Raw genomic sequence first — 72,089 nt, forward strand, 5'->3', positions numbered from 1 at the left:
AAAGAGCTTGTAAATTTGCCTAGATCAAGCACTGTAGGTGCCTGTATCCTGATACTGCACAACCGTTTACATTAAGTAGCTGGAAATAATATCAAAATGGGTTGATATTTTCCACTCACAAAAGGCAGAAAAATCACATACTCAGAGAGTCATTTAGGTTGGAAAAGGCCTCTCGAAATTCTCAGGTTTGATTTTCTTGGCTCGTTAGACAGGGAGTAGTCACACTCCCATGGTATTTAATGAAGTCTGTCACTCTAACAATAGAATACGGTACAAATAGCATAAAACAGACAGGATATAGGAGATGAGAAAACACTGAAAACTAATTATGAGTCCTGGTAAATGTTTTCTGCTGAAAATTTTTGATACATAATAGGTTTTGATTAGAACTAATAATTTTTGCAAATAGAATTTGCTTTCTACACATATTAGCTTTTTATTTGAAGAAATACAAGCACTCCTAGAGACTTTCTTTTTAATCTGAGGATTATTAGCGTATAATAGATATATGATCTTTGGTCCAAAAATAATGCCTCATATTTATTTCCATGGAAATTACAACAAATACAAAGAGCATAATAACACTATTTGTTAAGGAAAATTTTCAGCTACAAAACGCCGCTTTCTGACATAATTACTACCATTATCTATGCATTTTTGCATAGATAGAAGAAGAGTCTGCATACTGCAATCATAAAAAACTGCAAAAGCAGAGGTGACCCACTGTTTCACAGCTGCCATGATGTCATCATTGCTGAAACAAAACTCTCACTGTTTTACTGTGCTCAGATCCACTGTTGGATCTCCGCCAATATTCAGTAACCATCAGTGAATGTCAACGGCTGCCATTTTTTCCTCATGGAGGAATTCAGTGACGCACCTTTGCTTTGTTTGCACTTTCATGTCAGACACCATTTTATCAGACTGCCCCTCTGCTGCCATCTCTGATATGTCAACAATATGTAACGGAATATTAGCGGGAAGGTTCAACCTCTACTGCCATATCACCAACACCCTTGATGCTGTGGGCCAACATAATCAAACAGAGGCATTACTTTCTGAAAAGCCTTCATATATAAATAAGTTTTCATAAAATATTACATATAGTATAAAAATTGGAAATGTATTTTTGCAATTACAAAATATTTCCAAGTAGCACTAATAATTGAGGGTCAACCTATATCTCTTTACAATTTTCTTTACCATTTCCTTTTTCTCACATGTCCCAGATACCATCATCTCCTGAAAACACACAGGTCTTCAATCAGTATAAGAGTTTCAGCAAAATGCCAGGATATGTTTAACCAATTAGCACCATGACCCTCCCTTTTTGAAGTGCTATCTCACCAGCACAGCTTCTCACAGCAAGGACAAATGGCATGGGTAAAGGCAGCCATCTCTTTAGCAGCATTGAATATGAGAAAACAGAAACTCCTAGAAAGAATAATGTTATGATAACTAAAGAAAGCCTGAAGAGGATTAAATAACTTTCTAGAGAAAATGAAGATGATAACCAGCTGAAAACTACTGCTAATGACAGCAAAAATTCCATGTCCCCATCCTTATCTTTAAAAAAGTTGTCTACAACAGTTCTTGATGATGATTCTATGAGCAAAAAGAAAAGAGTTGTTTATGTTCCAAAACTTTATCTTAGGCATTTCCAAATAATGTGAGATGTTTCACTGGCCCTTCTCCTAATGAATGACTCCAGACATGAACACAATGCAAAGATGTCTCATCTGGCCACATTTCCTACCCACACACTGTAATTCTCTGCCTTGGAGGACAGGATGTCACTGAAGCAGCAGCCAGCAGCGCTGCATGGTTCGGAAAGCAACAACTGAACCATGAAGAATTAGTTTCAAGGTAGAAGAAAGTTAGGAAAATAATAATCTGTCTTTTTACAATGTTTACAATGCTAGGAGTTTGTTGCTTTGCTCCTTTGCTTATTTTTGTGATACTAAATTTGATTAGAATGAACTTTCCCTGTGGGTACATTGGCAAACCATAAAGTAGAGATACACTGAAGTCTATTATAAAGTCAGAATCTATAAATAAACTTAGACTTACACAAAACAATGCTAGGCATACTGAGCATTTTATTATTCAATATGTCTTTTTGCTAGTGGCATATCTACTTAATTCTAAGAGATCTGTTTTTGCTAAGCCTAGCAAGCATTTAATAACTAGCACTTTACAGCAACTTTTGTATAAACAAATATTTAAAGGTGCTGTTGAAAGATTCTTGCTCTTTTCTTCAGTAAACAGATGGAAATGTAAAGTTCTTTGAAAGGTTATGAACATTTTTCTGCTCTAGAGAAAAAAAACTTGGATCAAAACAGCTCAAACTTAACTTGTGGCTGCTTCTGGGATAGCAGAGTGTTCTTATACCAAGAGATCTATAAAATTCTTGTTTTGGTAGCTAGATGAGATTTTTGTTCTTCCCATCTGATCAACAGAGCTTTCAGTTTACTACAGCTAAGTTTTTTCTCTTCTTTTGCATAAATTAACTCATTCTAATCAAAACCCTTCATTTTGATGCCAAAGCCTGGGGATGTGAATATCCTACGTGGCTGAATTAAAGTCATCTCTCACAATACAAAGTCTTGGATTCCTAAAATCAGTGTCATCCAGACCTTTCCATATAATCCTTGCATAATGACAACTGCCCACAGAGACATTATTCTCCACTTGAATCCACGGATCTGAAGGAGTTGACTTTCAAGTTCAAAACTGTCTAGATGTTGGCTGTTTCAATTCACAACCATTTTCTCACTTTGAATGATGTTTTATGGATTTACATCAAAACAAAATTATAATCATTAAATGCAGCCATTTAACGCTCTCTGTCTACTCAAATAAGTAATACTGGAAAAGGTCTAATGTAATTTAAGACTTCCACACTTCCAGTAATTTTTTGATCTAGTTAGTATAAAAATTGAAATCAAAGATGATTGCACTTTATGTAATCTCAAAGTTCAAAGATGACAGAATCAAGATGCAGAAATAAAAAGATGCATCAAAAGTTTAATTCCAAATATCAGTATTTTCACAAATAAGCATCCCCAGGGCCTATTTTTCATCTGGATTGACAATAAACAAATCATCCTGAAACAAAAAAAGGGGGGTTGGGGGCATAAACACTCAATATGTTTGAGTATCTTGATATTTCTTTAGATCAGATTCAGGATGCCAAAGGAAACTATCAGTAAGCTATTTGCTCCTTGTTGTTATGGAAATTATATTGTCATTTGTAGATTATCAGAAATCAAAAGTAATATCCCATACTACTTTGATGCATGCTTCAATTGAGCAGGAAATCTCTGCCCATTTTAAAGTTCCTGGGAACTTCATGAGAAGAGTCCCATCTTCAGCTGTAGGAAACCCAAGGAGTAGTGTCAGCCTGTGTCAGCTGAGGTTCTGCATAGGAAATTGTCCCCTGGATTCTTTACATGTTCTGAGTAAGGACAGAAGTTATCTCAGTCCTTAGAAATTCCACAGAAATCACAATTCCACCCACATCAGTTTAGAAGGAAATTTACTGAACATTGCAGTTTCCATTAATAGAAGTTACAATTAACTGTACGTTAATATATTCATTTGAAAGCTTTAGTAAATGCAAGGAGAAAATCACACAGAAGTCACTATTATGCTTGAAGCACATTGAATAGTTTTCCAGGTAGAGCAGTTGAATAATATCTAAATAAAACTTATGTAATATCCCCTGTTATAACTCTAACATACAGAAAAATTCACTCATGAGCACTTCTGGACACAAATACATAAGCTATAAATCTAAATATATAGTTGGTCCATATGTCATGCTAAGTGTGAGACTTGCAATTATTAACTAACTCATTTTGATGATATAGAGCAAGAAATGCTATCTATCAGCAGATCACCAATCTCCACAGGATTTAAAATGTTTGCTCTGCATATTCAACAAGGAGAAAATTAAAATTTATTTAATTTCCAAATAATACCCATTATTTTTAATAAGTCAGAGACAATTAAATTGTGCCACAGAGGTAAGTTGGTAGACTAGAGAACTGAGTTCCCTTGCTTCAGTAAGGGTCATTTTGCTGGGACATCGGAACACTAATTCTGGTGCACAGATCAGATGGCAGTAGATACGCTTACTACCTCCTGCTTAAGTCACTAGAAAAGAGTTTTCAAAGCTACAGAAAATACTGCTGAATTATGAGACTATCTTTTCTCAGGGAAAATAGTACAATTTAAATGGCCAGTTTCTAGCCTCAGAGCATTCTTGTGACAATACTTGAAATCAAATGTACTTTCCTCTGCTTGTACAGGGCTGAAGGTGTTGCCTTGTGCCTTTTTTTTTTTCTCCTGAGTCTTGTAATCATTAGATAGACTTAAAGAAAACAACTGCCTGGCTAGATTAAGATTACCAACAATTAAGCATTGTTACAAGTTCATGGGAGAAAGAAAAGGAAAGTCTCATGCTGATTGTTAGAGGATTACCTCATTGCCATTAAAAAATTTTGCATTGCATTGGGATGAGCACCGAGGAAAATTTGTACTCTATTTCGAACAATTTTATTCTGCTGTAATTTATTTCTTTTAAAATATAGAAGAAACTGAGCAATTGTTTCAATTCTGTCATTGCCAGTGAGACCAACTTTCCAGCCATATGAATAGGTTGAGCAGTTTGGGCAGCCTGCCCCCTTTCTAAAGTAAAGTGCTATTGATAACTGTCATAGACATTTATTTACAAATATCTGAATTTTATTTTCTATTCCTTGGTCATCAGTGAATCAGCAGTTATCTTTTCTACTGCAAAACAAGAGTTAAAAGCCTCTTCTATGTGCTTGAAGCCAGCAAACTCGATGAACACAGTTTGCAACAGATTGTTTAATAGTAAGGATTTTTTTATTATTTTGCAAAGGGTGTTACTGAGGACTAGAGCTTCCCCATTCAACCGTTAAAAAGTTACACACGTGCCAATTATTTGCATTCTCAGAAAGAGAAAATATTCTCCAACCATTTCACAGTCCCAACTAACATTACCTGCCCTGTTGCAGAATTAGGCTGAGATTAACACTATCTCCACCATCTGATGATTGTGCAACCTGAAGTGACAACATCTCTTAGTATCTAGTGGGAATCTTACCATGGACTTACAGCAAAGACAAGATTTTAAATGAATTTGTAAGATAGTGAGAGAAGGAACTGCTGCCATGGCTCACTGTAAGACCAAAAAGTACTGCTGTTTCACGTTGTACCTTTAAGAGTGGCATGAAGTGGCTTTAGAGCTGCTCATGTATGTATGGAATAAAATCTGGGAGTCACTACAAATAACTGCTCCGAATGAAGACTAAGCTGTAAGCACACGGAGGATGAGTGCACAAGGCGAGCAGGGGAGTGTTCTGAGGCAAGGGCCTTGTGATCTCATGAAAAAAATGAAGCCTAAAGGAAGTGCACAGTGTCTTATTGAGCCAAGTCCTTACATTACATTACTAAAGTTTTTCTTACAAGAGAAAAGAAAAAACACCACTGCAAGAAAATATAATAAAACCACCACCACAACAACAAAAAAACACAACAGATTGTATGTGTTTTTGTGTAATGTTAGATAATATTCATACAGTTACAACAAATGCAAGCCTATTAAAAACAGTCTGGTCTTTCCTAGCTACAAACCTCTTGGAAATATTGCATGGATCTTCTAAGGATCTGTACATCCCAAACACAAAAACTACTGTCCCACTTCCCTCATGTCCTTTATTCTCTATTCATTTAAGCTTCAGTTCAGTAAAAAGACAAGGTCCCTCTCAGTAAATACACTATGTTCCATTAAATAAACATACTCAAGGACTTAGATTCAAATATAAATCCTCACATTAAATGTCAGCCTGTACTGATATTTGGTTATGGATTAGGGCTTCAGCTACTAAATCTTTCAAGGCATAACTTTTGTACTCCTACGACTTCCATGCCACAATCTACTGACACAATAGAAAAAGAAAAAAAAAGAAGACAAAAAAAGTAGTAGAAGAAGAGTTTGGGGCATTCCTAAGCTCTCTATTTATGACCAGAGTATGCTCAGATGCATGAACATCTTAGTTAGACTTCTGCTTTAATAAATTAAGGAGAGAATATTCTTATCAAAAATCACCACAAAAGTAATTACCTTCAGGGGTCCAATTAAGATCTAAATTATTTTTGCCTCTGTGATATCAATGAATTTCATATAGGTGTTAATTTGTAATATTTAATTATAAATAAATAACATCGTGCTGGCATATTTTTAAATGAGATGGCTAAATGTGCAAAAAAATATCAATGCCCTGAAAAAACATTCTCATTTATAAAACCAAGCTGATTAACCTTGATTAGATCCAGTACTTACACTGTATGCCTATGGTCTCAGACACACTCCATTCTTCAAAAATCTGGGAGAAAAAATGAGGAATTCTCTCTTATTATCCTCCCACTCCAAGATTACTTATTTTTTATTTTGGAAGCATGGACATAACTGCATAAATGATTTATTCTCTTGCTCATGAAGCACCTAATGATAGATACAGGAGAATTCAATCTTATTCTGCAGGGGTTTAGTGGAAGGTTTTAGCTTGTTTTATTTTTCCCTGCACCCAACTAAGAAGCAAATGACAGAACATTGGATAACTGAAGAAGAGAGAAGCACTACAATGGAAAAATGTTGGACACTTACAACAACTGAGTACAGTAAATAGCAGAATTTTTTCCCTTAAATTCTTTCAATTCAAGTAGAGACTAAATCTCTGTTTAAGAAAATAGACTAAAAGGATTTAAAATAATTTGAACAACTATTGAGATGGTAGAAGATGGCATATAACACAAATGAGAAGACATTTATTCAAGGGATCCTGGATTCACAACCAGATCACCACCACAATAAGCAGTAAAGGTTTCCTTTTTTTACCTTAGAAGTTGATTTTGTGTATAGATTTCAATTACTTTTATTTTTAATTTTTCATTACCATGACAACAGAGAATTTAATCAGAAGAATATTATACAAATCAAATGCAGATTGCAAACCCACACTCTCCAGAACTGGAGGATTTTCAACAACTCACACTCTGTCAAGCTCACCCACTTAGTTTAATCATGTAAGTAACTGATAGGGCTAGTGTAAGAGGGAAATTCAGTCTAACTATCCAGAAGGGAAAAACAATAATCTGGACAGAGGAGATGCACTCAGCCATGAAATTAGCCTCCCTGAGGGATGTGGAAGAAACAAGGAAATTCTAAAATACCATAAAGTTGCTGTGAGGCAGAGAGATAGATAGAGGGATCTGATCTTCATACAGGCAACCTCTGTCTGACTCCTGGATTGATTTAACATGTTATTGCACTTGCTCTCCTGCCAGATAGAATCACCCCTGGAGCAGAATTAGAAGGCAAACGGGAAGTTTATCAACCCCAGAACCCAGCTTCACTTCCTAAGTTGAACTGCTGATAAAATAAGGTTGAGCTAATGAGTCAGGCTGTCAGTCAGTGAGTGTGATGTGTAGAATACTTCCAGATTATGTTGAACCTTCTACATAGTGTAGTGGAGGAGAGATGAAAGCAAATAATTTAGGAAAAACTGCATCAGAGGAAAGATTTGTCAAGGATGCCTGATAGAGCCATGGCATTTTTTCTGTTTTATTTTTTTTAATTCTATTTTTGAAAAAAATAACTTAAAACTACAAAAAGGAGGGAAAAAATAGGTTGAGACACACTTCTTCAGCAGTAGATAAATAAAAACAGATTGAAAGAAGTCAGGGTAAATAAAACTGTTGAAGGCAAATTCGTACAAATTTTCTTCCACCCACTTCTGAGTTAATCCCCCTATTTAAAGACTTTCCTCCATCTTAAGTCCTCTGGTAAAGAGTAGAAGAACTATTCTTGGTTCTATTTCCTTTCTTCACACACTTTATTGGATAAGAAAAGCTGCCAGTAAGTGGGAGTTCTATGAAAGCAATCATAAAATGTTATGGGTAATGCTAAACAAATTATGTGTTACTCTACAAGAACGGCCCTTTCCTTGAGTAAAAAACAACAGCTGCCTGACAGAGATCAGGTTACCTCTCAAAGCAATGATAAACCTACTATTAAGGGCTACAGCTGGCAACAGTAGAGGCTGTTGAAAGTCAATGGTATTGCAGCTGCTTTCTTTCCAATTATTTCTGAAAAGCTAATAACCATTTGTTATCTTAATGTTCCAGCTTCCAACACGCGTCCACAAAAATTGTAATCACAGAATCACAGAATCACAGAATCACCCGGGTTGGAAGGGACCTCAAGGATCATGTAGTTCCAACCCCCCTGCCTAGCAGGGCCACCAAACACACACATTCAGATCAGGTTGCCCAGGACCCTGTCCAACCTGGCCTTAAACACATCCAAGGACGGGGCATCCACAACCTCCCTGGGCAGCCCGTTCCAGGGCCTAACCACTCTCCTTGTATAGAACTTCCCCCTAACATCCAACCTAAATCTTCCCTCCTTCAACTTCGATCCATTTCCCCTAGTCCTGCTGTTGTCAGCCCTTTTGAAGAGTTTACTCCCCTCCTGGGTGTAGGTTCCCTTCAGGTATTGATAGGCTGCAATGAGGTCACCCCGCAGCCTTCTCTTCTCCAGGCTGAACAAGCCCAACTCCCTCAGCCTGTCCTCATAGGGGAGGTGCTCCAGCCCCCTGATCGTCTTAGTCGCCCTCCTCTGGACCCTAATCCACTGTCTTACCATGGGATTCAAGGGACCTCAGTTCATGCTTTTATCCTGTACTTCTGAGGCCTGTAGTAAGACAATTTCCACCTGTCCTGTTTAGTTTGTCACTTTTTTACTAAGTCAGAACTGCTCCTACTCTCCCTCATGATGTCTAGTATGGTTCCAACTAATTGGAACCGCTACATAGCTACTACATATAATGCTGTTAACAATATTTCGGCTGCTGGGAATTCTTTGCCTTTTTGTTTTCCAAGTTTGATGATTTTTATTTTTTTTTGCTTTTCTTAAAAAAAAAAAAAAAAAGTGTTATTAACATATATGACGGGCACTCTGTAAAACCATAGAAAGTAGTTCAAGAAAGTCCAGCTCTGAAAGAATAAGCTTCTCCCTCTAAGCAGTCTGACATTTTCATAGACCATAGCTATGATGATACTATGGACAGCTCTGCAGCATCACGCCTCTAGAAATAGTGACGTTTCAGAAGTAGAAAAGAGACCTTTGCAGGAAGTACATGGTTCATAATCTCAAAAACTTCCATTTAGCTGGCACCAAAATTTGGAGGTGATGTGCTCTGGTTGCCTCAAGTTCTGTTTTTACATATTCTTAGGTAAAACTTGCAGTAGCTCTTCAGGTCTGATTCACACAAGGACTATCCAGTTCCTCAGCCCTTTGTGGTCCATACTTTTGGCATTCCACCAAGTATCGCAGAGAGGCACCCAATTCAACAGATGTTCTTGGGACTTGTCAGCTATGTGGTAATATAAACAATATGCATCCATCTAAAGTATTCTGCTAAAAGGAGGGAAACTAAATTTAACTCTTTTTAAGATGAAAATCTACTCTTCTTGAGAGTGCAGTAAGTGCTAATCAACTGGCTAATATGAGTTGGCATTTTCCATTTCTTCTGTAAAAATCTATTCCACATTGCACAAAAGATTGGAGGGGATGAGAAAGACTGCAGTGGAGCCTGACTCTATGCTCTTGTGGTAGGCATTCACTTGGAAACAGAAATGTAGGTCTTCCTCTCTAAAAATACCATATATGCTTTTCATCACATAACTACTTTAATGCAAAAGTAGTCTCTTCCTTCCACCACCCAGATTGAAAATGCTTCTTTGTGTGAATGGGCTATGAAGTTCTCTTAATCTCTTTTTGGACAATTTCTTTTATTTATTTATTTATTTTTTTTAGAGCATTAGGGATACTGAGACCCTGGAGTGCATCCAGAGAGGGGCAAAGGAGCTGTAAAGGATCTGGAGCACAATGGGGTCTTATGAGGAGTGACTGAGGAAATGGGATAGTTCAGTCTGGAGAAGAGGAGGCTTAGGAGAGACCTCACTGCTCTCTACAGCTCCTGAAAGGAAGCTGCAGTAAGGTGGGAGTTGGCCTCTTCTCCCAGGTAGCAGCAATAGGATGAGAGGGAATGGCATTAAGTTAGCTTTTCTGAAAGAGCGGTGCTGCAGTGGCACAGGCTACACGGTGAGATGGTGGAGTCATTGTTCCTGAAGGTGCTCAGGAAACGTGGAGATATGGCACTGAGGGATGTGGTTGGTGGCGGCGAGTTATGGTTGGGCTGGATGATATTAGTGCTCTTTTCCAACCCTAACAATCCTATGAGTCTAGGACATGGTTTGTGGGCATGGTGGGGGTGAGTTCGTGATTGGACTTGGTCTTTGGGTCTTTTCCGACCTCAGTGATTCTACAATACTAATTCTACAAAACAATACAAAATTAGGAGGCTATGAAGCATTAATTAATTTATAACCACTGCTCATGGGCTTTCATCTGAATGAAGAACAATTTTTGCTTTGTAATATGAATTACAAGTGCTGCTTCAGTACCATCTCTATGCTTCATTTGCTTCAAGTCTCACCACATCAAAACCTATTCCCCTACACTTAGACCTTCTTAGACCTTTAGACTGCTTCAGCTCTGGCTTGATGCAGGTTACCCTGTAAAAGCTAAGTGTGGAGAAAAAAATAATGCAATAGCCAGATAAATAAAAAGAATTTCTAAGGCAACATTCCAGCAAATGACCTTTTAGGTGCACCATAAAAAATTTGCAGTTCATCACAGCAAATTTAGTACCTACCCATGAATCTATTAAGATGCAACATCTTAAAAGGAACATCTTTGCAGAGTTCAGTCCCTGCATCGTAATCCCAGCCACTGTCGCAAATTCTAAATGATGGAATTGATAAACATTCACAAATTAAGAAATTCCACTGCAAAGTATATATCTTCTGTATGATGTAAAGAGCATTAATGGGCTATGTTGACAGGATAAACAACCAACCAAATTTTCCAAGACTCTTTGCCTTGCACATATGCAGCCACATCCGTTTAGTGCAAGTCTGTCTCCTTTTTCTGGCACTTCTTTCTGTCCTCTTGTGAGAAATGAAGGGAATTTGATTACCTTTGCTCAGTAGTTCATATATATTCACTCATCAGTACAAGGGGATTAGGATTGTTACTCTCATGAAACCCTATTCATGACACAGACCAAGATTTTAAACCACTGAGCAGCTGCTAAGAGTGAGTTATTTTCCTGCTTCTGAAGGTTATTTTCATAACTGAAGTTGTGGGATAGGGACTGCATAATGTACATGAATCCTTTATTTGCAAACATAATTTTGATTTCAGTACAAAGTACCTTTGATTTGGCATGTTCAGAGAGCTGGAGCACCTCTCTTATGAAGAAAGGTTGAGGGAGCTGGACTTGTTTAGCTTGAAGAAGTGGAGGCTCTGGGGAGACCTCATTATGGCCTTCCAGCACTAGAGAGGAGTTTACTAACAGGAAGGGGACTGATATTTTACATGGTTTGATAGTGATAGGACAAGGGGTAATAGCTTTAAACTAAAAGAGGGAAGATTTAGATTAGATGTGAGAAAAAAATCTTTACTCAGAGGTCGGTGAGGCCCTGGCACAGCTGCCCAGAGAGCTCTGGTGCCCCATCCCCAGAGGTGCTCAAGGCCAGGTTGGATGGGGCCCTGGGCAACCTGAGCTAGTGGGTGGCAACCAGCCCATGGCAGAGGGTTGGAACCAGATTATCTTTAAAGTCCTCTCCTACCTAAGCTATTCTATGATTCATAAGAAGATTAAAATTTATGTTTTATTGTAAAGATTAAATTTTCACCCTTTGTGGCTAATGAAATTAGAAAAATATGTCTTCTCTCTAATAATTTGTATGTGCTAGAAGAGTTAGTCAATGAGTAGTTACTAGTAGGTTCAGCTATAGTCATTATTATGTGCAACGCAATGATTCTGCAGTGCCTTATTTATGACACAGACAGGTCAGATCATTATTGTTCCTTTACCGAAGTTGTGAAGCTGTTTTGTGTAAGCAGCTGTTTCGTTAACAACAATAACAGGCGGAGGAAGAGAAAGTTTGGATAGAAAAATATCTGTAAATTAGCAAGGATACGAGATATACTAAACACTGGAGACAGTTATCATCTGAAAAAATACTCTGTTGAAGACAACTGATCCTCACTGATTTTGTCAGCTACAGGGTTGTGCTGCTTGAGTCTAACACAAACACACAAAATTTTCCAACTACTGCTGCAACCAATATATTATTTAAAAGAGATATATTTCCTCACAACAAGAGCTGGAAGGAGACATCAAGGACTTCATGCGATGAGGCACCAAAATTGGTCTGCAAGTTCATTTCTTTCTGCCCATATAAATCAATACTATAATTTATAGAACCAAGTGAAGCTTGTACAGGCATATTAGTCTTGGACAAACTGGACTTAAAAACAAAAGCATGAGTACCAGTAGCAATGGATAATACAGTCCATAGAAATCAGTACATCTAGAAGTTTGCAGTATCCTGAGTACTTTTCACAGCTCACACTGAACTCTACAATCCTTCAGCTTTACTTTTATTAGTATAGTGCTAATATGTGGAAAATTGTCTGAAATACAACTTAATCCACGTTCCTCAGAAAGCAACATTATTGAGCAGAGATTTGCAGACTCCCATACTTTTCAATGAAGTAGTAGTTCTGAAACCTGATTACTACTGCTGGCCAGCCAATTCATTCCCTTGGTGACCAAAGTGTTGTGTTTGATTTGGGAAACATTTCCTATTCTAAACAGCCACTCAATTAAGAATAATTTGCGGGAATTTCTAACTATAATGTCATTTCAGAGAAATAAAACAATTTGACAAACTTTACACGAATTTGAGAAAAACTACAAAGTTTTTAAAGTTATAAGATTATTTTATTTATAAAAATTATAAGACTATAATACTTACAATTAGAACTTCCCCCTTTTTGTTGCATAGTCAGCCAAGTACCTCAAAAATAGAAAAATATTTGCATTCTGGAATTAGTGCATGTATTTTGGAATGAAGACAGTCTGCAGCTGAAACTGTCTCTATGGAGAGGAATTTAAAAACTACAGCACATATTCACTACATAATTCTGATTAATATATTAGACATTCTAAAATGGAGACTGTGAATCAATTACTCAAAAATAAGGTAGCTAAAAAACTTCTTCTAGTCAGCTTTGTCAGTGAAACTGAAAGTCTGTTGTCTAGATTCCTTTGAGAGTCCAGGGCAAAGTTTCTTAATGTTGGAAAGAATCAGATTCAGTTTCTGAAAATGTCACAGTTTTAATAATTCAATAACTGTCATAATTTATTTTTTAGGCATAACAAATACTAAGCAAGACATATACTGCTCTTCCAGGATTCTTTCACAGAATAACGAGCGAAGAAACTCAGAATGACACTATTCTACACCATATATCATAAATTCCAAAATATGAATTAAAAAATCACCCCAAAAGCCTAAAAATGTCATACATAAACAAAGGAATAATACTGAGAACAATATGAGACCAGAGGTGCATATAAAGATTTCCTATGGTGAGAATGAAATGGTCTGATAAATATTTTACCTTAAAGGCTTTTTTAACTTTTTTTTTTTTTGCACATCTGTGAGGGTTGAATATGATGTATTGTAAGAAAGTCTGCAAACAATAGCAAATGTGCGTATTCTGTTGGTTCATTTTTGGATCTTTTAAAGAGAAATCTACACTCTACTTTCCCCTCTATTAATTTCTTTGCTGCTATGAGCAAATTTTCAATGGTTTCACTATGTTCAGTTGGCTTGCACAATTACTCAACCTGTCTGAATGGAAATGGGATTATTAAGGAAGCCTTGTGTCTGTTTATACAGAGAGCCATAACTTGGAAAAAAATACATTATTTTGTTACTGAAAGACGAAGGAAATGGCTCCAATATTTTCCACATGTGTTTCGATGTGTATGCATACAAAGCTTGTAGTATTTAAAACTAATAACTGATAACAGAAACTAATTCTAATCCAGGCAATAATGTTCTGCCTACTCAATTTCCCCTGCAGTTTGAATTTGATATGTTATTCTCCATTCACTGTCTATACACACTCATGTAATTTAGATATATTCTCTTAAATGGCTGGTATTTCAATTGAAGTTAAATGGTCGTGGATATTTATTTTCAGAAAACTTTTCAGTAGAGAATCAAGCAGCATAACCTTTATTTCCCTTCGTCTAACTCATAAGATTAGTGTGATTTAACTCTGGGGTCTATAAATGCCTTCACTTTCCATAGGGAGAAAAAAATCACTCATCTCAGCAAAAGACATGGAAGTTTTGAGGCAAGAGTCATATCTGACTGTTAAGAAGAAAACCTTCAAGTGGAGAAAATGGCTTTTGTGGCCACTGAAAATTTTCTCAATGCAGTGTGGACTGGGGAAGATCACCTAAGCACTTTCCAGAATACTCATTCCTTGCATTTACTTTCATGCACAGTGTTATGGGAACAAATCATCTCTCTCAACAGGCTTTAACACCGTTGTGCCTTCTTCCTTGGAGTTAGATATTGCACATGAAAGATTTTATATATTCTCACTAATATTCTCAATAATATGGATCGAGGCAAACATTCTGAGAGTTGATTAACCAGCAGCCCAAACAGGACAAGGACACTGTGTCACTTTTCTCTGCTTATGTAGAAATTCAGACACAAAGCTAGAAACAGAGGTCCGTTTAAGTACAAACCACATTCAGACCACAACCACGGGACATAAGGAATTTGAATGCAAGAAGGAGTTCCAACCACATGGTAAGAGAAAATCTTACAAGAAAAGAATATAACTACATCACTGTATGCCTTGCAGTGATGAGCAAAGACTCTCAATCCCAAGTGTAGCCAAACACCATGCTTAGGTGTTAGAACAGGCTTTTGATGTCAGATCTGTGGATACTGACCATAAATAACAGGGCTGAGGCCAGTTATTTTCTCTCACCTATCAAGCTTACATCGATCAGAAGGGTAAAGATTTTGAAACCCTACCTTCCTTCACAGCTGTGCTTCAAGGAATGATCCCTGCACCAACCGTACTAATGTTTCTCAATTTTTGGGTCAGAAAAGATTATCAGAGTCACAAGACATTAGAAATATTTTGAATCTAACAGGAAGAAAACCTTATTCCCAAAATATTCATATCCTTCAGGGCCAAGTGCTCTCTGCAGCCTCTATAAATAGAGATAGCATTGTTACCATGGACACTTTCTACTCCTCCTCTTAATAAGAAATAAATGAATTTGGAAGTAAGCAGAAACACAGAGCTGCATAATGCTCTTTTCCCCTGCTCTTTTTTTTTTTTTTAATCCACTGCCAGCATTTGATGTGAAACATGAAATAATCCCTTCCCTTCCACCTTTTCCTATGAAATATAAATTAATACCAGATAAAAGGGAGCAGGGGAAGTATAACTTAGCCTCAATAGTTTAGTGAAAGAAAAACCTCTTACAGATGTTGAACTGCTCTTCTCAAATCTCATTGTGCAATAGGTTAGAAGACCAAAGACCAAAGCAATAGGAAGAACAAGAACCAGAGGTTACCAGTTCTTCTGTGATACCAAAAACCAGGCTAGCCAAGCAAAAGAAAATCAAACTTTTACTACATAAAAACAACTTATTCATTTATAATGAAAAAGAAGAAGCAACCAAGAGCATACAATAACAAAACAAATAAACATGCAAATTTCTAACTCAGCTTTCAAAATACACTTGATTTTAAAATCTGTTTATCCTTCAAACCAGCTGAAGAAACAGGAGAGAGGAAAGGGAAAAAACAAAGTGTAATCTCTAGCATTAAGTAATTGCTTATGGAAAAATCTTAAGCTGATGAGATCACTAAGTGAACAATTTCATGATGCAATTTGTGCCTTTTCAGCAATGACACTTAAGATGCAGAATAAATAAAAACCCACAAGAATAATCATTCAGCAATTCAAACAGAGTCAAGACTTATTTATCTTTTCAATGCTTTTTTTTTTTTTTTTTTTTTTAATAATAATAGTAACAGATTTCCTCTAGAAATTATGTGGACTGAATGAAGCTGGACAGAGTTGAATTCTGGTCCAAGAAACACACACCATCATGACTTCTTCCAGTGAGTGATCATTTTTTTATTGATGTTTGAAGGAAAAATATTTCAAGAGTTTTCAAAAGGAAGCAGTGAATGAAGCTACAGAACACTTTGCACCTGGGAACTCTGAAGGCATCTTCACTGTTGCAAGAGCGACCAAGTGAAAGGTGAGAAAGAGAGTATGATCTTTAATGTGTTGAAAGAAGAGTCAGATGTGAATTGCACTTCTTACAGTCTGCAAAGAATGGTAATAAAGCTTTCTTTAAACTGCTGAATCTGAACCTGCTTTATGGTATAAATATCCCAAAAGGCGAATGAACAAAGAGTTCATTGGATCTACATGGAAATGTTTAATAGGCAGCCACTTTCTGCTGATTGATTAGAGAGGCTGTTGAGCCATGGTGGAACAGTCTTTTCATTGACTACAGGCAGCTAGTTTAAGATGTGATGGTTCATTCTCCATGATGCCTTTCTTTTTCCACTAACTGTGACAGCACCCTGATTTAGAAGCTCAGACTAAATACCTTTCAGGTAAACGAGATGCATGTTCCCAACTCTGGCTCAGGCTGGATGCGGTTCATCATACTCAACTGCAACCAGATCTCTTTTTGTTCCTCTTTTGCTTCTGCCCACTAACTCTCACATTTGCCAGGGAGAGCTTGCTAATGTAACCCCCAAATAGACTGTGGGATGGGTGAGCCTAGTTTTTTTCATTTTATAAAGAATGGGTGCATAAGTAAAAGCTTTCTTGTGCTTTTTGCATCCCTGCTTGCCTTCAGTGGCTTCACAGGGATTTCCAGGCTGGAAATCCTTATCCTCTTGGACTTAGTTGGTGTCTCCAAAGGTTGATGCAGAAGGTAGACCTCTGTTCTTATTCTGTATTTACGTCTCAAAAGCATGGATACAGGATCAATTATGAGTCTATCACACTGAGATAGAGTCACAAAAATTCTCAATGCTTTGTGTCCAGCAACAGGTGAATTTTTGGATGAAACGTATCTTGGTTATACTCAAAGTAAATATATGCTGGTTTTCATTAGAGGCATTCAACTGATACTACTTAGCATCTACAGCAATAAAAGTTGCAGCTAAGAAAAGTTGTGACATGAATATTTAACTAATAAAAACCAAGACTGATAAAAAGGGGGCAGACTTTTTTTTTTTTTTTAAATCTTTTCTGGGTATTCCCTGAGGCCAGCATTCCAAATTAAACTGTTTGTACTTCATAGAATATGAGGAGATGAATCATTTGAAGGGATAGTTGGAAAAACTATCTACTTTCATATTTTATAATAGCTTTTCCATTAAAAGATAAGTGGAGAGGTTTGTGAGAAAGAATACAGAAGTAGAAATTAGGCAGTCCTGATTTTTAGACTTCATTCAACCACTGACTATTTTTTGGTTTTGGGTGAGTCACATTGACTGTATCTCTTAGGATCCCTGATTATGAAACCTAAAAATCACAAAAATATGTGTTTTCCCACTTTCCATGTTATTTCAAGCATCAGTTACTCTCTGTACAGCATGTTTAACTTGAAAATGTTAACTATTATCTTGTCACAAATACTAGGTCTTACTATTGATTCACAGAAATGGTTACTTTATAGCTGTTATAAAGTGTAGTTTTATTAGCTGAAATTATCCCTCTACTGCTTTTTGCTTTTGTATATTCTCTTTCATCACCTAAGTTCATTCAGTTACATTTAAATTGCTTCATTTCTCTTTTTGAAGGCAGTCATTCAAAAGTTAGATTATCTCTGAGTATACTGAATACACATATACTACTGACAAGGCTAGGCACTTATATTCTGCTTTTAAGTTTTACATCACATCGAAGAATTGTAGTTCTTGCAATAAGCCAGTAAGTACAGTTTTCTGTTTTGTTTTGTTTTTCTTTGCCATATAACATACTTTAAAAGGGACTTACACTATTCAGATTACAGGCAACTTTATGGATTGTTGACAGAGAATGCAGTGCTCAAGCAGGATGTGCTATCACCTGTTTTATCATGTTTATAAAGCATATGTAATTTTTAGTTTCATTTCATTATAGATTTCACAGCTCAAACAGCAACAATGACTTTCATAGTAAAGACTAGAATTAGCAAAAGAAAATGCAGAAGGAAACCGCAGAATCAGAAAACATATTAGAGATAACAATATACTTCTTGGGGTCAAAGGAAGCTAGATATTTATGACCAATTGCAGTGCAATGGAAGTTCAGATGACTGCTATAATCCTTTCTGTCCCTAGGCCTGCAAATAGTCTTTTTCATTTCCACAGTTAAATGCCAATTTTAGTATAATAACTGTTTTTCTGATGAAGTTTCAGCAGATGATCTTTACAAAAGTAAGATTGTTATGTCTGGGCCAGATAGTGATACTTACGGAGAGGGAGATTGCTCACTGCCCAGAAGTTTGCAAGTGTGGTTGCCTTGCTTTTTGTTTTTCCCCACTGCTTTTATATCTCTGTTGCTTCAGTAGATTGCTTCGGAGAACTCATAAGCCTGTATAGTCATCATTACTCAAGGAAGGCTTTATTTTGTGGATTCTTGCACCTGCACACGTCTGCATGTTGCAAGCTACCACCTTCCCACACATCTTGTTCTTATTCCCTTCAAAATGCCCATGTAAGCATATAGTGGCTGAACCGCAAAGCTATCGATCCACTTATACATTCAGGCAGAGCCTGCGCCCTCAGATGGCATCCCTAGGAAAAGGACTGTAAAATAACTAAAAAACCTTCACTATTAAAATCTTTGCCTTTAAACAAGATGGGAGAGATAAAGGAATACAGACAACCTGGCCGTCTTATGACTTTTGTTCTCAACAGTGATTTTTAAACCTTACGGTCATTTCTAAATGCTTTTTCCAGTTTTCCTCATACTATATCATAATTACCTGAAATTGCCACAAGAGACACTCTTATACCACTAGAAAAATTATCATCTTAACAAGGAAAAGTAGTGCACTGCAGCAGTAATATAGAAAGTATTTCTTTTCAGTAGCTCATTTGTTTTTCAGTAAAAGCAGGGGAACATTTTAAAGAATTGATTATTGACAATAAATTAATTTATTGTCAATCTTGTTTTTATTAATTTATTTAATTTAATGATTAAAGTCTGTTGAATTAATATATACGCATCTATTTTTAGTGACAATTTTGTGCTTATTTACCTCAAGTAGCAATTACCAGATTGTATATCCTGCACTCATTTTCTTTGTATTCTATTGCTTTGAAAAGCTTAATTCACAGCCTATAACCCATGTAATCAAACCAGCTGCTGTTAAGAAAAAAAAAAACCACTGTACTATTCATGAACTAACTGCAGCATGCAACAGCATGCATTGTAACCCAGTAAAAATCAAAGACCTCTTGGTGATAAATAAATAAATCTTGCCAGGGGAATAAATGTCATAATAAAAGTCATCAGGAACAGAAATCTGCAAAACCACAGCTAGAGACCCATGCTTGGTTTAAGTGAAGGAATTTGGCTAGGTCCAAAGAATGAGCTATCTCAGCCATAGCCTTTTTTCTTAATCATTTTGTTCAAGTTTATATTTCAGAAAATGGATTATACCAAAAAAAAAAATAAAAAAAAAAATAAAAAAAATAAAAAATAAAAAAAACCGAACAAGCAAACAAGGTCAAGAAGACACCACAAGACCACAAAGGGCAGATCTACAGATAGTCTTGTTGGAAAAAAAACAAAAAGGTCTATTTATTTATCAGTTCAGAAAATCAACTGACTCTTGGGTGGTATTTTTTTTTTTAATTAAATAAATATTAGTATGCTGTACCCAAAATATTTTGGACAGACACATAGGCTCAAGTTTAGCCCACATCTATAAGCAAAGTTTCTATGCTCATCATAACTTAGAGCAAACTCATCACTTTCTCAGATAGGGATCGTCTATGACACCAAATCAGTACAATGCACAGTGATGGCTGGACAGCTTGTGTTTAGGATCACTCATTAGCTTCGTTGTTCTAATTTCTAGATTGGTCTGTTGGGCTCAATTACAGCTGATATAATGCTGACAATTTTAAAACTGACTGACGCTAAGAGGACGTTGAGGATTCAAACCCATGCACATGGGTTTATAAGCATCTTTGCAATCACAGACTGTACTATGTAGACATGAAATTTTTCCTGTTATCTTTTTTTGCTCACCAAAAGTTCAGCCAAAGCCAACTTCTATTAATAGCCCTGCAAACAAGCAACAGTATCCAGTTATATCACTGGTAAATAGGGGTGAATATTTCACGCAGCAGGGAGGTAAATAATGGGCAGCTATTTAAAATAAATAAATAAATAAAATAATAGTCCTGCTAGTAGATCTGTGAGAAACTGCATTTTCTTTCTTGGATCTTCAGATCATTGCAAAGAATACCTGAGACAGGAGTGGAAAGAGGTATCTATAAATTACCCGGGTTTAGGGCAGCATCCTTGCAGCCTAGAAGCAAGATGAAGTAAAGGAAAGGAGGAATTTCAGTCTTGCAGATGATTGGGAAGACAGATCAACATTCTGACCTCAAGACAGCAAACAGTGCAAAAACATTACAAATTTCTTCCTTGCTAGTTAATTGTCCACTTATCACCCCCTGTGTTAGCCGATAGGAAAGTGACTAGGAAAACACTTCAGTGACAATTCCTTGTAGCTATACATATAGAAATGTCCCTTTCCTCTGATTAGTAAAAATGTTCTCAAGCAAATTACAGTAAAAGACAATGTGCCCAGAATTTCCAGCTAATATGTGTTCTTACTTCTACATCTCAAATGGAGTTAGATAACTGAGTTGCAAATTATATTATTAAAACACAGATCAGATACAACAAAGGTGATGAAATTTCATACTTGGTATATTTCAGGTACGTAGCCTGTCTTGTCAGAAAGTAATTTTCTTCCTAATGCAAAATCAGCCAAAGTGCTCATGACTAAATTTCCCTATACTTCTTGATATATTACCAAGTGCTGCTCAGTTTCCTTTTATTTGCCTTCATCCGGGTGCAAGGCTTTCAGCGGCCTCAGGGAGCAGATGTGGTATTTGCAATTTTATTTGGAACAATCTGGCTGTTTTCAAAATATTCACAGGAAAACACCAGCTACAATACCAGATGTGACTACAGGAAAGCAGCATCTTGTGTTTACATTTTAATTTCTCCAGCTAGGAAGGCTAGGGTGCTTATGTGCTGGGAACACTTAATACATGCTGCGTGCTCTAATAATCTACTACATTTATATGGTGCCATTCAGCACAAAGCGCTCTGCAAGCTTTCTGTGGACAGGAACCACTAACTCCAAAAACGTGGCCCACAGTTCTAGGATACAGCAGCTGTATATTAATTCTAAGTAGTAATAACCTTAGTGAAGGATTAAAGGGTAAATGAGTGCTGTATCTAACAGCAGCTGCTGAGAGGCCTCTGAGTTGGCAGGTCTCTAGATGCTTCTGTGTGTATGATTTTTACAGATTTGGAGCATCTGCAAGACTCACTGTCTTTGTAGTGCTGCTGCATGCACCTCTAAATAATCAGGTCTCATAAACCTAAATTCAAGGCACACAGAGTGGAAATCTCAGCTCATCTTTTGCTGTGGAAAGGTTATTCTTTCTGTTCTGTACGTTTGAAGGAGCCAAGTAATGGAAAAGTGAGAAACAAACCCATCTGGCACTGTGGCGGCCCATTTTACTAACTGCAGGTAGTAGCCAGGTAAGGGATCTGACTCTGAAACTCATGCCAGATTTGAAATGTTTATCTAAAAAAAGGAAGGGATTACACTGCATAGAGCTCAGATACCCACATTTCCTAACAGTGGTTTCAGGACCGAGCTTAGTATCTTCAGCAGGCACACAAATAGAAAGTAAATACAGAAAACTCAAGCTGCCATTAATGGGATGTGGTGAAGGTAGAGGCATGTGCTGATGGATGAAGGAGCCAGGAAACAAGACTACATGCCTTGCCAGGAGATCTCAGCAGGTCACCACATTACGCACAAGCATAAAAGGTAGGAGAGGATTCAGCTTTGGGGACTTACAATGACTATGTAGCAGGTAAAGCCTACAGCTGCATGGACAAAGCTATTGAAAAAAATGTTTTCCTAAAGGCCTTCTGATAGCTGCAATAGAGACTTGGCTATGACATCTCCCTGCTCTGAAACCCTAACATGCCACCAGGCTGAGAGAGAAATTCAGTCCTCAGGAGAGGAAAGGTCTATGGAGGAAGAAGAGCAGTGTACTACAAAGTCAGTGTCCCTGCAAAGTTGACCTCTTAAATACTGAGCAGGCCACCAACATCCTTACTTCACCCTGCTCTGCTCCACCTCAATCTTGAGACAAAATTATTCCCCTTTAGCAAAGACAAGGAAGACTAAATAGAAAACCCTCCTGATAAAATCAATGAATTCTCACCGTGGCTTTTAGAATAAATGCTCAAGGAGCCATAGAACACTACGTTATTGAAAATAGGCCTAGTTTACATTGAATTGATTCGATCCTGGTATTTTATGGCTCCCATGTGAACTTAATGTGGCCAAATTGGCGCTCTCTCAGGACGCTTTATCAGGGAGTTACATCTTTTGTCTAATTAATGGGACTCAGCACTAAAAGACTGTATAAGCGATTTAATGTGCAGGCTGCAGTGGCAAAGGAACACTTCAGAATGCACTGTTACTCGAGTGAGAGGCAGTGGTGGTTTTAAGAAAAGCTCTCAGGGAAGAAAATAGAAAAAATCCTATCCTGTTTTTCCCAATATCATATCTATGTTTGGAAGCTTCCTCTCTAAATCTTTAATGAAGGCAGAATGGGGTTTGAAAAACAGCTGGAGGACATTGATCTACACATTCCAATTTGTTTATGTATAAAACATGCATAAAGGATTAAATGCTGCTTAACAGTTTGTCTGCTTTCAGCTGCTTTCATGCCTCATATCACCAATCCATGTCAGAAGATACCCTGGGGGGCTTTTAAATAATAAATAGGTTCCTTTGGAGGATGTCTTTTTTTTTTTAATCTAATATTAATTGGCATATACAATGGTAATTATACCTGCTCTAGAAATAAGCTCTGCCACATATTCCTCCCTGGTTGATGGCATTTGCCTTGTCTCACAGCAGCTGTAAGAGCTTGGGAGACCAGAACTGTGGCTGGAGAGTGACATCAGATTAAATTAAATGCTCATGCATTGGTGTATCAGCATAAAGCAATGCAAATGCATTTATAAGGTATGAATGATTTATCAAGAAGTCATTTTGATGCCTTTCTGTTGCATATGGCTGATATGGTGAACAAGTTAGTTCACTGATTCCTGTTCGTGATCCCACTTCATCTGTCAGTATGAAGAGGCTTTTTCAGAAGCCTGAATTTTAAGTCCTTTCCCTTCCCTTTTGTTTTCCCTTTCCTTTTCCCTTTACCTTTCCATACGTGTTGTTTCACCTCTATCAGACCAAATGATTTTGTAAGCAAGAAGTATTTCTGTCCCTGAATACAAGCTAAATACTGAAAATAGCCTCTAAAAATAATACTTTACATTTCCACTCATCTAAACGCATTTTACACAGAGGCACACAGAAAAGATTGGAGAATCTGGTAATTTTAAAAGATAGGCAGCTGTCCATGCTATGGAAGGTCATGAACACCCAGCTTCGTAGAAAAGACTAAATAAGTCATCTGTCACTCAGCTCAGCAGTGGCAAAATTCTGCTTCGTGATGGCTTGAAATCCAAAACTTCAGCTTTTCTGCAGATACGATATGCCACTGATAACTGACAGTACTGTAATGTAGTATGGGGATAAGTTTGTAGATAAGATCAAAACAGTTTTAGCAGAGATGTGAGCTTCAGTCTTGTGTTGTATATGCAAGATGACTTATCTCCCAGCATTCTTAGCTGACAAAGAAAGACATGCCAAATTTCACAATTGCATCTTATAACATATAAAAGCACCATATGGTCTCATTCTTTATTCTTATCCCAGCTGTCATTGTGACTTCTGGGTCTTTTAGGATGCAGTATCATGTAGTAAGATCAGCAGAGTTAAAACTGAGCACTCCACCTTCTCTAACGGGATACGTCTTGGCAGCACAAGTAGTCCACAGACTGTTATCATAATAATCCATCATAACTCAACACTTAGAGAGAAACTACACTGAGCAGGAAGAGTTAAAAATCTGTTCATTTAGCATTCTACAATACCTTTCTGGAGAGAACAGACAAATGCTTTTTTAATTGACACCACTGGCTAGAAAAAGTCACAGAAAGAAACCGCATCTTTTAGGAGCTATTCCCCCAGGTATAAATGTTTGTGTGGAAAACCAGTGAAAGCCATGGACTACAAGAAAGATTTGCTAACGAAATCCCTAGAAAATCCCAACACAGGCCAGACTTTGCTTAAAACAAGGCTAAACTAACCTGACTGATCAGATGTGCTGCCAAGCATTCAAGTTACTCACACATTGGAAACAAACGCTTACTACTGATCAAGGGACTGCAGCTTACAATACAAATCTTTCTTCCCCAGTCTTTTTTCTTATTTCTAGTTTACTATTATTCCTGGTCAGTCTAAGTTAAAATTGTCTTTGGTTTAATTAAATAGCAGAACTTTGTCACTTAAAATAGGTATAAAAACCATAAAGGAAAAAAAAAAAATCTAAAACTCCTAAGATAAAAGAACGTTGGGCCATTTACTTGGAAAATTAAGATTAATAGATGCAATTTCCTAGAATTACAGATGCATGCAAAAAATTATGTTGATTAGATTTATGCATCTTTTGAAAACCTTATTTGACCTTCCTCTTCCAAATGCCACCTAACAAGCTAGGCATACAGATGTTAAATTATTTATCCAATCTCAATAGAAAGCGTGCAGAGGAACTTGGAGTTCAAGCCTTCCCACCCACATAGTCCCTTGCCTTGTCATGTAAAGGCTTTGCTTATCCAGAAAATAGCTCACAGTATTATACCTGTGTCAGAAAAGCATCTGAGAGTCATGGTTTTCATTTTCTACAAAACAATGAGTTGAAAATGAGTTTGAATTCCATTCCAATGGGAAGAAGACAGAAAGCAAAACTGATTTTCCCACTTACACAGTGAGTGAATTATGCTAATCTTAGTCAAGATTCATTCACACCACTAAACTTCAATGAGGTATTTTGATAGGGTCTTTGACTGGGTCCAAATATTTCCTCACCCTTCCAATCCTGTATGACTCTTTTGAGACACCAGTCCCATGAGCATCCTTGAGGACTTTTCAACCCTATTGTCTTCTGGTCATCTCACCTGAATACTAGCAGAATTCAGTGCCATTGTGAACACTCCCTACAGCCATTTCCTGCCTCCGAGTCTCATTATTCCTGGACACAGTTCCCTTAGTTCTGTTGTTGCATGTGTCAATTTTCAATAGATTCATAGGTTGCCTTGACATATATGTTTAAGAACAAGAAGTTGTCTCCCATGTAAGAGATGTTTAAAGACTGTTAGGATTTTACTTTTCTCTTGATTTCATAAATATTTTCTTTGAAGGAAAATCACATGCTTACATTGCAAATCATTGCCAATCTTACCCTGAGATTTGTCCCTGTTCAATTTTTCTACAATGTGGAGTTTGGGATCTTGTCCTAGGTTAATTTGAAAATAGAAAACAAAATTAATATCTATTTTTTTTTCTTTTCAATGTACTAAATATAGATGTATAAACAAAATCCTTAGCTAGTTAAAGATAGCAGCACGCAGATGGTATAAAAACCAAAGCACTTAGCAAGCTCTGAGACAGGCTGTTCTCATACATGCTTTGTATTACATGTTGTCAGCTAATATTTTTCCACAATGGGGTTAAAATCTCACTCAACCTTGTAAATTGCCTCACTTTATTATTAAATAAGAATTACAGATAGGTCTCTGTGACTCTTTTATGAGATTTGACTGTCTCTTTGTTCCAAAATATTTATATTTTATTATGTTCTCCCACTTTCTAACTATTTCTCTGGGTGCCCCTTCTTCACGTTGCAAGGATTCATCCAGGATGAAAGATTGATAGACCTGACAACATGGAGACCACAGTTGCTGATTTTCACAGAGTCGCAGAATTGTAGGGGTTGGAAGGGGCCTTCAGAGATCATCGAGTTCAATTCCCTGCCAAAGCAGGTTCCCTACAGCAGGTCGCACAGGTAGGCATCCAGGCAGGTCTTGAACATCTCCAGAGAAGGAGACTCCACCACCTCCCTGGGCAGCCTGTTCCAGTGCTCCGTCACCTCACTGAAAAGAAGTTCTTGCGCACATTTGTGCGGAACTTCCTATGCTGCAATTTCCAGCCGTTTCCCCTTGTCCTGTCTCCACTCACCACTGAAAAGAGTCCGGCCTTGCCAGTCTGACTCTCTTCTGCTGGACAAACACTATTACCCAGAGTATATCTGGAATTAGATGAGGGGAGAGAATTCATAGATTCATACAGAATAATAGAATGGTTTAGGTTCAAAGGGACCTTTCAGAATCATCCAGTTCCAACATCCCTCCCATGGGCAGGAGCCTTTTTCACCGGCTCAGGATATCAAAGTTCTGTTCAACATGTCCTTGAATGCTTACAAGGACAGGGCATTCATGAATCTGGCAAACTATTCTAGTGTCTCACAATCCTCAACAAGACATTTTTCTTCCAAATAGCCAATCTAAATTTACCCATTTTTTCAGTTTAAATCTGAATTGCTCCTAGGCTTTATAGGGCTACTGAACTTCCCTGTTAACCAAATTGGCTAGCTATGTTTTTACTTCTGCTAAGTAGCAAAGAATTGCTTTCAGAGAAAGCTCTAGCTCACTAAGCCTGCATTTAAAAAAAAAAAAAACAAAAAAAAACAAAACTAAAATCTTTTAGTGCCGTTTTTGAAGTTACATTCACACTGAAGCAGTTCAATATTTTAAACTTTCCAGATATTAATTACTGTAAGTTAAAGAAGTTAAAATATTTGCACTGGCAAAGAAATACTAGATTTTTATATATTTTGATATATATGTATTGAAGTTTTTGCTATATCTCTTGCTTGTTCTCTACAGTAAATTTGAAAACATTTCAGTAAGGAGAGGAAAAAAAAAAAAAAAAAAAGATGGAGAAATGATACCCAAAAAGAAAAAACCACACATTTTATATTTAAAAAAAATTAACAGTTAAGAACAAATACAGAAAGCACTAACAATAATATGTGAAGGATCCATCCCTTTTTAACCATGTCCTTTTTTTCCTCCAGGAGCTTAGAAAAATTATTTGAAAAATATAAATGGAATTAGTAGCATAATTGTAGGTCTGTCAGCATCACACTGATCTTGGGCAAAATACCAGAACAGCAGTACAAGACTTAATGAAGAACTAACAAAAGTTGAAATAATTAATGCCAATCTACAGTTTTACGAATAATTGATGTCATATTTTTATGACATATCAGTTCAGTTAAAAAGTGTAACGGATATGGGCACAGCATTTCACTTGGTACCCTTTGACTAAGAACAATGAACAATCAACGTAGCATATGTTCAGGAGAATTACAATATGCTCATTTATATTTCTGAATTATTAGAACCGTTTAACATCAAATGATGTAAGCAAGTTTGAAGATGCTGGGTCAGCCCAACAGCTTATACAGGTTGGAAAAGAAAAACAACAAATTCTGTTTGAATATGACCAGATCTGAATCACACTTTTAGCAACAAAAGTGCTCGTGTGCATATGTAAATATGTGAAGTGAATATGGAATGGTTCTGAACAGCCTCACAGAAGCTGATAATAAGTCCCAGTACAAGACCACGCTTTATTAGATTGTCCAGTGAATTGCTGAAAGCATTAAGAGACAGAAGAACAGTTTTCAAAAGGAAAGCTGAGAACTTTCAGACTGATCTTGGTGAAACATACAATCTTTCCTTGTAAAAAAGTAAAGTTCAATTCTTTTAATTTGAGTGGAAAAAAATAAAGCCCACTGCCCACTCGGAAACCCAGCCTAACTTCTCCAAGAATCAATCAAATGCTACTATTACATTCTTCAATTATCCTTTAAAATAATTGATTAGACAATAGACATAAAATGTACGTTAATTATGGCACAAGAAAACTTTTACCTCGACCTCCAATAGACGAATTTTCCTTCCACAAAGCTGCTAAGCTGCTGTGAAACAATTTGATACTGCTTGTAATAAATTTCTAAACTTAAGCTGTGTAGATATAAAATGACAAATTTAACACAATTTATATTAAAGCAATTTTCTGCCCATCAGAGAGATGAGAAAATTAATATGTAAACCATTAACTTATAGTCAGAAACACTGTGCACTGCAATTGGAATAAGGATTTTTTTTTTTATGTTATCGCTTACATTTTATTGCTTTCTCAAAAGGAAAATGCTTACCAAAAATTACGATCACTGCACTTAAAAGAGGCTCATTAAAAGATTATACACTTTGAGGGAAATCATCCATGAATTATGTGGCAGTCACGTTTATAAGGCCCTTCTCACTGTTTGTTTCACTGCTGCAAGCAGCTCAGTGCATTTTCAGAGCAGCAGTCAGCAAACAGTAGTACGCAGTGCACTATTAGTGCTCTGTGCTGACCCTTACTATTTACCAAAATGAAGCTGACTTAGAGGAATTAAACATTATTTCATCTGCTGGATGCGCTCATCTTATCTGCATAAAAAGTACATTTATTCTCCCTTCCCTGTGTCAGCCCTTTTTCAGCCTTTTTCCCCTTCTCTGTGCCATGATGGCACTGTGGTTAGCCTTGGCTTTCCCTTGGGTCTTATGCACCATGTACCACATGGTACCATTTTCCCAGGGGCTTGGAATGACTATTAAAGAATCTGAACCTAGAGAAGTCTGGAGCCACAATGGTGTCCCTGAACTCTAATTATCTTCTCTGCAGAGATAACCTCACATCTGCTTGCCTTTGCACCCTGCTGCCTGTTGTCTTAGAGAGCGACTCTTCTGCATTGTGTGGGAAATCCATCTCATCCCACTCAATTGCAGTTTCATCTTTCCAAATGAGCAAGGGAAAAAATATGTTATACTCTTTGGAATCACAGACACAGATTCGTTATAAGGTACGCTCACAGTTAGTCGGCATCCAACCTCACCATCAGATGTTTTCCTTTCTCCACCCTCACTTTGTTTATGCCAGGTAGTACACCTCACCAATTAAAGTGCAAATGTTCTAAGGCAGGAACAGTCACCAACTACAGAATACATGGCCCCCTAAATACGAATAAACAGTACGTTGCCAAATAGCTTAAAAGGAGTAAGAACAAACTGCAACTTTTCTTCCTTATCTTCTGCCAAGAGGATGTTGCTTCTGTGTTGAAAAGGTTATTTCCCTCAAGACAGCACCCATATGTTCACCTAAGCAGCAGGTAAAGGAGGAGGTTAGCATAGCCAATCTTTGTGTAAGGAATGGCCACAGGGAATAGACAGCAAGTGAAAATATAATTACTCTCCACTCATCACCCTCTGTGAGATCAGTCTGCACAGATAAGGTTTTTTACATGAAACAAGAAGGCTGGGCTCAGACAGTGCAGATAGGTGGACATACAAGCACCCTCATGGAATAACTTAAGTTAGTTTTTGTCTCATATTGGATGTTTTTGGTCTTTCTTTCAACAAAACAGTTATTATCCCAGTCTGAGAAGTCTGTGTTACTATTTACATAATGCTTTCTTAGCTAGTGAAATATCCAAAATACATCATTTATACTAACTAAAGGCTTTAGTTCTAAAACATACAGCCAGAGGCTCACCTCCTCGCTGTTTGCAGACTGATTAATGAACTCCAGGTTTTCCACTTATGGATTACAAAGTTTCTGCACTGACCAAGCGTGTGCATTCTTTATTGAAGTGTTTAATGGGGAGAAAAGGCAAACAAAAAAACCCAAGACAATATATTTGGATCTGTTACAAAGGCCACTTTGGTCTACTTGCTTCCTCATGAAAATACCTCTTGGCACAAAGGTAAATTAACAAGCCATGAACACTTGTGTGAAATGCTTCTTATACCAATTTGTGTAGACATCGACTCACCTTGGGGTGAGTGAAACAGGTTAATTCTACCAGAATTCACTGAAGCTTTTTCTTTCACCCCTGAAAGAACTGAAGAAAGAATAAGTTAAAGAATAAACAACATATTGTTCTGTTCAAGTATTTGAAATCCTGCAACCGTCTCAGTGTACGGACACTGAAAAATACAGAGTGGAAAAATTGTAGGATTGGTGATTGGTAGTACACCGACTTGGATTATGCCTCAGAATGTCTCTCAAAAAGACAGATTTTATCTCCCTGGATGCAAGTGTTTTTCTCATCTTCAGGGCATTTTCTTGGATCTATTGTTTTCAGTTACACAGTATTACCCCTGCCTTTGAAGTTCTGTTAAGTCTATTTCAACAATCCAAAAGTCAAACAGACGGACTCCTGTCATATTTTACCCCTATTTCTCCACCTGAACTGAATAAAGATTAACATTCTCATTGACTAAATTGAAGACATTCTCAGAAACGCAAACTGAGAAGACACTAACAGAAGTGATTTTGCTTCAGCTGAACAGCATTGCTGAAGTTAGATTAAAGCCTGCTGATTCGGCAACCCTGTCCCTCTTCCTTCAGTCACAAACTCCAGCCTTCCCAGGATGTGTTTCTCTTACTTTCCAGACAAATTCCACTGTTGGCACAGCACTTCTCTGCAAGTTGTAACTTCTCTGTAATTCCATTTATTTATTTTAAGACTCTTTTCAACTGAAATAAATAAATAAATCACAGCATTTGTAGCAGTTCTTCATAGAGAAGGTCCATGTCACCTTGGTAATACAGAATATAGGAACCTTTTGTGCACTCCTTTTGCTCCTGAAAATCTTTTGTCAATGCAGTCCACAAACATATAGATGCCTGTATTATCTAAGTAGCCTTAACTTCAAGAGCCACTGCAGTCATGGTCTTATCAACGCTATCCAAAGACAAGACTCTTAAGAATGTGTCTCACTCTTAAGACTGTTAAAATATAGTAGATGGCAGAATAAATGTTCACTGTTGGGTACAGACCAAAAAGCTCCTCTAATATCACTATTTGTTACACCAGTTGGATAGGAGATGCCTGAATAGGATCATAGAATCATTAAGGTTGGAAAAAATCACTAAGGTCATCCAGGGAAAAAAATCAGTAAGATCATCCAGTCCAACCATAAACTCAACCCCACCATGCTCTCTAAAGCACATAACTCAGTGCAACATCTATCTTTTTCCTGAAAACTTCCAAGTTTGAGAGTAGAAAGGATCAGACCCTTTAATAGAACCCCAGCAATGTCCATTACTCCCTAGAAATTTAATCAGCTCCTGTGGCAATACTGCACCTACCTACAAGCATAATACCCACTAGAGGCTGTTCAGTGAATGCGGTAGTTGCAAACTAGCCCACTGTTTACATTGAATTGCAGAACTGGGAAGCAGAGCAAAGGAGCTTGACACAGGAGATAAATGAGTTATATGAATATGATTTTTCCCCCACAATTGAAGGCAGCAAATTCAGCTGCAATATGCAGCATCAGGATATTTATTGCTCACAGGTGCTCATGAAAATATATGAGAATCCCAAGAGGTTCACAGATTTAAGAAGGAATTATTGTGCACCTGGAAATTTGTCCTGCAAAGTGTGGTATTTGTTTCCTGTTGTTATTTGCTGTCCATTCTTTTCTAGTCACCATGCATTATTCATAGTTGTACTTGTAGGAGAGCCAAATTCTGCAGATACTCTTCATCAGCAAGAGGGAACAATTCAGATAGAAAATCCTCCTAAGAAGGATTGCTTTTTAAGTGATCCAGCATGGGGAGAATTTAACTTCCTGTTTTTCTTTTGAAGGTGTTTCAGTAACCTACTCTGAGCAATGAAAGCTGGTAACTTTACTATTACTGCCATGTGGAACATAAAGCTGCCTCTGTACTCTGTTTATTGTGTTATGCCAACCCATTTATAAAGACTTCAAGGAAGTCCTGTACAATTCCATCGCCTTGGAAGTTTGAGGCAAACTCTTATGTGAAGTTCATGTTTCTCCTGTTTCTACTTCCTTAGCAAAGAGGGGAAATACATGCCCAGGTGAGCCTTTCTTTGCACATCAAGGATCCAAATAAATCACAGATATCAAGCTTCTGTTAACATAACACATGGAGGTGTAGATCATGAGGCTTATTATAAAACACTTAACTGCCAAATGCTACAGTCAAAAATGTGACAGAAGACACAGCTGTTCTCCTGATATGATTGTTAGTCAGATGAGAGCATTTACAATGGCTTCCTCAGAGCTTTGCTAGAGGTGTGACTTTTCACATCGACAGATGGACAACATATCCCATATCTGTGCTTAGACTAGAGGGTTGAATATATTATTTAGACAATTAATTTGGCCTGTACAATTCATCAGCCTTTCGGAAAGGTGACCATGCTCTGATAGTTGTTTGAGGAGCCAGAATGGGAGCAATTTAGTAAATATGTAAATATTACAAATCCTTTCCTAAAAGCAGGGCAAATGAGGAAGGGATCTACAAATAGGATAAAACAAAACACCTTATCTCGGTATTGTCCCAGTATTAAGATTGACACACCTTTAGTGAAGGTGCAATTTCAGGGGAAAAAGAAGTGTTAAACCTTATTTGATTTTCAGTACTTTCTACGTGTAATTTAAAAAAAGATAAAATATGAAAAAATATGTGAAATAATGTGCATTTTTTCATTGCTGCCCTCTTCAATCATAGCTAATAATTCATTGCTAGTAAATCAGTCAACTATCTAGAGCCACAGCTAAAAATTGACTACAGAAAACAGAGAAAATTATGTATTTCTAACATAACATTCCCTTTTTAGTATAATAACAATAAAATGAGTATAATTACGAAATAAACCTTTTTCACCCTCTTGCAGCACAAGAGGAACAAGACTACTTGACATAATTGAGAAAAATTATTATTGATGGAATATTAAGATATTTTATATGCTGGCCTGTCCCAGTAAACAGTGGGGAGTTAAACTCAAAACAAGATATGACCAGTGTCCCTTGTTCTGTATTTATGTTATCATTCAATTTTATATTCCACATCATTTTCTTTGTCATACTCTACTTTTAACTGCTCGGACCAAATAAAACTCAGATCAGTGCTCATAAAACCTGACCAACTTTCTATAATTCTGCATGGCTTTCTGTGTCTCTTCCCACCTTTTTCATCCCAGGTGCATAATCTCAACTTCCATTTTGGATTCATGTGACTGATTCTGCACTGTTCAACCCATCATCTTCTCCCAGGTGAGTGAAAATCTCCCACATTCACACAGTAGTTTCTCCACTAACATATCTCTGTTCTAGCTTCATGTCCCAGGAGAAAGATAATTCCACTGTTTCTCGCTCTAGCACAGCTACATGAGTTGGAGTTCTGTTCACAGTTTGTTTTTCAGTCTGGGGGAGAAGGAAACTTAAGACTGCCCCTCCCTGACAACATGTGATGAAGCAGCAGCTATTGTTTTAAGTGCTTTCTCAACTCTACACCTCTTGCAGAAGTGTTTCAGCAGTTCTTAGAAAGTAACTATCTAGCAGAAGTTTATTCCTAAAATTTAAATGAGAAAAATTATTTCAGTATCAGCCCGTCAAATTTTCATCTTGGAATTCCTTCTTCCCATTAAATGACCATCAGGCAATAATACAAATCTCTGCTTGTCACTGCAGCTATCATGATTTAGTATTTAGACAGGGTGATAATCTCTCTAGGTAGCCTTTCTCTCCTGACTTCAGAAACAAGGCCACTACTCTGAAATAGATAATGCTTAGACTGAGGCAGCTTTGGAACACACTGGAGAAATTAGATTAATTAGGATGTCAACAGCCTTTGAAAATCTTATGGTAGAAATCTTTGCATGCATTCACATTCCAAGAGGGAACCTGTAACACATCTAAAAGCTTTCTGCATTTGACTGTACATTTGTTGTGAGCATTAGAGTATTAGCATTCAAACTGAAATTAAGAGTGTATTGTGGTAGCTGTAAAAATATAGGCAAGAGAAGCAGACTGTGCTCAAGAATTTCTAATGTAAATACACAAGATGAAAGGCAGAAATTAGACTAGAATATAGAAGCACAAACTTGCTTAGAACACATGAGTTCAGGAACAGAACTAGAAACAACTCCCAGATGATTTCATTCCCAGTCCAGTTCTGCTGAATCCATATTTCTCCTCTAATATTCTAGACAGAAAATAATATTTTCTTGTTCTCTGAGAGGAAAAAACACAACCTCATAATTTCTCATTCCATTTGCTAAAAAGACTTGCCTGGTATTTGCATAGCTAAAACCCTCTCCTTCATAAATGCTTTTTATTTCACAAGTCTAACTAAGAATTATTTTGTGATAAAATTGTCTGAACTTCCTCATCAGTAACTTCTTTAAATTATATTGTTTGAAGATGTTTATGGATTAGCTAAGTAATCTACTGAGGAGCACAAACTGCAAACCAAAGTCAAATTGTGCTCCCAACTGACTAAGAAGGTAATTAATGATTTAACTGCACAACTGTTAGCAGATCTATAATGCAACTTAAAAGCTAATTGAGAACTGTACAGCCAAAGGAAAGAGGAAAGTATAGAGCAGCCACAATGGTCCTTAGAGTAGTATTTGGTCAGGTTGCTGTCAGAGAAAGTGGAAAAATAACCATCCCTACCTCGTATAAAAATAAAAACACTACACAAAAATATGTGCTGGCTCTGGGGAATTGGCATTTTACGATCATCTCATTAAGAGGGCAAGTTTCTAGCACAGCAGTGAAATCCACAACTTCCCCTTCTCCCTCGCTGATAGCATTAGCATGTTTCATCTCTCCCAGTTTGCAATACAACAAAGCTCATCCCCCTAACCCAGCTACCCAGAAGAGAAAGGAAATGCTTTCCATTGCCATTTTATAGCCCAGTTATCTTAATTAGCCCCAGCTGACTGAGAAAGCCCAGAGATTGTGTTGTGTTTCTACCTGGAAGAACTTTTCCAGACTTCTGACAGGTCCTACGAAATCTTCAAGGACCAACAAATATCTTATTAGCTTCAGTCTGAGCAAGCATTAATCTTTTCAAATCATATGAGTATTTAGCATCTTACCACAGCCAAGGAAGTAAATAATGATTTATTCCATGCAAGAATTTGCTCCACTACAGCAATATACAAGCCCAAAGACAGGCCATAGATCAGATCACCCAGATTAAGCAAATACCCAAATCTCATTAATGTAGCCCTCAGAAAGTGTAACACCCACAGATCCTGTATTTTTAGAATAATAAATATTAGTAAAGGTCCAAAGAACAAACTGTGAAACTCAGCAGTAGATAAAACCTATAGATTTTCCAGGGCAAGACATTTCTTCCAGCAGCGAGTTAGATTTTCCACAGCTACACAGCAGTTTGGACACCACACAAGGTGCTTCAGAAGGACCCACCAGCGTTCCCTTTCTCCACGCAGTTATGTAGTTAAAGAGTCACACAGACATGCATTCTATCCAAAAGCGTACAGAATGCATCATCTGCCTGCCAAGGCAGTTACCATACAGTGTACCTCACCAGTTGCTCTAAGATCATTAAGCTAGGAACATGAAAAGGGAGACCTTGAATCAGCACACCTTGAGTAGCTCTATGCTCAACCATCCAGTATCTTTCTCTAGCCCTATTTCATAAGCCAGAGCAGGTACAAGTATGTCAGCACATGAAACGGAGTACAGACCTGGCTCCTTTTTGGCACATTTCCCCACAGGTCAAAAAAAATAGCATGTACGAGTACCGTGGCTGTTTTCAACATCTCAGGTCTGACAGAAATGACCTATAAGTGAGGCTACTCCACTGATTTATAGGTAAGAGTGATTAGGGTTATGTATTCAATTAAGAAATCTAAGTTCTACAGCTGAAGCTTTTCTCTTCCTGTTATTAGTAAATTCTTCTGTTTACTTTACAATGAGCTTGTTTTGAATGCCCAAATTTCTATGAAAATGTTATGTACATCAGCAGAGAGGTAGAAGCAACAAATTCAAGGTGAACTCTTCTGTAGAAGTCTTGCTACCAACTCAGTACTGGGAAAGACAGAAGAGAGCATCATGTCTTTAAACATTGAAGTAAATAGGTTTCCTCAACACTTGTGAAGTTTTTTTCCAGATTTTTAGCACTTTGAAGAAAAAGATTGGTTTAAGTTCTTCCAAATGAAAGTCCAGAAGTATAAAACAATTGTGAAAAGGATCACATACGATAGAGAATTAGTAGTGTTTTCTAACAAGATCAGTGAAAATTGGAACTAAAACTCCGAGTTAAGAATTTTTGCTCCCTCTCCTCTAATCTTGCTTACCTTCCTCAAAATCTTTTATAAATTTGGTTAGGCAAATTGTAGGAATTCTGTCTGTGATCTGATCTGCATATGATCTTAGTTCATATACATTCAAATCTTTCCTGTATGTACTTGTACAGTGTGGACAGTACACCTGCCACTGTCTTCTTCTTCTTAAAATGGATATAGGTATGAACTGGCTTTCTGCAATTAGGAGCATTATCTAAATATTTATCCTCTAGCCGGGTGAGTTGTAGAACAGATAACTGCCTGCCTGCCATATTTGGTCAAAAGACTTCAGTAATTTCAAAAAGCATTAGGGGTTATGATTCACTAAAAAGAAAGAAAACATTAAAAAGAGAGGGGAAGGAAAAAAAAAAAAAAAGTAAAAAGAAAAGGAGAACAGATAGAGAACATGGATATTGAAGACCTAAGTTAAAACCCTAAGTGAAACCCACAGTAGATTGAAGTCTTGAAGCCTCGGCCTTGCTGAAATCAGAGGTGATTACATATCAGTGTTTCACCTTACATGTTCTTGTAGGCCAACCTATGGAATTATATATCAAAAAGACAGCTGTTTGTTTTGGTAATAAAATAAAAAGAAGATGCTAGTAAATCCATCAGTTTCCTTCCCTCTTTGATGAATATGTTCTTCACAGTCCCTGCCTCTGAAAAGTTAGCTGTCTCCTGGAGGCAAGAGCAATGAAATCCAAATGTTCAGCTTCCTATCTTTCTGTTTCACCCAAAACTGTTTTATCCAGTGGTAAAGGAGCCTTTGTTACCTAAAATCAGCAATTAGTTGTGTACTTGAGTCCCACAGTTATAATGTAAATATAACAGGTCTTTGATTAAACTAATGTTCCCAGGCACTGCCTTTTTTGTCAAATGACAGTACAGGGGTTGACATAAAGAAGCCAAAGGCTTTCCATGCTCTTCATACATTATTAAATAAATAATATAGTAATAAAAATTCCAGTGCAGAGAAATTTGAAGAATCGGAATAGTATTATTCCTTTTTCCTTGTTGCAATCAATTTTGCAAGCCAGAATTAAACAGTTGAATAGAATGCATGGAGAGTACAAGAGAAGATTGGCTAAGGGTTCAGGTTATTAATCCTCTGGAAACAGCCTGTTATCACAGTTACATCCCTCCCTTCAGGAAAAGAGAGACAGAAAGAGAGCAACTCCCATGCTCGTATTTGTGTTCATTTATTCTTTGTTTAATCGTCAACTTGCAATACAAACAATGCCTTTCAACCAGAACGATCTTCTTCTACCCCTGGTACCTTATAACCTCTGTGCATCCTGACTAGAGCTGCTGGAATGTAGCAGCTTTTTTCAATAAATCAGTATTAATTTTAATGCAACTTGTTCAAAGCTTAGAAATGCTGTTCCTGTTATAGAGGTTGAAGAAGAACTAAAGAAGATATGATCTAGTCAGAAATATTTCCTTTTGTACTTTCTGTGCTGATAATGCGATTTTTAGATAAAAGAAGAAATCTTGCTTGCTTTCTTTGGAGCAAGGCCACCAAAAAGAAGAAGTGTTCTGCAGATCCCTGACAAGTGAATAAGAAATCATTTCATCTGTGAACTGATGAGTCCCTCCAATGTATAAGGTTGAGGATTTGAAGTAGCAATATAGTTTTAAGACATGTTAGAGCTATTATCACACACAAATGAACCTTACAATAGCTGTAGAAAATACCATAAGTGCCCATATAATATAGAAGTTATGAGAAAGCTACTGGTGTGTCTGATTGTTCATTAACTGGGTACTACAATATCTATTCTGAATTTAAGATTGCACAACCATCACAATACAACCCTCTCCCTCATGTGAAGTGCAGAGGGATAGTATGTATAAGTGGTGTCTGTACAATGAATGCATGCAAACAAAGAAGTTGAGATGATGTTCCCAGTGATTCAGTGTATGAGAATCTCAGCCATATTGGAAGTCTTGCACATCTGTGAGATCACAGTTCAACAACTGAAATAATCTCCCCTGTCTTAAAATACCGAGTCCTGTTATTTATAACCTTTCATATTTGGTACTTATAATCTTTCATGTACTCAAGTATCAACACCATCCTGGTGCATTTACTCTAAGGAAGCTGTATGTAGCATTTTCATGCTGGGTCAGGGAAGGCTATTAAACAATCAGAAGAAAAGCACTGGGAAAGGATAATGAACTTTCTCACATGCTACTAACGCCTCTACCCTGTTGAACATTAGTTAAAACGTCCATTTCAATTAAGTCAGGTATATACATAGCTACTTTGCTAAAGAGGAATAAATACAGGCACGTGCCTTGGCACTTTGCTGAATGCAGGCCTGATATAGCATTTCTGTTTTTAAGCATGCATTGGGAACAATATGTTCTTATGATATTAATATAATCCATCTGCCAGTTGTATAAAGACTGCAAATTACCTCATCGTTATTCATCCTACATTACAAAAAAAAAAAAAAAAAAAAAAGAAAAAGTGAAAAAGAAACCCACACCCAGTATTACCACAATGCTGTAAAGCTGTAGAGAAAAAAAACAAAACTGACAGTTCCAGAATTGGGGTATTTCAAGAACTGTAATTGCCATAGCAAACTGTACCTTCTCTAGGCAGATTTTTCGTGAGCCCAGTGTTAAGGCTACTTAAACCTGTTCAGTCCTCCTTAAGTGCACTATTGGTAGAGAGGTATCGATAAAGAGGAATAGGCAAGAGCTTGCTCCACCATTGTAGCTCTTGGACTGAAACTGTAAGAGTCAGTTCAAATCTATGACTATATCACTCAGGGCTAGTTACGTTAGGTGCAGCACTGCACTACTATGCTGAATTTAGACTCAAGCACATAACTTCATACGAACCAAAATGCTCTATTACAGTAAGTTCCTTTAAACCATTCTCCAGTTTGACTTTAGTCAAAAGATAGATAAAAGAAACCTCCAAAATACCATGCAGGATCAGTCCAGTGATTATTTTTCTTTATATAAAAATAAGAGCTTAAGATTATTGATTTCAGTGCAGATATCATAAATAATACCAGCTGTGCCTTTGGACCTTGACTCAAGTTTGTTTTGTATTTTATAGGAGTAGCTCTATCACCATTGCTTTCTTTATATGAGTGCACATTCCAGTACAGTGACTCAAGTGAGATAATACCCCAGTATAGAAGGTTACTTAGAAAAGCAGACAGTAAACTTCTTGCTTAAGACTGACACATGACTGCAGTAAAACAAGCAACAACATTTATGAATACTTTTCTTATATTTTCTTCCAGAAATTGTTTTAAATTTGAATCACAGTCATTTTTGAAGGGGAACAATGTCTTGTTGGCTGAGAAGTGACTAAAGGATCATAAACACGAGGCAAAAATAATCATTCATTAAGGTGAAAGCCTACTCTCAGCAATATGAAAGAGAACTAGATGTTAGGCCTGCTTTTACTTAACAGCATTATTAGTGGCCTTGAAGAAGAACCTAACAGGACATTAATGAAAGTCTGTGGATCCAACTGAATTGGGATATTTTGCAAACAACCGTGAGAAAGAGAAAATTATACAAGCAGAAAGAGATCTGAAAATCAGCAGAAATCAGTACAGGCTCCACCTTGGCCTAAAGCATGTAATGCGATGAGTGAAAGTTAATTTATACATATTCATTGATGGAAGTTCCCAGAAAGACAGTATCAGCAGAGACATGATAAAGTGAAACAAACAAAAATATATTGGAAAATAAACAAACACAAACAAAAAAAAAGATAAAAAGAATCTGAAAAACTATGTAGCAATAAGGGCCCAACGCAAAGAAAAAAAAATAAAGCCTCAGATAAAATCATTAGCAGAGGGAAAAATTCTGGTGTGGATTCTGGTTTGCACAATCAAGGGTTTCATATCACAGACCAAAGTAACACAGCTGAAGTCAACTCTGGAATAAGACTACTTGTGATACATTGCTGTACACAACAAGAAGGATACTTGTGGGAAAATACAAAGAGTCCCTAGCTGTATTTTTTTTTAAAGTAGCTAGATTATAGAGATATCCACCAGCACCTCTCACATCTGTGTGCAAATGGTACAGCACATATATCACCTTGATTGCCTCATCATTGCTACTAGCACCTGATAGATACATAGCCTCCATGCCAATCATGCAGAAACTAGGCTCTCCTCACCTCTCACTGCAGAGAGGAAATACAAAACAAGGGAAGATTTAGAAATGGGAAAATTCAAAGATCTTGCATCAGTAAAAAAGAGTTAATTGGAAAATTCAAATTACATTAGACCCAAAAGCAAGCAGGCACTTATTGCAATTTTGACTTTGTTAGCAATACTGTCTGAGGCTTTGATTAACCCTTACTGAGAAACTCCCTGACTCAGCTCAGAGATGCAAGCTAACCTATTGCCCCACGAGGGAGTTATTAAATAGCCAAGTAAGAATGACTGTCTGTATAAAAAGTACAGAATCTGTGGAATACTGAAAAGTAATTTCTAATGAACACTATAGCTGATCTTCCAACAAAACCAAATAAGTATTTTTCTGTAGGTCTGTGCTTCCTTTTCAATGTTCATTGCTGCCTTAATTTACCTCTGTCTCTAGGATATATTGGATAACACAAGTATTCTATCACTAACACAAGTTCTACTACTAATTCCATGACAAAGACTGTGTAGACAGTAGGGCAAAACTAGTCTACGGCTTGCTCTACAACCTCTGTTGTCCCGATCAGCATTCTATTGCGTGTGTCATTTAAAACTACACTGAACAAAGTAAAAGGAAATATATATGAAAAAGCAATTGATCTTTGCTTGGAGACTATGACAGTACACCAGGTGACCTAACTGGTGTATGTATACCTTTTAGGATTGACTGATTTCTTCAGATGTCATTAGTTTCTGATTTTTAAAATCCCCCAAAATGGGCACATCTGTTAATCAACATTTAATACAAAATCAATATGTACAATAGGGAAAAAAAAAAAAATCAAGAGCGAGGACGATTACTTGAAATGATTGAAAGCACTGAATAACTTGAGGGATTTTATTTTCTGCCATCTTATGTGAACATATTTTGTTTCATAAATCACTACTGACAACTAGTTTACTAGCAAAAGCTATTGTAACTGACCATAAATGTGCTAGTAAGAGCAGTGCATGAATATACTGAAAGTAAATAAGCATTAGATACCTCTGCTTAGCAGCTTGTAAATCAAAGTAGCATGAAAATCTTTGTGGGAGACTGAACCACATTCTATGTTTTCCTGATGTAAATCTGGAATAACTCATGTAATTCACTGAGAAACTGTTGCATTTCTTACGGTACAAGTGCTGAATCTGTGAAACTGAGCCATGAACAGCTGAAGTTTTCCTGTTTCTCAACTGAGAACAGAAAAATCTCATATTCATTTATATGCAAGACATGATAGATTTACAGCAAGGGAAAAAGTGTATTAGCTTCAAGAGTAATGCACAAACAGAAAAGAAAAATCCAAAGGTAAATTTAAAACAAAAGAACAGCTTTTTTTTTTTTTTTTTTTTTTAACCTTCCATTGACAGTAAGCAATGACTTGCCTAAGGCTTTGTGACTAATAAGGCGTTCTTGTACTGAATTAACTCTTACGCCCTGAGAATTAAAAAGGAAAATTAATGTAAGATTAGTGGCAAATGCAAAGGAAGGGATGCCACTAGTAACATGCTGCAGAGATCTATTCAGTATTCTTGATAATTTGGGAAAGCGAGGGATCAGTGAAATGATAAAGCCTTGCTCATCACTCAGATTTTCAAAATAACTGCCCTTCCAACTTGGGATGATCTATGATTCTATGACTTTGTGAGGGTTGATGGTGAAAACTGGAGAAGGATCTTAAAAGGACCTTCCTCCTCATAAGGCAATCAAAACAAATAAAAGTCTTGATCAAAACCTTCTGACAGTATTAGAAAACATCTTCATTATCTTTAATAGTCACAGAATCACATAGATTTGGAAAACATAATTTTTGAAAACTTTGTTATGAATAATATTAGGTTAAGTGTTTCCCAGGAACTCAGATAGTCTGCCAAGCTATTATAGCAAATCAATTTCTTTTGTTGGTCAGCCCTACATAACAGGTCAGATCAGCTTATTAGATTCAATATTAAACCAATTCCCTGAAACAGGGAAACAGATTCTCTTTTAAAATGTTACCAACTGAAAGAAGCTTTCCAAATAAGTTCAAGTGGGATGAGATTTGAATCTCCAGGTTTGTAGCAAGATATTTCAATCGTTCTGTTACAAACTTTTTGTCTGCCTGAGGCTTTAGAAGGAAACAATAAGTATAAAGTTTTAAAGAGATTATATAATGCACCAAGGTTTGTAGCTGTTACAAGACAATTACATACTCTAGGAGTATAATGAGTGCTGCATACCTTGAAGACAGAAGACATGTGGGTACTTCAGTCAAGTATATTCCCAGTAGTATATAATTCTATGCTGAATATGATATAATGGAATTTCAAACCAACAAAAAAAGAAAGCCTGAGTCGTTCTGAGCTAGGTATTGTCCCATCATCACACAGACTGGGTTCTTAATTAGTAAATTAAATTAATTTCTCTGTTCTTCATTGGTTTCTGTGTTCTATGTTGTTTCATTTTCAAACGCAATTTTTGTTTTGCTAAGGTTAATCATAATCACAGAAGATTACAAGAATTCCCAGTAGTCTAATATAACCCCACAATTATCTGTGCACAACGGAGAAAGGAATAAAATGTTACTCTGCACTAACTTCACTAAGATGCAAAAACAACAAAATAAACAACAAAATTAAAAAAAATAGAAATAAGATAGACATTATCTATAAAGCCAGAATGAGGTATCCCTCGTAATAAACAAACAACTCTACAATCTTAAAAATCAGACACTGTAAATATGGCCATTTAACAGTTATTTTAATCCTCTTCATGATTCTATAAGGGTCAAGTCTAATTTTACTTGTGCCAGTACAATACACAATATGGCACCAACAGATGTACACCAGCAGAAAAGCAGAAAAGAAAAAGAGTATTATTCTTGTTGCTACACCTGCCATTAGCTATTTCTTAACCATTCCCTCATTCTACAAAGGCCTTTGATAAAGTTCTCTGAGATCTTGTAGTAGTCTGAGGACCAAGACACTAAATTTAGTTGGATGGATGGCTTATTCATTCCTTCAAGCACTTCAGCATCTAGGCTTTTAGTCTCATATTTTTCCTACATTCTGATTAACTTCTACCAAATATTTAACAAAAGTGTATTCATATTCTATATTTTAATAACATTAAATTTAAGCACAAATCAGATTTACTGTGCTATATCAGATTCCTAGGATGCAGACTAATGTATTCCAGAGATTATATTTACGAAACTCGGTACAAATACTTTTAGCAATGCTACCAGTGTATTTGATGGTTTAAATGACAGGTCCAGGTCAAAATGCCAAATTTGGCAACATCAGATCCTGTATAGTCTCTATTGCTGGCAGTTCATAAATTGAAGATATTCCCTTGAAGCCTTTGGTGGGACCTGCCTCAACTAACTTCATGTTGCTTGTAGAGGTTAATGCCATATGGCATATCCTGTCAATGGATTCAGTAGATCTAACATATATCTTCTTTGAAAATGTGTTTGGTTTCTGTCTACTGGTTCTAGAAGGTTTGTAGACAGTCAGTTCAAACTAAATGTTGACTGATATGTAACGATTAAATGCATGCATTATTATTTAAAAGACACCATCAGCTCCTGGAGCATTCCTGACCATTAAGCTTTGAAGAAACTGTTCAACAGTTCAACTGTGTACACTCTCACAAACTGATTCAGGTATCAAACTACGCTCACTGCACCAGTGTTTACTCCAGAGTAAGTGGAGAGAGAAAATAACGTAACTAAATTATACTGCTTTTTAATATTTTTTTTAATTATTAGGGACAACTCAGTAAATTTTCAAATGGAACTGCTGCAGCAGTCTTCCAGTTTTGACATTGTCAATAAAGTGACACGAGTAGGATGAGGTGTTAAAGCATAAAGAAACAAGAATAAAGAAACTCTTTTTCTTTGTTCGAAGATTGGAAAAGAAAATGGGTTTTTCTACTTTTTTTTTATCTGATTTTGTGTTTATTTTCTTCACCATGTTGCTTTTAAGATACACTTTATCAGGAGATAAAAACCCCTTAAATCTAAACAGAATTTCCTACCAGTCTGGGAAAACAGAGGATGATACTCTATTTGTTTCATTGCCCAAGGGAGTGAATATTAATTTGACTGATAAGGAAGTAATAATAACTGCCATAATTTTGAAATAAATAATTGGTTCATTCTTTATACATTTCTGAAGTATTCAGGGAACACTCAAAATCTTGTCTTGCCTCTCTTTTCATCTCTTCTGCTTCATAGGAAGTCCAAACACTCCTTCTGCAAAGGGAGGATTTGCCCCCCATGTCTATAGGATAAATTCATAAATAACAAAGATCTGTACTGTTGTTTTAAATAGGTACAGAAAAGTCACTCATAAGCATGCAGGTATTTTCCTTTTCTCAGTAGAAAGGGTCCATACAACTCAATGCAAGAACAGATGATAAGGTGGCTCCAATGAAGTCACTCTGATTTACACCTGCTAAGGGTGTTGCCTCCAGACAGTTTCTGATCAGTGCTAAGAAAAAAAAATCTTACATTTTGGAAAAAATGCCTTTCAAACCGAGATGATTAAAAAAGAGAGATTTCCTAGCTAGTGGCTGAATAAACATGACATATTTATACAGCAATAAATTTAATTGTGCTTCTCTTTTTCTTCCTGATCCAAGGAAGCAGCAATTGTAATACCTCATAATGTGATTAATATTGTTCTTACTGTTCTAATCACAGAAGGCTCATCTACTACAATATTGCATTTGTGTCTACAGATAATTGCCTTCCTTCTGAGAGTGGTCTGAATAATAAGCCAGAGTAATTAAAATAAACTGGCATAATTTCAGAGTGTATTGCTACAGTACAAAAGTAACCAGCAGGCACATTTTGGAGAAGTAAACTTCAGTATGACTTATACAGTCACAGATGGCAAAGACAGTTTATGGCACCATAGTTTAATTCCTGGCAATTGAGAATTCTGCAAAAATTTGCCTGGATATGTAGACTTTCAAGAATGAGAATGAGGAATCTGAGTTTTTAAGTATGTGCCTGCCTAGCTGCATAAAATTTCCTCCTCTGCAACACAGGATTAACCAGTCAAAAAGTTGTGTAGCCATGTGAAAGGAATGTTTTCCTGTAATGAACATACCCAGGCTTTTAGCCAGGATTACAACTACATGCAGAACTAACATAGCTCCATGGTTCCTTCATTAAAATTGGATAGATCCAGCATAAATGATAGATTTTCAGCTTATGATTTTCCACACACAAGAGAAAAATTACAAGTGAAGTTCTTTCTATTTATTTTTAGCTTTCTAAAAGTTAAGCATCTAGTTACCTAGGCTCTCTGCAATCCATGGAGCATGGAATATATGAAGAGCAGAACACAAGCCCAACCAAAAATGGTGATTAGAGAAATGGATAAATCATCTTCAAGAAGTGACCAATCCTCTGCATTGCCTATGGGAAAGAGCCTATGGATCTAGTCTAGGCTTCATATTATTACAAGGTTAAATTAAGCAAGTTCTGTACCAAGTCACTTCAGAAAGGCAGATTTTGCTTTGCACATTTCAGTTAACATCCTATTTCTCTATCCACTCATTCCCTTTGATTCTGGGCATCCTTTCTAGAAAGGCTGCACTCTGATCCAGATGTTAAGTTGATGTCCATGTAAGGTCACTGTAAAACATTTTCCCTTTTCCCTAATCATCTTATTATTTTCTGCATCTGTTCCAGTTTTCAAACAACCAATTAAAACTAAAACCAGAAGTAGACAGATTTTCTGTCTAATTTATCAGTCTCATCAGCATGATATACAAGGCTAAAAACCAGCTCCTTGTAGCTACTGCCTCACAGCTTACAAATCCAAAGATCGTATTCTTTTAGGTTTGGCTCATCATCACATCAGAGATGGAAGATTTTCTTGTTTATATATCTTTATCCAGGCATTTTTTCCAACTACTCTATGGAATGACTTCATATATAGCAAAAAGTGTAAAACTAAGAATTTGGATTTATTCAAACATATTTTTCTTATCTGCTCTCTTTTTTTGCCATTGCTCATGATTTTACCGCTGTCCATCTCATATCCCAGATTAATAACCAGTAATATTACACAAAATTCGCTGTCAAAATCAGTGCATCAATAACATCAAGCTACCACAAGATCCAGCAATAAGACATTCAGTTATGCAATTATTAATCAGTTATGAGTTCTTTTAATATTATATAGAGGTTTTTCTTTTTTCAGGATATTTTGTAGTACTTAATCAAATGTCCCAGAGAAATTGGAAACTAGTTCATCCTTGCAATTATTCACAAACTCAGAAGAAAGAATTTGAAAAGTTGTATTTTCCATAACATAACTTTGGTTTCATTCCTAGGTCTTAGTTGTAAGTTAATTTAAAACTGAATCAGTTTCCCTTTATTTTACATACGATTACTGTTAGACTAAAAGTCCACAGCTACTAAAGTCATTCATGTTCCCCCCAAAGCTTTTCATTTTTCTCCAGGAATTAGAGTAATGGCTAAACGAAGATTTTCTCAGCAAAACCTTTGGGGAATCCTGAGTGAATTGGTCTGAAACTGGTCTTTTAAAATATATATTCCTTGTAAAGGAAATTTATTTTACCTTAAAGTTCTTAGTTACCTGTGAACTGAAAAGTGTTTTATCATTTTCACTTGCTAAATTACATCATCCTTCTCAGATACTGAACACTAATATTTATAGAATGATTTCCTTTTAATCTACTAAATATAGCTTTAGGTGTAGTAGAGTTACTATAGGGGTAATATTTTTCTCCAGTATGCTAAAAGAATCCTCTCTTTGCATTGTGCCAGCTCAAAATTACTTTCCCAAAACCCTTATCTTCCCTTATTAATGCTTTTAATTGCTCTCCCAGTTCAAGTAGATCAATTTTCTCTTCCTTATCTTCTCTACACCAAATTTAAGTGTTCTCTTGCACAATTAGCCGAGGCTCTTTCTGGGGTTATTTGAAAATGAAGACACCCTCATTGTTCATCTTTTAGTATTTGATTTGGAATTCAAAGTTCACAAAAGTGAAAAATAGCTTCCAGGTAATATTTCCATTAAAAAACTGTCACATGTTTACAGTATACGAAGAAGCAAAATCAAATATGATCCTAATAGACACTGAAGGGGGCATTAGAGCCCTGAAGACCCAACTGTATAGAATCATAGAATCATTAGGGTTGGAAAAGATCCCTTAGGTCATCTAGTCCAATCATCCACCAACATCAGTACTGTCCACTAAACCAGAAACATAAGAGGACATGCCTCCATATGGAAAACAGTGGAAACCGCCTGGAGCTGATAAGAACTGCAAAGGGACAAAACTTCCTTAAAGTTGCCAGCTCCTTTAGGAAAAACAGATAGCATAAGATTCAACACAAGATGAAATCCTGAACATAGTAATTAAATTCAGTGGATAGATCATAATTAATATCAGCATTTCCTCCTGAATTTGATATATTATGTCTGTATTTGATTTGTAATTGTATTTCATTTTCCAAGCTCTAAACCTCACAGATGGTCTGTAAATCTTCATGAGTTTCTTGCTCAAATGATTTCCCTGATTTTTCTGTCCCCCGTCACTTTGGATAAGACCCGTATCCTGCAATTACAAGAAAACTTCAATTGTCTGCAGATGTCCAGCTGTTTGTTGCTTTACTCATTTTTGCCAGATAGTTCTGAGCAGTTCCTGTGTAAAAACTCACAAATGCCTACATAATTTCAAGTGAGTTTATTTCTCTCTGTCTGAAATGGTTTTCTGCTTCAAGGTGCTCCTTCAGCTGCTCATAGTTCATCTTCCATGTTCCAAACACCACTTCTACCTCTTTTTATTGTCTATATATCTTCTTCACCTTTGTTTTGGAAGGAATCCAAAAAAGCTTTCATATGATCTCTTAATTCCTTTTAGAAGTGATCTGCAACCTGGCACTCATAGATGACAAATTACCAGTGAGATTCTTCACTGTTGCTCACTCATAAGAATTTTGAAACCTACAATTGAAGCCAACAGCAAGTGCACAATTCAATAAGGTCACTGCACATTACTTGCTCAGCATTGTTGCTCATTGACTGAAAATTAAGATCTGTTTACAGAAAGCTTCTCTATACTCTTAATTAGTGATGACCAACTCCATATTCTGGCCAGCTACATAATTATATTATTCATCTTTGCTTGATATGATTTCCTCTGTGAATTTTGTCTTCACCCGTAGCAGATAAGAAAGGTTTTGATCTTTTCATTGCTCATAAAATATGCTGATTTTTCATTGCTTTTTAAGACACAATATTCTGATCTCTTTGTCTTCTAATGTTGGAATCTTAATCTATTTATTTAAATCTAGAACAATCCCTGTGACTCACATTGAGAATTACTGCTTATTTTACGTGGACATCAGTAAAATGTTTGTCATGCTTCAAATTTGCCGAGTCCATACACAGACAGAAATGAAAACAATACAAAGAGCAAAAGTATACCGTGAGGTCACATCAAGTCCTTCTGGTAAATTAGGTTTAAATTACAATATACACATCTAAAGACACTCTTAAAAGAGAAAGACAAATGAAACCTGCTTCTTTCTAACCTTTATGATAGGAACAGATCAAACCTTTCGTGAGCTTAGCTAACTCTGTGCCTTTAGGTAGGAAACTTGAAAGGAAAAGCAAAGTGACAGAAATATTAGATGTTCCTAAAATGAATTCCATCTTTGGAATACCTAAACTGCTAAATTGCTCATTGTCATAACACATGATTTGACTTGCCTTTTTTTTTTTGTTTCACAAACATTTGACTTATTTATTAAAGTCAAATTTTGTTTAAACCTGAGGAAAGTAGAAAACAAAGACATTTGATAAATACTAATGCTCACTGCATCTGCTAATGAATTAGAAGGAAAGTAAAGCCTGAATCCTTGTCTAGTTCATTCAACTTTGCAACACAGTTGATTGCAGGCAATGGTATGCAGCACTGAATTGGAAATTCAGGAAATGTAAAGCAGAATGAATGCTTCCTATAGAGAATATAAAAAATATTTTTAAATTTAAAAATATTCAGTCCCAGAACTCACTAGCTCTAACTCAGGTGCTTTTCATCATCTTCATTTATGAAATTACTACTCATTAGGGGATAGGTTCTTAGTAGTGCCAAATTTAAAGAAAATAAACATTTCTGTGAGTCACTTCTCCATTTCTATGATCTAGGATTTAGAAAGTGCAATGCTGCCACTATTTCTGGTAGAGATTATCAGAGGAAACACTCAGTATTAGAGAGACATAGTTGAATTATCAGTTGCAGTGTTTCCACTTCATTCTCAGCTCTGACAAAAAGGAATACTCAATGGAGAATATAACAGGTCTGGCTTATAGCTTGAGTATCATTTTTTGAACCAGTTACCAGCTAAATTCTACTGTGCTATTGGGCACTTCTCTCTCTGAATCATGAATCTACACATCTTCATGTTGCCAAAAGATCTATCACTGCAGTGAGTCTCTCAGGGATAGCAATAGGCAAAGCTGAACTGATTCATCTGGCTTTCACCTGGAGATCAGAGCTTCTGACCCAAGCCAAAGATCTCTATAGTTGAACCACCAAAAGCTCTGGAGTTTTCACTGTGGCATTTGAAAGTCTCGTTTGCGTTTTTAATTTTTGCACAGAACTTAAACTGCAGAACACCATTTGGTAGAATTAATGGTTCTCTGCTAGCCATCCTCTGCTTCCAGATCATATAAGTATGACCAAAGATGAGTGGTGATGTGTCAAGTACTTCATCCCTTTCCAACAAGCACAGAGCTTGGAACAAAGTAGTCAAACAACAGAGTATTGAAGATTAATCTTGTGAATGGTGGGAGAATCCAGTCATGAAAGTTCACATCCAGGATTACACAGCATGGTGGGTAGAGTCAGTGGTAGAGGCACAGAGGAGGTTTGCACAGAAAGCTGAAGCGAACCAGTCTTGCTTTAAATGGGAAAAAGCAGGGAAATCCTAGCATATCTGCTACACTGTTCCTCTGAGTTACTTTAGGAGAAGGAAACAGGAAATTTATACATGATTCCTTGCTCACGGCTGCACCTGGGATAGCAACCTAGCTTTTAGAGCAACAGCTAAAAAATGCAGCGATGATTCCTGCCAGGATAATCTCATAGTTCCAGTGTCACATTTAAACAAGCAACATAATACAGTAGAACTAGGAGCCTTAATGTACAGTGTCATGAGTTTTTGGGAAGAACAGGGGGGATAAATGAATGGGAGATTGTATTTCAGACATACTGTGTGTGCACAAAGCTACCAGGTCCTGTAGGGAAACCTAGAAACAATTTTCTTCTGTCTGAAAACCTCAGGAGTCTGGTTAGATCTGAATGACATTTTAATTTTCCTGGTGGGAAAATAAGATGTCCCCAATAGCATCAAGTCGCAGTTCTAATAAGTAACAGGTTTTTTAAAGCACATTAGATGATGACATTTTGTGCAGAAATCTAACTATTAAACTCAGAGAACAAAGGATGAAGAAAATGGTACAACATGCATTAATACATGGCAGTAGTAAAGACCACAAAGGATAGATTGGATCCTTACACATGGGTACACCTGGAAAAGCTCTGTCACGACAAACAGGGATATGCCAGTTTAATGCTTGTGGGAAATGAGATCTGAACCAAATCTCAATAACTCAAAGCTTACTTGTCCATAAACAATACCATTTAAGACAAAGGCAAAGAGCTATCACTGTCTGTACAGCTGTAAACGTGTTATTCAGCTGCTATGATCAATGAAGTCATTAGCAACATAAGCAGTTACTGCTTTCAGTGTAAAATCATTTCTCCTTGATGCATATCTGTCAGCTGGAGATCTAAAAGATCTGGATGAAGCAAGTAAACAAGCTTTAGAAAAACTCCAAAAGTCCCTGTAAACACCTTAAACAAGAAAGTACTCCTCAGTTCAGTTTTAATTCCTTTCAGGTTTATACAGCTATGTATTGTATTCAAAATCAGTAGGAGTGTGTATTATGAAGACCTTAGTTGTTCAGTGAATAGCAAATTTATGCATCACCCTCAGTACTGCTTTGAATGGCAAGATTATTGTTCAGTTTGGGGAATGAACGTTTTCAAATAGCTGCGGCCCTAGTACATATATACAAAGCTACATACGTGTATATGGATGAGATGTATTACATACATTTCAAGCAAGGAACAGCCCCTATGTAAGCTCATTTAACTTTGAAGCATGATCTAATAGGAGGTCATCCGATTCAACCCATCCCACCTCGTTTCAAGAAGGACTAGAATCTGAGTTCTCTTCCTAAATTATTCAGTGGATCTATGATCTCTCTAATTATATTTCATATATATAATATCATACATGTATATTTGCATATACATAATACAAATACAGTGCAATGCCCTGAAGGAACAGATCTGGCCAGAATGTTGGAAGATGCAGCATTGAGGCAGAGTCAAAATGTATTACAGCTTTCTGGAATAGACTATAGGGAAAGAGCTGTGCATCAGCACAGCTTGCATTCGCTAATGAGAAGTAGAAGGCAACTATTTTATTCACTATCCCAGTATCTCCATTAATGTTTTCACAATTGCAATTAAATATATAACCTGGGGAAGATGAAAATCATTCTTTTCTTTAACAATGGGATGAATAAAGAAATTAGTCTGTGAGCTTAAAAAACTGGAAATGGTGAGGCAAAGCAAGATATTCTTAGAAAAGTTTCTTTTACACCAGGATCTTTCTGATCCACAGTTCTTCAGCTTGTTCAAATTATTCAAATAGAAGCAGCAGAACAGGTCACACAACATCTCCTTTTGCTCACCAACATTATGTTTAACCAGATATTGCCCATTTAGCTCTGAAAAGTCACTAACATTTTCAAAGGCATCAATATCCTTCGCCTTCTGCAATTAACCCTGGAATTTTCACTCAGATCAGATGCTTCTGTACTGAAACCAAATGAAAGTTTGAATTCCCAATATCCATTAAATGCTGGCAATTTCCAGCAAGCTGGGCAAGCACAGTCTATCTCCCAGAATAGTTGAGGTCACATTATTTTAGTTTTATTAAATTTCAGGCAACTTTGTTCAGATTTTGTCTTCTCTGTTACATATTCTTGTTTAGTACCAAAATGTAAATATTTATTTGAATCATAGACTCATAGAATACTCTGAGTTGGAGGGAATGTACAAGGATCATTGAGTCCCACTCTGCCTCCATACAGGACTACTAAAAATTAAACCATACATCTGAGAGTGTTGTCTAAAGGAATATTTTCCTGAAACCCAGTTTCAACTGCTATTGCAATAATACATTTGCATTCAGCCTGTCACGAAGCCACTGGATTTTTTCTAGCAATACAGGAAATATAGGATTGGTGACAGCCTTTAATAAACCAGAGGCACAAAGCTGGAGCTCAAGCTGTATTTAGTTCAAGTGTTTTGCGGTACACCAAACGTATACTTCCCAAGTATTTCTCTTTCCTTATTTGGTTTCTTTGCATTTCTTTGCATTTTAATGACACCTTTTTAAGGGTAATTGGAGAGGACTGTATTTTACTTAAGTACAGTCATAATTCCAAGGGTATATTTCATGAGAGCATTTCACACCCATCCTGTGCTGCCTCCTCTCCAACATTGCACATACCTATTCTCACCCCTGCATCACTCATTTTTTATGCGGGTGTTACATAGATGTTACATGGACATTTTTGGTGGCTGGCAGGGAACCAGTCTAAAAGATTTACCCATGATAAAAATACTCTTCTCTCTCTTTTTTTTTTTTTTTTTTTTTTTTTTTAACGGTTTACTTTTACCTTTGGTCAGTTCCGTAACTCACTTCCCTGCCTAGTTTCACATGAAGTTGCTGTGGCAAAACTAAAAAGGAGGCGTGAGAACAGGAACCCAGGGTAACAGAAGACAGAAAGTACGGTTACTAACAACACTTACAAGGGACATGTCCATAACTTCACTCTTGAGAAAGAGTTCCTTCTCTTCCCTGCTTCAGTAATTTTTCTGATCCAGAACTGAGTGAATACAGGTATTCTGACCAAGATGAGAGGTACAAGGTCAGGCCCAAAAATGACTTTTTAAGTTTAAGACACATCAAGAACAAGGGATGTAGGTATGGTTTCAAAGGGAGCAAAGCAGTTGACAGAGCGACTGAGAGAACACACTCATCATCTGTGCAAAGGCGAGTAATCCACAGAACAAGAGGAGCAGGCATACTTACACTGAAGGATTTACGGTTCCCACCAGACTTCAGCCTGGAGAGAGAAGGACTAACTCAGGCACCAGAGAAAGGTTTTTTTCAAAACTGCTATTTGTTCTTGTCGCCCAAGGACATGGAGAGAAAGATTGGCAGAAAATAAGGGGAGGTTTTTGACAGACAGAAAGATAGATGATGGTTGGAGAGGCCTAATATGGGTATTGTTCGCAATAAGCTTAAAATAAACCCTAAGAGAAGGGTAGTCTAAATAAATTCAGACATCCTGAAATGGCCACAGATTCTCACTATACACACACGTCAAATTTTGATTCATTTTACATATAATTAACAAGCATTTGAAGTGCTGTGCGGGTTTTTTTTTAGAGAGGTGAAATGAAAGGCACAATTTCTTTATTAACCCACTTCAAATTCCTCTGTGCTAAATGATAATGCATGCACTGTTTACAATACTAGAAGGCTCAAAGTGCATCCAAGGAAAGAGATGAGAAAATATACACTGTGTTTTGCAAAATGACTCATAAATAAATGATCCTGATTGAATTGTTGTGACTTGAATGTTTAATTTTTCAATCTGTTTTCATTTGGGAAAATTGTCAACCAAATCCTGGGTGAGAATATAAAGGTTTGTGTCTAGGGATGATAAGATTTTTTTCACTTCACTCTGACTGTTAAAAAGGTAATTAGTTATTGCAGGCTTGGCTGGATCCATTGCATATGCATGTTTAGAACTTTTTTGTACCTAGAGAAGCTATTTTTTCTTATGTTGATATGACAGTTGTGCAAATGTAATGATTGTAAGGAAGGGGATCCTGTGCTGTGCTTTTGTGAGTTAAATCTTATTTCATCTCAATGCTTGCTTAAGAATTCTTACAATTCTTATTCTCACAATGATTTCCTAAAAAAACGAAAAATAAACAAAAAACATTGGAAACCCAGTAGCTTATTTTCACCCTTGAATATCAACTAATTTGTCTGTGTTATCATACCAGTCAAGCTTTGTTTTATTGATACTGCATCATCACCAGCATTCCTTTCATTTTGTCTTTGATGTCACTTATGCAACTTTTACATTGAACTTACAATTTGGCTGAAAAAACTCTGAAATCCTGTAAGTCATAGAGGCACAGTTTTCAGGCTGTCTCTCTCAGTTGCATTGCTGGATTAGGTTTATAGCTCTAATTAGACTTTATACACCTATGACCTGGCGTGTAAAGATTTGGCCTGTCCATGCAGATGACAAGAGGACAAGAAGCAGTATTCACACATATGTCTTCATGCATATATTAGATATTAAGAGAAGATACAGTAATCTTTGCAGCAAGATAAACTAATTTGCTTAACAGTGAATACAGATTTTTAAATTGAAGGCAAAATGTCATGCTTGGCCCTACAGTTCTCATCACGCTGGTTGGAACCATTACAATTAATACTCAGCTAGAAAAGCTAAAGGATAAATTCCTTTTCTTGTAGAACCTTCTCAGTCAAGAATTCTCTTATTCACTAAACAGGTAAAGGAAAAAATGGCTTCTCCATTCTATGAGTTAGTTTTACCTCCTTTTCTATTCATTCTCTAAAATAGCAGTGATTTCAACTGATTTCAACACTTTCATACCTTAGAAGAACTGCATTCTGTCTTGCAGCACAGACCTCAGAGTCCTTAAACAGCACAGAAGAAATAGAAATCTGTTATAAGCTGTAGACAAGAATTCCAGAACTACATCATAGGATGGGCATATTTAAGCATTTTTCCTGCTTATGAAGACAGCATTATATTTAATAGGAAATTAACAATTACAAGCAAAGGACAAAGTATATTTTAAGAATTGGATTTGAAACAAATTGAGAGTAAATGAAGTGGGGAATCATTGCTTGAACAACCATATTTTATCTAATCTACTGAACATATTCTCCTCCCAGGATAAATTGGGATAATGTACGCATGTGGATGTTATCACACACAGACTTAAATGTGTGCACAAACATACACATATGTGCACCTGCAAAGAAAAAAAACCTGAAAGCCCATCACCAAGCCATAGAATGTCAGAAATGTTACATAAATTTTGCCCATGATATAAAGCCTTCACACCATAAAACGAGTTTTTAACTAAACAAGTTAACAGGTCAACTACAAAATGTTAACACTCACAAAATAATTTGAAAATCTTGACAGAAAAGTACAAAGGTGGACAGAATATCTTTTGAAAGCACTTCTAAAATATTTAAGGATAGGAAACCTGAAGATTTTAAAAACTCTGCATGTTCATCTTCTCAATAGCTTCTAATAAAGAGGGGTGCAGATAACTATACACAAACAAAAGCAGCAGCAGAGGTCACAGCTAGGTCTAAACTTATTGTCTGAGTCAACTCTCATGTCACTCACATGCCACCAAAGCCTGTAAAGCAGCTTTCCTAATCAATTCCACTGAGCTGTTGGGCATAAAGCTTGCTTTTTCACCACATTCATTCATTTTTCAAAGTTAATACCACTCTTCAAACTTTCAAGTGAAAGTTTTGAGGCAGCAGCCACTTCAGGTGAACTCTCCATTTTACACATTCCAACAGTTTTCATACATTTTAATGTCTTAAAAAAAAAAAAAAGAGTAATTAAAGACAGGCAGCATGGGAAGGGACAGATTGTATGTAAGTTGCTCCAAAATTAATGCCTCCATTTATTTTCATGGAAAATACAATAGGCACAAAGAGCTCAATAACACTCTTTGATAGAGAAAATTCTCAGCTACAGAAAAATATTTTTCAACAGAATCATCACCATTATTTGTGCATTTTTGCCAGCAGTGAGCAAGAGCTGGCATATTGTTTTCATAAAATCTGCACTATTGGAGGTGACCTGTGGTCAGTGTCACTGCTGCTGAAAGGCACCACGCATCCCCTCCGTGTGTTAACATACACTGTTTGGACTCCAACAATTCAAGCATCGTTGAATGGCAGAGGGGACCTTTTTTCTTCATGGAGGAACACACACAGTGACACACCTTTCTTTAATATGCACTTTCGTGTCAGACACCATATTGTCAGACTGCCCCTCCTCTGCCATTTGTTGCACAGCAACAACATGTAACAGAATATTGGGTGGAAGATTCAGCCCCTACTTTCGTACCGCCAACACTGCCTCTGATACTGTGGGCCAACGTAATCAAATAGAAAACATTACTTTCAGAGCAGCCCCCATATAAAGGTACGATGAATGTGTAGTAGAACAGAGCTGTGCTACTCAATTCAGCCCAGTTGGCTGGAGACAGCGCAACACTTCCAACTCTTCCAGATACTGTATACTGTCTTTGTAAGTAGATACAATGAATGGACACAATATTCCACTTGGATACCTATTTTTAATAACATAAAGGCCTTCTATACTTCTTATTTACAATTCAGACTGAATTGCAATCCATTTTTTCCCTAACATATGACTATATTTTTTTCCACACCAGCATAAACAGACCAAAAAAGAAAATAAAGATTTAATTATGACTACCTCTATGTCACAAGTGGATGCACTGATTCCTTGGACTCTAGGGCAGTTGGTAATGCCTCTTCATCAGTGCATCTCATAGTACTGTCTAGCTCAATAAGAGGCTCATATTAAGAGCTCACATTGGTTTAGTGAGCTAGATAAAACACTGATCATTCTTACTATATAGCCGTTTGGTGCTCCACAAAAGCTGGCTGTAAAAACCTCCTTTGCTTAGATAGCTGGCTATCAGTTTTGACCTTCAAAGCGGAGGTTGTAGAAAACTGTATAAATATTAAAGTTAGAGGTGAGGCTGAACTGTAAAGTTCATATCCACAGCTCATATCAAACTCACCCAACTTGAGTGCATTGGGAATGACTGATTTGGTTTGGGACCATATCTAATTAAAAATATATATATATGTATCTAATAATCTCACATCATTCCCACTGCTATTTTTGCTATGTACCTTGCCCTAGGTCTCTCTCACTTGCTTCAGAAGCCTGAGTCATACATTTGGGCTTTGGAGTATTGAGAGTTACAGCATGGGTAATTCTAACTCATAATGAATATATAGTATCCTTAGGAGAGACCATGCACAAGCAAAGAGCAAGAGAGAAAAATACAGCTGCAATGAGAATCTACACGAAAGCTGGCAGATAGAAAATATCACTACAGTGAGCAGCTCACTCTGTAAGTAGCTGACAGAGAAAATACAATCAGGATGTTCTGGTGGATCAGCAGTGGAAGTGAGAACAACAAACTGGAAAGTGGCATCTAAGAACATAGCCAACAAATGGAAGTGACTGATTTATTAAAAAACAATAGGAGAGCATGTTATCTATTTCTATCCATGTAAAGCTGCTGTGGGCCCATCACTTTTGATCTATGTGCTTCTCCCATCTCTCTGAACCAAGAAGTGCCTCCTTTACCATGGCTCTGAATTCCTGTAGGCCTGAAATATTCTAAAAGTAGGCAAAACCTAAAGACATTCTGGCATACATTAGGCAAGTCCAGGGTTATGATCCAAAGAGACAGCATAGAGTAACATAATTTTACTTAATGAAAGAACAAACCTCTACAAGCATGAAACCTATCAAGTTCCTTAAAAACCTTGCTTATCACCAGTTTTTGCAGATGACAAATTACCTACTACCTGTTAGCACCCAGAGACCAAGCTGGGCAATGGAATTCATGAGAGAGCACTTTTTGTTTTCTACCTAACACTTCACCTAAATTTGAGGAAAACATTCCAGTAATATGTGGAGCTTCACAAACACATTGAAAACTTCCATTAGAATTTCCTCTTTACCATAGCATGGCTACTTGTTTTTCACCATACAGCTACTGGTTACACTTGTATCCAATAAGACAGAATACCAAAATCGGTCTATTTTAAAATTATAACATTCAGTTAGGATCACAACAAGCTTGATCAAAAATTTCCATTTATTTAACAGAATGAATTCATTCCAGTTTAGAATCCATCCATTATTTTTATGTTTGCTGAAAAGACAAAAAAATTTACTAATAACTTTTTAAATAAGGATGTCTCAGTCTCCAGAAAAAAGGCAATTTATGTTTGAGAAGAATGAATTGGTCAGAAAATTCGTATATTTTTCCTACGATGTTGAGAATTTTGCCATTTCCTGTAGAACGCTGATTCATTCATGTGTGAGTTTGTAAACTATCCCAGAAGGATTTCAGTTTTCTAGAAGAATGAAAAAGGCTGGCAAACTTCCTAAATGAAGAACGTGTATTTTGATAACATTTTTCAAAAAGAACTTTCCCTTAAAAAAAAAAATGAGATTTTTTTTCAGATCAATCCTACTACTCTTTAAGGAGAAATAGTAGGTGGTATGAAAGTCCTTGGAGTCTTTTTACTATATGACTAAATGATCAAAAAGTATTGTAAGAAGGCAGCAATTCCTGATTAGCTTACTGCAGCACAAACTGATGATAGCTGAAATGAGAAAAATGTATGATATAAATTATAGGGGCCATAAAGACAGTAAAAAATAATAATAAGTAAAGACACTGAATTTCAGCAAAGAGAATTTGTGCAGACATGCTAGAAGTGTTTGTGGAAATCAATGGAATGAGGCAACAGAGGTAAAGGGCATAGAGGAGAAATGGAAAGTGTTCCTAGATAAATTAATATATGCCCAAAGGGCTGTGAGCTACCTAGTAATAAGTATGTTTAGAGTAGGAGGAAAGAAGCAAGTGGATGACCTAGAGAAAAGAGTAAAGAGGCATATGCAAGATGGCTAGAAATGTTTAGAACTTCTACTCATTAACATTAGTGGTGGAAACATGCTGATAGTTATACATGCATTATCAGGTATCAAAGGAAAAATGGAGAAAAGGAAAAGGAGAAAAAGCACAGAGTGAGAAGAGTGATGTAAGATGTGTGAAATGCACCCCATGTTTATTGCCAGCTTGTTATTACTGCACCATTTTCTTGCTTTGTAATTCTGTAATTCTGATGCTTTGGCTGTAAGGGATAAAATAAACACTTAATTTATGACCTGGATTAAGAGATATCTTGTAAGCAATATGTATGGCATAAAATCAAAAGGGAGAAAAAAAAAAAAAAAAAGAAGTGTGAATATGTACATATATATTAAGGAAGCTTTTTAAAGTCAATTCAGAATTTTTTTTTTAATCTTTTCAGGATATTTAGGAAGTAAAAAGAAACAAAACAAAAAAAAAAAATCAAAATTATTATGAGGTCCAAAACCTCTGAAGTAAAAGCAACCACAATGAGATGTTTCTGCAGAAAGACTGAAAGCATTCTTTCATTGGAAAAAAATCCTATTAAGTTAAAAAGATGATATTATTGCTGGTTTAAAGACTCAAGCAAGGAACAGAAATAGTGATTGTAACATATTGTTTAAACTAATGCCTTCCCTTTTTTCCTCAAAGTTTATAGCAAGATGTAAAATAAGACACATTGAAGTACCAGTGACTTATAAAGCAGGATGTGAAATTTCAAAAGAAACCACATCATAGCTAAAAGAATGGTAACTTAGGTTTCATACTCGTCAACATAATATTTGATTTCCATGAAGCAACCATCCAGTTTCTGCACCACAGAGAAGAGCACCTATTCACATCTTCTTACTCTACTGAAGGACTTAATGCCTAGCTCTCAGCATGTTGTAAATTCTGTCCCTTTCAGAGAGAATTAATTTTGCACCTTCTATTGGCACAGCCTAAGCAGCATAATACTTACATTATCTAATTCATGTTTTTGGAAGAATGTGGTGTTTTGCTGAAGAGTTCTCTAGAACTTCATAATTTCATGAAAAGATCAATCACTCATTCTTCGCAACCTCTGGGTCAGCTTCAAGAGGAAAAAAAGAGAGAGAAAATAAAAGACAAAATCAACATCCCCTGATTCAATGGCTGGACAAAGTATTGATTAGCTGGGTCATTCTCTAAGCTCATTTTGTTTTCTGTGTGAAAGAAAACAGCAGTCTTCTAGGAATAAAAAGCACTCTAAAGGCAGCATCTTAATGCATTTCCACAAAAGGGCATTTTTTAAATCCTTAAGGAGCACTTTAAGTCCTCTATTTTTAAGCCATCATTCTAATACAGCTTTCTCATGAACACATAATTATTGTTTTATAGCTCAGTACCAGCTGCAAGCAAGAAATAAGGTAGGTTGGGCTACATGTAGTGCTAGCACTGAGAAAGAGCCTAGCTTCCACTTGAGAGCTGTCAATCTAAATAGTCAAAATATGGGAAAACGGACATGGAGGATGCCCAGTGAGAATCTCAGTGACCCACCCAGGCTAACACTAGAGACTTACTTCCAGACAGGAATGCAATGCAAATTTTCCAAGCCAATGACTAACAGAAAACTTTGTTACTCCCCTTCATCTTTACAGAAACACCTCAAAACAGGCAAAGTTTGGGTGTCAGAGACTTCCATATCACGGAGGTTAATGGCAAGCTAGAATTATAGTTACCATACTAGGCCATAAAATCTCATCTGAATTTGTTTCTCAGTGAAAAACATAGATATCTTCAGTCCAACTGCGATATGTCATTTTGTCATATAGTGTCACTTGGTGCTCTGGAGCAGGCAGAGCCTGGATGATTCAGCATTGAAACATCTAGCAGCTAATAAAGAGCAAGGAATCAAGAACTTTTCACTTTAAATACAGATTAATACAAGCTTTTTTCTGTGGAAAAACTCATCTCATCTCTTTCCTTCTGTCACTATTAAAGGACCCCTCTGTGCAGCTGGGATGCTATGTACAGCAGCACTAACTAACTGACATCATGACTCTGCCTCAGCAGTGTGATATAAACAAGAGCAAACTCATGCTTCTGAAATGTTGCAACCTAAATTAGCAAGACTGAAACATAATCAACAATAGCTGGGGTTTAGCCCTGGTCACACAGATGTATTAAGGAGAAAGGTGTTCCAGCCTCCGGGAAAATCTCCATGCTCTCAATCATTACAGCTTGGGAGCAAGAGGGAAGAAATGCGACAAGAGACCTCTCCTTTTCCAGTGGTGGCTTGCAAGGTTTTCAGCATGAGCTCCATGGCCTTTCAAAGTGCAAAGCCAGGAAGCAACATTTGTTAACAGTGTGTAGGAGGAAACCCTTCCTGACAGTAACAGGCTCTCAGCAGAGCAGTGTTCAAAATAAGTCTCAAAACATCCAGTTCAGGAAAATATACCCACTTCACAAAGGAGAGGAAACAAGAGGAAGAAGAAACTTGAAATTTCTCTTCCCTCTCAAGCTTTGCAAGAGCAAATGGAGCTGATGCTCCCTCCAGCCATCATTACAGGCAGGCAATCTAAATCAATCCTTGACATCCTCTGTAGCCAAGATCACTGCTCAAAGACTGCTTGTCTTTGAGAAACTGTCCTTAAAATCAGAACTAGAAAGAAAAAACTGTGAAAAAATGTGCTTTCAATCACAGCAAGTTTTGCAGGGGAAAACATGAGCCTTTCACATTACAGCCACTGATTAAACATTCTAATGTCTTGTGGCTTACATCTGGTGAGTCAGAAGATTATGAGACAAAACATTTTGGGTGAGTTGCTTAGCTATTCAGCCCATCCATAACCATAAATCTCTGGTTCCTGTTGAAATGGAGGAACACCGGCATCCATAAACTCTGCCAAGAAAAGAGAGAAGTGTCTACCTATGCAGAAAATACATTTGTGGCCAGCAGGGCAAGAGAGATATCGTCCCCCTCTGCTCTGGTGAGGACCCATCTGCAGTACTGCATCCAGGTCTGGGGCTCCCAGCACTTAGAAGGGAGCTTACAAGCAGGAGAATCACAGAATGGCCAGGGTTGGAAGGGACCTCAAGGATCATGAATCTTCATGAATCTCCAACCCCCCTGCCACATGCAGGGCTACCATCCTCCCAGTTTAATACTGGAGCAGGCTGCCCAGGGCCCCATCCAATCTGGCCTTGAAAACCTTCAGGGACAGGGCAACCACAGCCTCTCCAGGCTGCCTGTTCCAGTACTTCTCTGTAAAGAGAGGAGGAGGATCAATGTTCTAAATTGTCTGATAGTGATAGGACAAGGGAGAATGGCTTTACACTAAAAGAGGAGAAACTTAGATTAGATGTTAGGAAGAAATCAGAGGATGGTGAAGCAAAGCACAGCCTGCCCAGAGAGGTTATGGATGTCCCATTCCTGGAAGTGTCCAAGATGAGGTTGGATGGGGCCCTGGGCAGTCTGATCTAGTGGGGGGCAACCAGCCCACAACTGGAGGTTGGAACTAGGTGGTCTTTAACATCCCCTCCAACTTAAGCCATTTTATGATTCTATGTATTACAGGAGACACATGTTTCCATAAATTAGTTTTTAACTAGTAGCAATGACAGTGCAGCAGCACAGGCTGTGCTGCAGTAGCAAGCCAAGACAGTACCCAAAGCCCAGTACCTACATGCACTCTATGAAGTTCTTTAATTTTTATTGCTATTTGCACCAGCTAAATTAGACCTAAAACAATATATATAGAACTACAACATAGCTACCTGAGCTGGAAACATACCTTGGGAACATAGAACAAGCATACCCTCAGGCAGGGGATTGTTGATAAAGAGAACAACTTTTGGTAACAATGCTTGTTTCTAAAAATAATTGGATCACAACTGACAATAAACATTTTTGCAAAATATTGCTTTTGGATGCTAGATTGGAACAGCTGGATGCTCTTTTTTTTCCTTGTTGTATAGTCAGTCTACAGACTTCCAAAAATACCTTACCACAAGCTCACCAGCTACTGGCAATCTGATTGGTAAATTTTTGAATGATTGGAAATAAAATTTATATGTTCATTCATTTTAGAATAAGTTTATTCCTCCGAAGAGAAATGGGGGAACTTTACTCTGAATTCTTTTGTGGATATCTGCTTGGATGAAGACCATGAAATCCTGCAAGACTAGCCTTAATTTTTCTTTATTTTCTTTTGTCTGATGTTTTCTATGTTTGCTGCATTTATTTAAAAACAGGGAAAATATCAGAAGTATTTCAAACAAATATATTAATTCATTTCAGGTCTGGAGTGAAACTCTGGGTCATTCCTTATTTCATCTGAACCACTTCAACTACCCTATCAGCCACCCAGGGCAGGATAAGCTGCAACAGCCAAGATATATAAGAAAAGCAATGACTATTGTTGCAGATAAGGATTGCATCGCAGAAACCCTGGATTTACAGCTAAGAGAGTGGCAGTGTTTCTCTGTATATGTGCTTGAACTGTTCTATTTTTGATTGGTAACATCTACAGTCTCTGTTTTCTTGAGACTGGATTGTGGGTTACTTGTTATTTCTTGTTGCTCTAGCATTGCTTGCACTCACAGACCACAATTCAGATTGCAGTGATGATAAGCAATACCCACTTATATACAAAAGCTGAAGAGCTGCTGATAAAGAAAAGTCTGTGTTTTAAAGTAAAGAGAATGTAGTTCTTGTTACTGCTGTATGCCAATTCATCTTCTTGAGTTGCTTTATCTTTTTATTTCTTAAAAAAATTAATGTTACAAAAGGGAAAACTAGAAAAAAAAAAAAAGGTAGAAAACATATATTCTAAGCTGAAATCCCACAATTAAATATTACCAAAAAAGTGGATTAGATTTAGATTTCTTAAATAAAGAAATATCTGCATCATGCTTCTATAGGGTATCTTGGAAATATGAGCACTACTCAGAAAGTAATGTCTTCCTTTTCATTATACTGTCCCATGATCAGTGGTTTACAGGTTGGTTCAGCCTATAACCAAAAATAATAAAACCATAACATTTACAAAACGGCATCTGACTTCTTTGAGTCACTCAGTGTCAAGTGCAACTATTGAGCTTCATCCAACAAAACTATCCGCTACGCCTACTCCATCTTAGATTGCCAAGTAAGAAAAAGATGTTAACGCATGAACTCTACTCAGTGTGCCCATTCCTACTTTATACATGTGTATGTTCGCCCCCAGAGACATTCAAGGTCAGGCAGAATGAGGTTCTGAGCAACCTGGTCTAGCTGCAGATGTCCCTCCTCATGGCAGGGGAGTTGGACTAGATGGCCTTTAAGGGTCCAACTAAAATGATTCAATGAGTCTATGTTTCTCTAATACTGTTTCTCTGAGATGAAAAGATCTTAAAAGAAATACATACTGTTACTACATAGCGCTTTCTTTACATTGTCACAACTCAGGTTAATACTTTTCTTCAAAGACAGGAAATTGCAATAATATTGCACAATCATATGTTTTGGGGCAAGAAATAAATTGACATTTCATTGTATTAATTTAATGCATGCACATATTCCTATATAAGTATTATTTATGATACTAAACATTTATTGTCCATTTTTTTCAAATTACCATTTATGACACATAGTATTTTTTCTTTGCAATTCGAAGAAAAAAATCCCAAGCTAATGCAGTTTTGAAGGTTGAGGTATGGAAATATAGATTAAAATCCCCCCCCCCCCAAATTAGTAAGAACTTTCCTATTGCTATTCATGGACTATGAATCAATTGCAATTTGAACTTCACAAACTTTTCTTTTGTCCAATAAGCATTCTAGTGTAATCCACATCTTGAGGTGAAAAACATCCATTATGAACTGATGTAAAGTCACTAAGTTGGTTTCCTGCTGTATTTTTAATGACAGCTTTTACAATGGCAGCCAGTAACCTGAACAGGTTCCATTGGTGTCCCAGATACTAAGCACAGCCCTGGAAATAGCCTGTGCTAAAATAATCAGGCTCCAAATAAACATGGCAGGCATTAAGCCAGGAAACTTTAAAAGCATATTTTGGATTCCCTAACCTCAAACAATTAATATGTAGTAGTGGTTCAATGTTTTCAGAGCCTAAGAACTCTTACTATGAAAGCAGATCCTTAACTTCGATTATGTAATAACAGTCTTTGAAAAGTTTAATTTTAGCAGGCCTATGTTCACACTCCCAGTGTGCTAGGCAATGAATTAGAGGCTATAGACCAAAATGCACCTTTTCAAACGAGGTAACCCAGCCTATACAACTGCAGTAAAGAGTTTGATGCTGAAGCTGACTGAAAAACTAGAAAGTCAGTTTTGACAGAAACCAAAGGAATTAATTTCAAAGTTCCCTGCTTGGGTGGCGTTCTAGATCTACACATAATCAGCCGGGCTCTTTAAACCTCCTCTTTGAGTGTTTAAATGGTTTCAGCTCTCATTTAAAATGGAAGAAGGACACTTTTACCCTGTCTTAACCAAACAGAGTTCAATGATCTCCGTATAGTCAACGAATACAAAGATGTTATAATTACAAAATAAACAAGAGAGTTTGACAGAGCAGATTATAATTACATAACAACAGAAGGAAAATAGACAGAAAGGATAGAAAATTTACCTGTATCCTGGGCTCTCCACAAAACTCCAGTAGAGAGATCTCCAGAAGAAATCCTTTCCTACCACTAGTCAGCTCTTAAACGGGTCTAGGAGAGGTGGAGCCAGGCTCCACCCCTTCTGGCAGCACAGGTGAATTACCTTCAGCTGTGCTCCTGTGGCTGACTCATTGCTAGCCACAGGTGATCAATCAGAGGTTCATCAGTTCCTATATACTTTCTAACCAAAGGGACCTCACCTACAACTTTGTAAATCTACAGCAAGCTGATTGAGAAAGTGAATTCACCATGTAAATGTCCAGATAGACAGAGTCAGGGATGACATCCATGATAGTTTCAAAAAGGTTCTGGGTCACCTATAGAACAAGATACAGGTCCTATATCACAGAACATAGCCAATGAATTAATTCAGGAATGATCCCGCTTCTTTATTAACTATTTATGCATGTTTATTAATGTCTTTCATCCTTTCATCTTACCTAGCAAAAATATAGATATCCTTCTCTTATAAACAGCATTTGAAAGATTTCTCTATTCAATACCATTTTTGAAAGATCATTATTGCATTAATAATAGTGCCTATTTATTTATAGTAGTTGTTTTCTTTCTAAATATTAGATTGTATTTCAGATTTAAAAATCTTTTTTAGAGTGCACTAAAGAGTCAAACACATCTTTATCTCTATCTCTACATTTTATTTTAGTATAAAGTACCATGAAGGTGCTAGGAGAACACATTATGAAAAAAATTGTTATTTGTATTTCTTTTGCTATCATAATTTTAGTGTGCTTTCCTGCAAGATATTGATTAGATTATTCCCTGCCCCTTGCTAGGTCAATAAAATGAAAGATGGTGATATGTAACTATTAAAAGGAAAAATTTCACAACCAATCTGTGAATCATTTTCTGATGGGATTCTGTCTTTGGCAGCTTTCTGTCTGTCATGGTGACTGACTTGGTGTTTGGAATTGATTTAAGGAATGGGACTGCTGTGCCATTATTGTGATTATTGTGACTGATCAAAACACAGTGACTGAAGCATTTTCCTTGCAAGATGCAGAAATTTTAAAAATCACTGTTTTAGTCTCAAAAGGAACACATCTACATCTAATTTGCATACACACATGCACATGGTCACACATACATATACATAAATAAGTATTTTAAACATGGAAAGCCTAGACTAAAATGAAACATTTCAAATCATGTTTTTAAATGTTGAAAGCGTAGCTATTTCAAAATGAAGTATTTGCTTTTCATTTCAGCATTCATGAAGCAATATTATCATGACAATTGCCAATATTTAAACCTTTCCGTTCTCATTTTGATAAGAAAACAGATGTCAAAATATCAGTGCTTCCCATGGGATAGGGATTTTGAACAGCAGTAATCAGTGTCATTTTCAATAGCTTTTGCTCTGACGTTTGTATCTGCCTTCAAAACAACTGCTGTTGGTTTTCTGTCATTCAGGAAAAAAATAAAAATAAAAGGTATGGAATAAAAAGATAAGGAAGGGACCACATTGCTTAATCTAATCTGTCCCCTTCAGTATCATATACGCCTGATATATGTGCTGTTTAGTTATCAAAAATTACTTTCTGCTACAATCTGCTTTTTCCCAGGCTGGGAAGAAATCATGATGTATCATCCTGAATTTATGTTTGCCTTTTAGCACCAAGACAGAATTTGTCATACCTAATGTGAGTCATTTAAAGTTAGGCACCTAGCTGAAGCTAATCAGCCATTCTCTGTCAATGATCACAGCAGAGACAGCATCGTCTTTGTTCCCTAAGTATCCGTAGGTTCTACCAGAGAAAGGTTTCTCCATGGTAAGAGCACACAGAAAGACTCACCTTCCTAATTCTAGTACTCTCCTCTGATTATCATGGAGGAAGTAGATGAGATTAGGTGTCTATTCACAGGCAAGTCTCCTCAAATAATAGAATTAACATTTTAAAAGCGGATGGTCGTGAAAGCTAAAGGGCAATAAGTCAGCAGGATCAGTCAATATTAAGTGGTGAAAAAATGACTGAAGAATGACATAGGATATAAGAAGGACAAGTAAGCCTGAATTGATAAAAGAAAGTTCTATACAGCCTTCTTGATTCTTTGTGAATATCAACATGAAGTAAGAAATGACAACTCATTCTGCTTTTGAACATCTTTTTCTCTACAGTCCTGAGTCATAGAGGAAAAGATCTATCACAGTGTTGCAAACTGCAGTGGCTTTGTACCCTTTGGCTCTGTTCAGTGGTATGTAAGTAGCACTAGTAAGTTCAAACAGACTTTTACAAATTAGCACTTTAGGACACATATTGTTTAGTGTACTACAGAAGAGTCTGGACTGCAGGAAGACTTTGAATTATTCTTTTTTTTTTTTTTTTTTTTCTTCCAATGAGACTGGAGAAAGGAAGGGAAAAAAAACTGAGAGCATTCCAGAGCATCGAACTATTGAACTAGGAGATTGGATAGCTTGGTGAAATTCAGTGTTGACAGACCTGCATAAAAATAAGCAATCCTTGTCTACCATGCAGATTCTAAATCCAAGCTACACAAGTTATAGCATATGAGGATGTATGAGGAACAGGGTCCACTTTTTTGCTAAGGTAGTTGATAGACAGGTAGATAAGGTAGATAAGGTAGATTAATCTGTGAATCTGATAATTGCCTGAGTTACTGTATCTCACATGCAAAATATGAATGTCTTGATGATGACAATGAAGATTCCTGGATACTTGACTTTTATAAAAGAAAAGCTACTACCAGAAAGATAAGAGGTAGAACAGATTTCTATATGCTAACAGCAGTATTCATAGATTTCATTGTGCTGAGATTTTACTTATTTCTCTTTAGTAACATAAGCATGAGAATAAATACATTATAAGTAAATTTGGGAAATAATATATTTAAAACTTTGTGATTTGAGTTCATCAATCAAAAATTAACCTTCCTACATTTCTGCAATATGAAATCTTCTATACCCACGAGTTTCCTGAGATTCAGGCAATAACTAATCATTCCTACAGTTAATGAAACAGCTATAGATAGAGGCTTACAGAGAACACTTTAGGAATAAGATCTATTGCTTCTTGGCCTAAGTCAAACATCGACCAAATATGAAAAGGAAAAAAAAAAAATGAAAACAAAACATTTTCAGACTTCTTGGAGATGTTTATATTCTTATACTTGTTATATATGTACCATCTTATATTAAAACTATCTTGATGGTGATGGTGGTGGGTGCATAATTCTATATAATTCTATATTCTATTATTTTCTATCTAAGCCTGAAAGTGAAAGAAAAAAAAAAAAAAAAAAAAAAAAAAAAAAGCATTTAAGAGCAACTCTGTTTAACCTTTTATGAATTTTGGTTCAATGCTGTTGATGGAAAGACTTGCACTTTTTTCTTTCTGGAAAGTCAAGATGCTTTCTGTGTGTTTGTATTTATTTTTTGTTAAACCACCAAATTTAATTGTTTGCTTCCCTGACTGTAAGGAAATAAGAAGAAAATGAGTTTTTCATTGTTCACTAATTGTATACTAAAGATGACAGAGTCAGCCAACTGTAAATTGCTACTTTATTGCAATGTTTGGATATTTCAGTGCAAATAGTCACAAATACATCTGTTCTTGCATAAAGTAAAATGTCTGTGTTATGAAAACAAGCTGATATAGAGAGTAATAAAAAAAATTACTATGATGTCTTCTGTTGATTAGGATTTGGTGTTTTGTAAGAGTTGCTTTTGACATCTCAGAAAGACACTTGCATGTTTCAGCATCACAAAGACAGGCAATATTTCAGCAGCTTTTCTCACTGTATAGTATTTAGAATTGCAAACCTGGAGTTGATATTCACAGATAATATAAATCCTAAGATCTAAGTAACTTTGCAATGCAAAATGACAAAGCCTGTTAAAGCTCAACAGGCACCATCTTTTCCCTATCTTTGTTGTTTCTAAAAATAAAGGCTCCCAAGGTGAGTTAAGCATCAAAGCTATGTTAACTTCGAATTTCCTGGCATGTGTGTGTTTGCATTTTTTCTGCCTGTTTTGGGAACTGGCTAGATTTAACATTCTAATCTGATCCAAAGTTCCCTCAAGGATCCAGATAGAAATTTTAACCCTATTGAGTTTAATGGGAGCTTTCGTATTGATATAAAAGAGGCTTGGCTTTCATGCTAAAACTTACAATCAGATCATCCATAATGTATAAGTTTCAATTCAGTTCAGAAATTGTCTTAATCGGTAAAATCATTTCTCTGTGGAACAGGAAGGTGTCAGTAGGCAATGTTTCATAACGCGCTTTATCCAAAACTCATGGTAGAAAAAGAACACACTCCTGTAGACTTCTGGTGACTTTGAAATATTGCATATGCCTACTGTTCAGAATGCACTGCTCCTTCCAAACGGCTTATCTGCATTGAGTAAAATGCACACCCTGAGCCATTACACAGAGAAATGTGTAATAGTTTTTTTGTTATCATAAGATACTGCAGCAAGGTTTCATAGGATTAAAATTAATTATGGCAGTTTCAAGCATTATTTGCTCTATCTAGTTTTTCCAACTGGGTAAAAAAGGAATATCACAAATTCTACATATACTTTAAACTTCCGATATCTTTTTGTACTGTGAGAAGTATTAAACTATGTTCCCGAGTTGCACGTTGCACCTGCCCTGCCCTGCACCATTGAGTGACACAGCTGGGAGAAGTCACTCCACATATTCTGCCTTCACCTGTGAGCTTCTGTCCCAGTTCATCTGAGACTGGCAGCACAATTACTGGGGATCATGGGTAAAAAACAGTGTTTACAAAAACTAATTATTTTGGGGAAACTGGAAGCATAACATCTTCCATCCAAGTTAGGTTGTGAACATTTTAGCTTAGGTGATTTATTATTATGATTATTTAAGTGTTCTTGCTATCTAGTGTGAAGCAGTCTAATCTTTTTTGGCTTTTCTTGTGTACCACAGAATTTGCAAAGAACACTCTGAGTGATTTGGCAGTGCCTTACATTTTCTGTTTATTGATTTCTTTTATGACTGACAATTGCCTAGGCTGAAATGCATCAGAATACCTGATCCAGATATATTTAAATCTTTCCATTTTTCTGCAGTTATTGTTTGAAGTCAGTTTTTTGTAACAGCTTTCATGCCCAACACACAAAGCTATGAATAGTTATTAAAAAGGTGTTTGCAATAGGCTTCATCTCTGTGCCCTTCCACTTTTTTTTTTTATTTTATTAAGGAGTAAAATGAAAGCATAAATAGTTCAAACATTTTGAAAACAGCTTTGTGGTAAGTCTATGTTGCCAGGACCATTTTTATATTTTCTATTATTTTATATTTTATATATCTCGTGATATCACATATATCTAATCTGTGAAAACATCTCTTAACATGTATTTATTATTTAAAGGTCATATTTGCAGCCACTGGCTGGAACTCAGGAAGGTCAGATGGACAAGAAAGGATAACTGTCTGAACGAGAATTAGAACCCCAAATGTTTCTAATAAAAGGCTGAGGTGCCTAAATGTTTTAACCATCACAGTAGACTAGAGGGAGTGGTGATCATTGCTATACTTATTAGCAGACTCTGCAGCACAAATGATCTTGGGCCATCTCTGATCATGTCATTGAGAAAAGGAAAACATTTCCTAGAATTTATTAGTTCATTAAGACCTTTCCTTGAAACCTTTTGAACTTCTGAATGTTCAGCTTGTAGGAATCACTGCTCATCCAAAGTTCCCTGAAGGATCCAGATAGAAACATATGAGTTGCAGGTATCATCTGTTGAGTGTAGAGAAAAGGAGACTGAGAGAAGACTTCACTGCTTTCTGTACCTCCTTGAAGAGGGGAAATGGAGATGGAGCTGCTGGCCTCTCCTGG

Source organism: Centrocercus urophasianus, unplaced genomic scaffold, assembly GCF_019232065.1.
Source record: "Centrocercus urophasianus isolate 14NV4802_14NV808 unplaced genomic scaffold, USGS_Curo_1.0 seq_28, whole genome shotgun sequence".
Lineage (NCBI taxonomy): Eukaryota > Metazoa > Chordata > Aves > Galliformes > Phasianidae > Centrocercus > Centrocercus urophasianus.